We start from the raw sequence: 57,762 nt of genomic DNA, 5'->3' as shown, positions 1-57,762 counted from the left end.
TGCAGCTCTTACCTTTATTTTTTTTATAGTTTTTGATGCATCCGTATATATCATATCTCAATCTATTAGTTTGTCCGTGGAAATTCCTGTATTTGTTGCCTCTTGTTTTTTTTTATTTCTTGAACTATTCACACTTCTGTTCTTTTCTACACTTTCTTGATTTCTCACTTTAAGTGCCTCTGCGTATGTAATATTTATTTCAACTTTGATTTGTTGTACTTCTGTTGCCTGTTTCATGATGTATGGCTTTTGATTATTTCTTTTTTCAATCTACAATTCCAATAAATAACACGTATTTCCAGATTACTGATAACTTTTAAAAAAAAAAATGTAATTCCTGAATAAGATAATTGTATCGAATCCAATGGATTGTCTGGTCCTAAAACCTCTTTGTAATGTTTGTTTGATTCCCCCAAAATACGACACAGTCTAATTTGAAAAACATATGTGCCTCGTCGGCTGTAGTAAAAAAAAAAAAAACCCATGCCTCCTCGGTCTAACCTCTCCCAGCCCCTTTTCTGCCGTGTCAAAGATGGATCAAAGACCACCTTTGTCCCTAACCCCCACTTCTTCTCCACTACCAAGAGAACAGTAATTAATCCGAGCTGAGTTTTTAAAAATATTCCAACATGACTTTTTACTTTCATTTTGTATCAAAGCTGAGTAGTGCTCTCTGGTTTATTTTGCAAATAAACATGATCATGTACAAGACTCGCCTACCCACAATGCACTGCAGCCCAACGCTCCTGGTCGGATGTTTGTATCGGGGTTCATGGAGAGATGCGGTAAAGAGTGGTAGCCAAGACACACGGTCACACACGGTCACACTCGGCAATTATTTTGACCTGGGGAACAGATTTAGAGGAAAAAACGTGTCTGGGGGGCCGGGATATCTGATTTTCAGGTACAAAAAACTTCACAATGACACAAGATAAACACAACAGTTAAACATCACACTAAAAACAAGACATTTACTTGTACGTTCAAAAGACAGAATAGAACAACAACCAAAAAGTCAACCTAAAAGAAAATATGGCGATGGGGGTCTTGCTCTTGGATTCACGGCAGCGGTGGTGGGGGCAGAGGAGAGACCCCTGTGTATTCTGTGTCTAAAACCGCTAGCAGCAGACAGCATGAGACCCAACAAATTAAAGAGACACCTCGAGACCACACATGATGTTCAATAAATTTGAAAATGTTGAGCTTGGCATTAGCGTTTTGTTGGGGCGATGGGGGTAGGTGGGCCTTGAAAACTAACTCCTTGGTCTAAAGTGGGGATGACAGAAAAAAAAAGTTTGAGAAGCCCTGAACTAATTGTACGGATCTCACTTTAAATGGCAAACTGATCATTTAAATGTTTTCACTTTGAATATGAAACGAGGAGTAAAATGTACAATGTACAATATTATCAATTATTTCACAATGACATGTTTTAAGGATATTGTACAGTATAATTAAATCTAAAATGAATGTGATTTTTTTTCAGGATAATTTTATTTTTAGCCAGTAAACAACTGGTATGTATCTTTTGTATCGGGTTTCCCCCTTTAAATAACTAAATTGTAGAATTGTACAATATTCATTATTATTAAATATTAAATGTGCCAACTAGTTATACGGCATACATCATCCCCCTTTACCCATTTGTTAAAAAGACGAAAGTTGATGCGAACGTCTACGTGCTGTCAGAAAACTAAAAGAAGAAGAATGCCTTTGTGCTATCCTGGCACAAGTTATAAAACAAACAGTTACCAAATTTTTTTCTGAGGAGACAAAAAAAAAAGAAAAAGGGAGGGACAATCAAGGATCAACAATGGCACGACTTTCACTAGCTTGTGTGAGGTCAAAGACGAGAGATTTTAGACCAATGCTGCCTTGGATCTGTTCCTGCTAAACCAGTAAGTGACTTTCAATGCTCAAATCAGAATAATAATGCTAATTTCAGCTAGTGGAAATTTGTGTGGTAGCAATAAATACCCACCAGCGCGATACATCGCAGTTCCACGCTGACCAACCACGCAACAAACTCAAAAGAACTGTACACGGAAAAAACAATGCAGTGACTTCAAACTGCAAATATAAGGTTTGAGTAAAATATGTAGGTTGGTGTGAATGTTGTCTGTCTATCTCTGTTGACCCTGCAATGAGGTGGCGACTTGTCCAGGGTGTACACCTCCTTCCGCCCGATTGTAGCTGAGATAGGCGCCAGCGCCCCCCACGTCCCCAAAAGGGAATAAGCGATAAAAATGGATGTAGGTTCCTACTGTGGAAAGTTCAGTAATACAGAATCATTGTGGCATTATCGTGTCAGTTTGACGCTATATGCGCTAGTCCTCATGGTAAATGTGGTTTTCCTTTTGGGAAAACGCCATCGCTTTGGTTCACTGGTGCGGCCAATATAAACCAAAACTGAAAGTTCTTAAGTGGGGCTTTAAGTAGAGTTTATAAATCTTGTATCTGTGCCACATATAGCCTTATTTCAGTGTCAACAGTCTCCAGCTTACTTGCTACACATGTTTTGGCTCTGCCCACCCCTGTGCAGTTATTGGACCGACATGTTTAATACTTTGTCTGTTGTTGTAATTAACCACTAGGCCTTCTTTGCTTTTATTTGTTGTTGTATCTTTATGTTAGCAATTGGGACTTTTTGAATGAAATTGTCTGTGACTCCATGTTAACGAAGTTGCCTGTACTATTTGACTGATGCATTTTATTGATTGATTTATTATTTTTCTTTCTTTTTCGTTTTGTGTGTCTTGTTTTTTGGGGGGAAAGGAACATTTAATATTGATTGTAAATACGTTTGTACTTTAAGAAGTTGTATTTGCCTTGAAACTCCACAAACCTTTTTCGACCCGTATGTACAGTCACCGTGTGCTCAGAGAAGAGGTAGGATTAAATATAAGTTTTACTTCTTAATATTCCTTTTCAGATTTGTTGAAAGGTGCAAATGGAACCATGTGATGTTACTTGACGTAAACATGTCTGTAACATATACATCAAAACCATAGCCACATGCGTAATGACTAACATTTACATAACATTTTGTAGATGGCATTGCATGTCTTGGCTTGTTCTATTCTGTCTTTTGAACGTTCAAGTAAATGTCTTGTTTTATAGTGTGAGGTTTAACTGTTGTGTTTATTTTGTGTCATTGTGAAGTTTTTTGTACCTGAAAATCTGATCTCCCGGCCCCATTTTTCCTCTAAATCTGTTCCCCAGGTCAAAATAATTGCCGAGTGTGACCGTGTGTGACCGTGTGTCTTGGCTACCACTCTTTACCGCATCTCTCCATGAACCCCGATACAAACATCCGACCAGGAGCGTTGGGCTGCAGTGCATTGTGGGTAGGCGAGTCTTGTACATGATCATGTTCATTTGCAAAATAAACCAGAGAGCACAACTCAGCTTTGATACAGAATGAAAGTAAAAAGTCATGTTGGAATATTTTAAAAAACTCAGCTCGGATTAATTACTGTTCTCTTGGTAGTGGAGAAGAAGTGGGGGTTAGGGGCAAAGGTGGTCTCTGATCCATCTTTGACACGGCAGAAAAGGGGCTGGGAGAGATTAGACCGAGGAGGCATGGGTTGTTTTTTTTTTTTTCACTACAGCCGACGAGGCACATATGTTTTTCAAATTAGACTGTGTCGTATTTTTGAGGAATCAAACAAACATTACAAAGAGGTTTTAGGACCAGACAATCCATTGGATTCGATACAATTATCTTATTCAGGAATTACATTTTATTTTGAAAAAGTTATCAGTAATCTGGAAATACGTATTATTTATTGGAATTGTAGATTGAAAAAAGAAATAATCAAAAGCCATACATCATGAAACAGGCAACAGAAGTACAACAAATCAAAGTTGAAAGAAATATTACATACGCAGAGGCATTTAAAGTGAGAAATCAAGAAAGTGTAGAAAAGAAAAGAAGTGTGAATAGTTCAAGAAAAAAAAAAAAAAACAAGAGGCAACAAACACAGGAATTTCCACGGACAAACTAGTTGTATTCCTGGCTTACGTAATAAACTGTACAGAACAGGCTAGAAATAAGACTGAGAAGATCAAAATAATTGTCAAAGCAGCAGCAAAGTTGTTGAACGAACTATCTTGGGACCGGGTGCAAGCTGTACTACAGAGAGTAGACGTGACGGAGTCATGTTACCACATTCCAACACCCTGTTAATTGTCCGGTGGAATGCCAGAAGTTTGATAGCAACTGAACATGAATTAAAAGGATATATTAAAAATATGAAAACTAATCCACATATAATTTGTATTCAAGAAACATGGCTGAAGCCAAAATTAAACTTTATAATAAAAGGATATATAACGATTCGTAAAGATAGGAATGATGGGTAAAGAGGATGATGTGCCACATGTATTAAAGAAGATGTAGTCACGGGTAAAGAAACAGCAGAACCTTTAGCAAAAACATTTGTTAAAGTGCACAATAATGATAATTTGAGAAATGTAGAAAAACAAAAGAGAGAAGAAACGATGAGTTTAAATATTGGGGAAATGATGGAAGACAACGATAATAGCTTTACCAACACTATGGATATGACATTTTCTTTGAATGAAATGGTTCGAATTTTGAAAAAGGTTAAAAATACGTCACCGGGGAAAGACCTAGTGGGTTATCAAATGATCAAAAACTTAGGTAGCATCGTCAAAGAAGTGGTCTTGAAATGATATGACAGGATATATGAAGAAGGAGAATGACCGGCAGAGGGGAAAATTAGCGGTAATAATTCCAATATGCAAGTCAGGGTAAGACCCGGAAGAGGCAGGAAATTATAGGCCGATAGCATTGACCTCAAATTTGGGGAAAGTAATGAAAAAAAAATGATTAATGAAAGACTAGTATATTATTCAGAGTTAAAAGAAATAATCAAAAAACTAACAAAGTGGTAAATAATGTTCAAGACTGGGGAACGGCTTGGGGTTTAAGATTCTCTGTTGGAAAGACAAAAGTCATACATTTTACAAAGAGAAAAGTACAAAACAAGCTCCAAATAAAAACCCTACGGTGAAAATATAGAAGAGGTACAAGTATTTAAATATTTAAGTGGTTTGATAAAAATATGAACTAGTCAACCCACATCAGCAAAATAGATTTGATTGGATTAGATTAGATAGTACTTTATTTATTCCTTCAGGAGTGTTCCTTCAGGAAAATTTAAAATAGGGGAAAAAGTAAAAAGGTGTTAAATATAATGAGGGCTTAGAGGGGTAATGATTGGGGGGCTGATAGGTTGACGTTGAAAACAATATATGTATATGTAACTGCTGTGTACCCGTCCCGTCAAGAATCCACACACAGGCTGGTTTGGATGATGTGGTTCTTTACTGGTAGCTGCAATGAGTGATCAGAATGCACATACACACAATATGTGGTTAGCACCTCTGCTGGTTTCGATGTCATTAGCAGAGTGCAGGAAGTCTGCTCAAATACATAACATTTTCATATTTTTACAAATACATGAAATACAATTACAGGTGTAACTTAATACAATGGTTTTTAACAGTATACTTTTTCTGTGTGATCGTATAGTGGTTTTAACTTGCTTTTATCTTCACTGGTATTACAATCAATTCAATACAATATATTTTTAACTTGTTTTTTAACCAACATCATCCTTTTTTATATATTTATGAAATAGAAAATAGAAAAGTACAAAATACAATACAAGACACGACATGACAAAATCATTAAATGGACTTTCAGCACCCTCTGGTGGCGACTAGCGAAAATGACAGACCACGTTGTGTCCATGCCAAAATGTCGGACAATTCAAACTTAAACATGAACATACGGACACGTAACACGCAAATAGTGCAACAATTATTACCTGCAATGAGTGATCAGAATGCACATACACACAATATGTGGTTAGCACCTCTGCTGGTTTCGATGTCTATAGGGGAAAATAATATCGACTTCAGTGCAAAATAGTAGTACATCTAACGTGAGCAACAACCAATTCAAAACAAAGATTCCACAACATAGCATTTCAACTACTGTTAAATAACTGTGTATCTTACAATGAATATTACGTTAGCTTTAGTGTAATTTACAATACTTTGCGGAGCAATATCGGAACATGTCTTACCATTAGCAGAGTGCAGGAAGTCTGCTAATAGCTTCCGGTTTCCGGTCATATTTACAGATTTTCAGGTACCAGCAGATGGCGCAATTGGACCTCATTGCATTACAAAACAATGTACATATTTTAGCAGGAATTTCACTCAAATAAATAAAGTATTTTTTATACCCGTTACATACACCCCCATGAAATTCTGCTAAATTTAGGAGTGCAATACTTGAGACAAATACAAAAAAACAAGTACATTACTAGGAACAAAACTGGTGTGCATGTCAATTCTAAAACTCTCTCAAAAAGGAGTGTGAAAAGAAAGAAGGTGATCAATCTCCTAACTAAACACAGACTCAGAGATGCCTATTACACCTCTGAAATGCAATATGTCGTTCCTATAGCTTCAAGTACTACTTAGAGTCTTCTTTGGTCAAATACTTTCATAACTCAAACTGAAATTGCATCTCTAAAGAACTTAAACAAGTTACTAACTGATACTGTGGACACAGAATCCTCATCTACGACTTGCTTATTCATCTGACAAATAAGGCGTTGTGGAGGGTTCATGGAACTACGATCTCTGAGACCATAACGGCCAGGCTGTGTGCAAATCGCTTGAGCTACAGAGCCTGGAACGTCACTGTTCAGAATGTCATTGTCCGGGGAGTCAATGCCTTGTTGAGAGTCTTTGTCAGTGGGAGCAACATCTGTGGGGATATTGTCAGGAGGGGACTTGTCAGTAGAGTCAGTGTCCAAAGGGGTCATATCTGGATGGACAGTTACAGGAGGGGCAACTCCTGTGTCAATGACTATATCTTCAGAGCACTGTGGTGAACCTTCCGCACCATAGACAGCAGCATGGTCAACATCTTCAGGGATTCGCTGACTGTCCTGACTGGACGCGGTGACTGAGAGAGAGTCGGACTGAGCAGAATCAGACCTCCGTTCAAACGAGTCATCCTCTTCTTGAGAATGGACTTCGTCTTCTGAATGGACTTCCTCTTCACTTGTCCGCATCAGCCAGTTGACTGTACGTACATCACTGTCTTCCACCAGATCAGGAACGTCAGGACATACATCACTTCCATGCGCAACAGCATCACATTCAGAGTGCTCAGAGACATTGTCCAGATCTCTTTCACAGGGCAGGAAGCTAATAGAGAGTAGTAGATTCCGGTGAACGACTATCTCTATACCTGTCAGGCAATCCTTGACTCTGTAGACATTCAGTTCAGGTCTGACTGAGATGACTTCATAAGGGGTCGACTCCCATTTGTCTGCAACCTTGCGTTTTCCTGGCACACCTCTGTTGGCAATCAGCACTCCGTCTCCAACGACGAGGGGTGAGCCCTTGACCTTGCGGTTGTACAACTTGGCGTGGCGAGTCTGTTCCCTGACACTGTTCTTCTGCACAATCTGAGCAGCTTCATGTAGATCTTTCTTCAGTTGGGACACAAAGTCTGAGTGACTGACAACAGTGTCATTGGTGAGAGCATGCTGAAACATGACGCGGACAGGGAGACGAGGGATTCTTCCAAACATTAAGTAGAAGGGTGCAAAACCTGTTGTCTCATGCTCTGCGCAGTTGTAGCAGAATGTAAGTTGCTGCAGCATTTGTGGCCACTTTGCTTTGGACTGAAGGGGAAGAGACCTAATCATATCTCCCAGGGTCCTATTAAAACGGTCTGTGACACCATTTCCCATGGGGTGATACGGAGTTGTATGGGACTTCTGTACCCCAGCCATCTCTAGAAGCTCCTTAATCAACTTGCCCTCAAAATTGGCTCCCTGGTCTGAATGGATGCGCCGAGGAAAGCCATAAATGAGAAAGAAGTCATTCCAGAGACGACGACCGACTTGCTTGGCAGTTTGATTCTTGCATGGGAAGGCGTGTGCCATCTTGGAGAAGTGATCGGTCACAACTAGAACATCCACAGACTTGTTCCCATGCTCAGCAGTCCAAAAGTCTATGCAGACCAACTCCATAGGCTCAGAGGTGACAATATTCTTGAGAGGCGCACGACTGTGTGGCTCGGGTGTCTTCCCTACTATGCAGCGCTGACAAGACTGAACATAGTTTACAACATCACGTTCCATGCCACTCCAGAAGAATCGTTGCCTCACCAGCGACAAGGTACGATGCTGGCCTTGGTGACCTGCTGAGTCATGGAGACCTTGGAGGACTTTCTGCTTTAAAGAGTCTGGTACTATGAACTGGAGGATCTTTTTGTTCATCTGGGGATCCTTCCTTATCTTGTACAGCATGCCATTCTGTATGGTCAGTCTACTCCAATGCTTTAGAAGTTTGATTACACTATGTGACTCAACAGCTCGCTCACGCTTGGTTGGTCTCTTGTGTCTCTGTACAAAGTACATGGCCCTGCCTACTGTCTTGTCTTGTTCTTGTTGACCAACAAGCTGACTCTGTGGGAGTGCAGTGGACTGGTCTTCCTTCTGTAGAAGACTAAAGGCAGCGTCTGCCCCAATCATGTGACTCACACCTCCAGTAGACTGAGCACTGAAGATGGCAGCGACTTCCTCTGATGCAACTGAGCCTCTTGTGTTTGGTGAAATTGCCTCTTGCACTGGCCTATCTGATGTTTCACCACCTTCGTCCACAACAGCTTGACAGTTGTTGGATACTCTGAACACCTCTTGTACCGTTCTGTCATTCACACCACTGACTTGCTCCAACAGTAAGGCATAAGGTTCGGTGACAAGGCGATGACCCACACACGACTGGACAAATGGCTCACGGCTCAATGCGTCAGCTACAACGTTCTTTGGGCCAGGTATGTACTTCAAGTCGAAGTCATAAGCAGCAAGCTTCGCTACCCACCGCTGTTCACACGCGTCAAGTCTGGGTTTGGTCAGAATATATGTCAAGGGGTTATTGTCAGTCCATGTGGTGAAGTGTCTGCCTTTCAACCAGTGGCTAAATTTGTCGCATACTGCCCATTTCAAGGCAAGAAATTCAAGTCTGTGCGCAGGGTAGTTTAACTGAGAACGAGAGAGTGTTCTACTCGCAAAGGCGACAGGTCTGGCTACCTTTCCACCAGGCGGAAGTTGCGACAGGACAGCTCCAATCCCATCAAAAGATGCGTCGACAGCCAGAATGAACGGGGCATTGAAATCTGGGTGGGCTAGAGTGACACTTGTCATGAGGTCGTGTTTCAGTGTCTCGAACGCAGTCTGGCATGCGTCGGACCAATCAGCAGGAGTCAGCTTCACAGGACCTCCTTTCTTCACAGGTTTGCGACCTTTTTTGCGCTTGCACTGAGCACTAGGTTCAGCTGTGAGACTGAACAGCGGTTTAGCCTTCGCAGAACATGCCTCAATGAAACTTTGGTAGTACATCACCATGCCTAAAAACGATCTGATTTTACTAGGACAAGGCGTTTTACCATCGGTTTCCATGACGTCTGAGACCTGTAGGTCATTTATGGCTCTGACCTTCTCAGGGTCTGTCTGAACTCCATCCTTACTGATGACGTGCCCGAGAAATTTCACAGTCCTCCTGAGGAAGAAACACTTCTTGGGTGAGAGCTTAAGGTTGTGCTCCTTGAGGCGGGCAAACACCATCTGCAGGCGTTTGAGTGCGACTTCCTCCGTAGGTGCAAATACCATCAGATCGTCGAGGTAACACAACAGGCTCGTGAAATTCTCGTCACCGAATATTGACATCATCATCCTCATGAAGGTAGCTGGACTGTTGCAAAGGCCCTGAGGGAGACGGTTATATTCATGAAGTCCAAAGGGTGATGAGAATGCTGTATACTTCTTGTCATCAGGGTGCAAAGGGACATTATAGAAGCCTGATGTCAGGTCCATTGTGGAGAATAGAGCATTTCCACCGAGTGCGGCTAGAGCATCTGCTTGATGTGGCAGTGGGTAGGCATCCTTCACAGTTCTTGCGTTGAGCCATCTGAAGTCAGTGCATACTCTGAGGTCTCCATTCCGCTTCCATACGAGAACGAGTGCAGATGCATATTCACTGTTGGACTTTTGAATAATGCCTTTTTCCTCCATCTCATTCAGAGTCGTTCTCAGTTTGTCATATTGGCTTGGTGGTATGCGCCTGTATGGTAGACGGAACGGCTTGTCATCAACAAGGTGGATACGATGCACAAACTCTTTGGCCTCTCCGCAGTCCATCTTGTGTCTGGAGAAAATTGATTCATATTCTTCAATAATATGAACAAGCTTGTCCTTCCACTGCAGTGACACTTTGCATGACTTCAGATCAATGTCTTGTAGACCCAGAGTCTCCAGTGCACGCACCATGTCTTCTTCTGACCTTGGATGCACATCTTCGCTCTGCACACACTGCATGTTGCATTTGACCTCCTCTGCTTTGGGTAGATCTTCCACTGCGATACAGGGGGACACATCTGCGATTTTGGCGTTTCTTCTCAACACCACAGTTCTGTCTGTAGGGTTAATGACTTTAACGGGCACCCATCGATCTCCCCAAAGTGGAGTGATAACCCTTCCAACAAGGATTTGTTTGGGTCTGGCTTTAGACTGGGTCGGCTCAACTACCACTGTACTGCCTACAGACATCACCGCTGACTCAGGTAACTTGCCCCAAACAAGGTGCTCACTCTGTGGTTTCAGTGTTACACAACTCTTGACTTTCACGGTTCCCACCTTATCTGGAATGCATTCACCTCTCCATCTCTCTGTGTTGGACAGTAGTGACAAGAATTGGCACTGGTCATCAGTCTGACCATTGTCGGGCGAGGAAACAAGCCTCCAGTAGCCGTCAGTGCTCTTCAGTTGAGTTAGGATATGCTTGATAGCATTGCTGCCAAGGATCATTGCTTCTGTCTGGCCAGGCACACCCATTACCGGAACGATCATCCTGCATCCGTAAACGGTAACATCAAGGTTATACATGTCTTTGGGGGAAACACGGTGTCCGCCGCAGCCTACAATGACATAATCATCAGCTTTGTCCTTCGTCATGTCAGGGCATTGCTGCAGCAGGGACTCAACAGCAGACTCACTTATTGTACAGGCCATCGACCCGCTGTCTAACAGTGCTTTGAAAGTGGGGCCATTCTTTACAAGTACAGGCGTGTAGAACAGGCTATCAGTCTCTGTTATTCTCTGGGATCCCTGAAATATCAGTTTCTTGGATGAGATTACTGTACTGCCACTGTAACTGCAGTGCGACTCATAGAGGGATTCAATATCAAGCATGTCGGGCTTCTCATAACTGGTGGGAGGTTCAATTAGCTGATCTGCACTGTCCTCCCCTGTGTGCAGATCGGTCAGTTTTCCTGAGGCTGTGGAGTAGTCCTCCTCGCTGGACAGTCATGACGTGAATGGCCTGGAGCATAGCACTTGAAGCAAAGCCTCTTCTCCCGGCAATGAGAGAAAGCACTGTGACCGTCATCTTGGCAAATAATGCATGGCATGTTAGTAAACCCATCAACTCTGTTCGCAAGACACCTGGGTGGAGCTCTCTTCCTCACTTGTGACTGGTTAGAGGTTCCACACAGCAGAACCTTTTCCAACAGAGCCATCACCTCCGCTAGGGGGACACACTGAGGGCTCTGGGTCTGAGGTGGCATGTGACCACTGCGGTCAAGGGCTGGACTATGGCTCACCTGAGCTACGTGTACTGCGATGTCAGTGTGTACTGGGGGGGTTGCTTTGCAGCTCATCTCAGCATGGTACTCGTTCAGCACCTCCAGTACTTCACACGCTGACCATTTGTCGATTGCTTTGGATCTAAAAGTGAGTGCCAGGTCTTTGCAGGGACAGTTCCTAACAAACATACGAGTCACCTCTGTTTCCGGGTTGTCCAGCGTCTTGCCCTGCTCTCTCAGACAGTCAATGGCGAGGTCAGCTGCCCTGTTCAGTCTCAGCCAGTAGTCATAAGGGTCTTCCTGGTCTCTAGGCAAAGTCGAGTAAAAATCAGCTAAGGGGACAGAAGAGTACCTCGTACAGCTAAAGTGTTTTCTAAGTAGACCATAAATCAGATCAGGCTGAACATGAATATCAATATTACTGTTCCTAATGCCAAACTTCACTACATCTTTAGCTTTACCTCTCAAATGCATAAGAATTTCCTCAGCCTGCTATTCGACTTTAACATTACTCCTCTTAATGAATGTTCTCTTCAGATCTTCCCACTCATGCACCTTAATTGAATCTGACCCATCTCCTACAAATGATGGTGGTTCCTTAACCTTCCTTTGTGTGACAACCTGCACCTGAGATACATCAGACGCATGGCTGGGCTGACTCAGTGTGCTTGTTACATTCTGTGTGAAAGTTGGATCAGGAGTTACTGCGTTATTTGGCTGCATACGCGACATGATGCTATCAGCTAACTGTTGACCTATCTCCTGAATAACAGTCCTCATCTGGTCAGCTACACACTCAGAGACATCACTAACAGCATTTGGTGTAGATGTGACTTGAGGCAAAGAGCTAGTGCGCTGGTTTGCTGCATTTCGTACGCTAGGATTGGACACTGCCTCTAATGAGGGTAAACTAACACCTGGGGCAGGACTGTCAAAAGAAAATGGGATAGGAGTAGGCATACCCCTGCCTCTGCCAATTTGAATGGGTGTGCCAAACTTTGGGAAAAGTGGATTACTCTGAAAAGACATGTTTCAAAAATGTCTGCCAAAAAACAGTGCAGTCCACCCCACTTTGTGAAATCGTCAATAACAAAATGGCAAATACAGTCAAAATGATAAAACAAATCACCAGTCTGTGTGACACGTTACTGCTATGCCACATAAAATTATCCATACCGCTGCGACACACTATAATGAGCTTCACTGCAATACATGCTACCCTTGTAAACTGTGAAAACAAATACTGTGAACCGATGGCTTCATGGAGCGATGTGGTAGACAGGACGGTCACCGGTTCGACGATAGAAGTCTCAGGTCACGGCACCAATGTAACTGCTGTGTACCCGTCCCGTCAAGAATCCACACACAGGCTGGTTTGGATGATGTGGTTCTTTACTGGTAGCTGCAATGAGTGATCAGAATGCACATACACACAATATGTGGTTAGCACCTCTGCTGGTTTCGATGTCATTAGCAGAGTGCAGGAAGTCTGCTCAAATACATAACATTTTCATATTTTTACAAATACATGAAAGACAATTACAGGTGTAACTTAATACAATGGTTTTTAACAGTATACTTTTTCTGTGTGATTGTATAGTGGTTTTAACTTGCTTTTATCTTCACTGGTATTACAATCAATTCAATACAATATATTTTTAACTTGTTTTTTAACCAACATCCTCCTTTTTTATATATTTATGAAATAGAAAATAGAAAAGTACAAAATACAATACAAGACACGACATGACAAAATCATTAAATGGACTTTCAGCACCCTCTGGTGGCGACTAGCGAAAATAACAGACCACGTTGTGTCCATGCCAAAATGTCGGACAATTCAAACTTAAACATGAACGTACGGACACGTAACACGCAAATAGTGCAACAATTATTACCTGCAATGAGTGATCAGAATGCACATACACACAATATGTGGTTAGCACCTCTGCTGGTTTCGATGTCTATAGGGGAAAACTAATATCGACTTCAGTGCAAAATAGTAGTACATCTAACGTGAGCAACAACCAATTCAAAACAAAGATTCCACAACATAGCATTTCAACTACTGTTAAATAACTGTGTATCTTACAATGAATATTACGTTAGCTTTAGTGTAATTTACAATACTTTGCGGAGCAATATCGGAACATGTCTTACCATTAGCAGAGTGCAGGAAGTCTGCTAATAGCTTCCGGTTTCCGGTCATATTTACAGATTTTCAGGTACCAGCAGATGGCGCAATTGGACCTCATTGCATTACAAAACAATGTACATATTTTAGCAGGAATTTCACTCAAATAAATAAAGTATTTTTTATACCCGTTACATATACATATCACTTTAATTCCATCTGTTATTGATTACGGATGCATTATTTACCAATCTGCTTCAAAAACATGACTTGGGAAAATAGACTGGATCCAGTCACAGGCTTTAAGGTTATGTTGTGGAGCTACTACATCAACCCTAGTGGCAGTATTACAAGTAAAAATGAACGAAAAACCTTTGAACAAGAGGAGAGATCAACTCTCAGCAGTTTATCGGGCAACTTTAAAAGGATCCAAGCAAGGATATCCCACTTGTCCAGTGGTACCAAACTGCCAAGAAAAAGAGAAAAAAAAAAATAGTTTTGGGTGGATTAAAGGAGACATATGTAATAAAGTTAAAATTGACAATATTAAAGTTAGTCCTACAGTACCAATTCCTGCAATACCACCGTGGATGTTTGATAACCCAAAAGAAAACATGCAATTACTAAAGAATAGAAATTTAAATAGTTATCAGATAGAAAAATAGATTAAGATATGATATATACGGATGCATCAAAAACTATAAAAAGTAAGGTAGGAGCTGCAGCAGTTATCCCACAAGGAAACATAGTATTAAATAAAATAATCAGTGATAAACTATCTGTTTTTACGGGGGAATTGGTAGCAATTTATACGGCAGTTAACTGGATAGAGGAAAACAAAGCAAGGAAAGTAGTTGTGTGCTCGGACTCCAGCAGTGCATTGATGCATTGATGAGCATAAAAAAAAAACATAGCATCAGAAACAAGACAAGATTTAGTTAATGAAATAGTTCAGGCAATCTACAGAATAAATAAAGCGGGAGGTGTGGTAACATTTCTTTGGGTTCCTTGGAAGATATAGTAGGATGGAATTCATAACACACAGGATATAAAGCATTATACACGTATTTAAAAAACATTGGGTTATATAAAAGAATATAGAGTAGGGATCCATCTTGGTCCACACTCCATTTCAGTAGGTAGCGCTAATGCACACCAGAAGGTTGCTTGCCGGAAACAACCGCCCACCTCCGGAATCAGTCCCCGCCCATTACCCTTAGGCGCGAAATTCATTTGAGCGGAAGACAGAGGTGTGAGAGGAGTTCTTTAAAACCGCAGAGAATCTTAAAAAGCTTACAGAAAGCAAGAAAAACTTACGGCGGGGGCATGTCGGACATTCGCCGTTGTTTTCGATGATATTGTCCCGTACCAAGGTTTCGATGTCTGGAGTCTTTGGCGGAATCAAGCCTTCTCCTCTGCCTGGAATGGCCGAGTCTCTTCGACGGCCGTTGACGGACCCGCCAGCGTTAAGGGAGACCAGCGAGCCGGAGATGTAAACGGAAAATCTGTAAGTAAATATATGTATATATGTATTGTATACCGCATGTTTTTTTCTTGTAAAATGAGAATCATTTGACTCACCAGACTGCGATTGTGTTAAAACGTTCGCGTTAGGATCTTAAGGCAATTCCTCTATGACACAAAATAATGAATACACATAATATTAAATAATTCGAAGGTTTAAACACACCTCGATAATCATCTTCCAACTTTGTAAGATCGATCAAACAAAATCCTTCGTCTTTCACTTCGTCGTCATCGGCTGGTAAAAAAAAGAAAAGTATTACAACGTCGTACACGTGCAATGCTTTTAACGTTTAAATGCTTAAAAGGAGTTAAACAATTGTCTAATAACATGGTAAAGCAGAGGTAATGGTGTGTGTGTGTGTGTGTGTGTTTATGTGTGTGTGTGTGTGTGTGCGTGTGTGCGTGCGTGTGTGCATGTCCACATCTTCCCACGGAACATTCCCAGCCATCAATACATCGAAGCAGGGTCAAACATATGGTTAACCTTAACCTAATTAGTTCCTCCCAATCGTTTAAATATATTTTTTCGTGAGGTCTGGAAGTTGTTTCAAACGATCATAAACATTTAAACTGTCAAATGGCTGGTCAGATGCTGATCAGATGACATTCTCAAGCTTCCTTAAAAACTGACCTCAACCCTCCTTTGTTCCCTCTTAACCAATCCCTCTCCAGGTCTTAAACCCACCCTCTTCCTGGTTGAATCACTCCCTCCTCGGGTCTTAAACCCGACCTCCTCAGGTCTTAAACCCACCCTCTTCCTGGTTAAAACTCTACCCTCTTCCTGGTTAAAACTCCACCCTTTTCCTGGTGAAATCCCTCCCTCTTCAGGTCTTAACGTCACCCTCTTCCTGGTTAAGACTCCACCCTCTTCCTGGTTGAACCAATTCCTTTTCAGGTCTTAACTACATCCTCTTCCTGGTTAAAACTCCACCCTCTTCCTGGTTTAACCACTCCCACTTCAGGTTTTATCTCCACCCTCTTCCTGGTTAAATCACTCCCTCTTCAGGTCTTAAACCCACTCTCTTCCTGGTTAAATCACTCCCTCTTCAGTTCTTAAATCCCCCTCTTCCAGGTTAAAACTCCACCCTCTTCCTGGTTAAAACTCCACCTTCTTCCTGGTTAAACCACTCCCACCTCAGGTCTTAACTCTACCCTCTTCCGGGGTAAGCCACACCCACTTGACCTTGACCTTTGACCCTTGAACTTGACCCCTCATGAATCATTGATTTATGACCCTTCATAAATTATTGATTTATAACCCCCCATAAATCATTTTTTGACAGAAGGTGTCCCCTTAAATTTTCTAACATCCTTGGCTTTTGCCTGCCACACCGCAACCAAAGTGTTGCCATGTCATATTTTTGCTATCTCATAATGCCGACAATTTGATCCTCGGAAAGCTGGGAATAAGGGTAGTGTGGCCGAGCGGTCTAAGGCGCTGGATTGAGGCTCCAGTCTCTCGGGAGGCGTGTGTTCAAATCTCACCGCTGCCATCTTTTGCTGGTAACGCATTTGTATCTTCCCTGACTGAGGCAATAAGACTCTTGGCCTCATTTGGAAAGCTTTCAAAAATAGGGCCCGAACGTTAGCTTTGGAGTTTTCCATGCCAGGTATGCAATAAAAAAAAAACACAACCAGCACAGTTTTAAGGCCCGCCAGCAGCCTCTGAAAAAGCTAAAAGGTGGACGTGGTTGTGTGTTTATCCACATGTCGTTTGAAGATCACCGCCCCTACTTAAGACATTCAGTCCACTTTTATCTGCTTCTGTATTTTGATGACACCGCAGTGATAGGATGTATCACTGGCCGGCACGGAGCGACATACAGGAGGGAGTTAGCCTGTCTGGTGACATTGTGTAGAAACAACAACCTTATCCTCAACAGGGACTATACTAAGAAGACAAAAGAAGACATGAGGAAAGAAAGTCTGTTCGTTACTGTTACTATTGTACAATTTTTACACATCCAAGTCCAAATTCATGCAGCAGTTTCCATAGTGTAGTGGTTATCACTTCACTGAGACACAGAAGTTACCCCGGTTCAAATAATACAATTCACATTTCTGACATAGTATATGAATGCAACGGGTGCTTCACAGATTTGTCAAGAAATCATGCAGGAGACAAGTGTCTGAACAAATCATCAGTTCCCTGGTGGTCTAGTGGCTAGGATTCGGCGCTTTCACCGCCGCGGCCCGGGTTCGATTCCCGGTCAGGGAAAGCTATCCATTCCGTTCTCATAGCAGGAAATTTCTATAAAACTTATGTGACTTCCATGTTTAATGCTCATGATATACAAAGCATTATCGTTGACATTTTACATAAAGGCAATGTGGACATTGCTCCAATTTGGCCAAAAAAAGGTGCCTGAGATGCCCAGCTTTCCTCTTTCTTGTTCTCTTCCAGTTCCACGGCACGACACCTTTCCAGTTCACCCCACACCCGAGCCGAGTCACTGACGGCATCCAGATCTTGTTGGTTGAATTGCACAGGCAGGAGAGAGCAGACTAACGAATGACACATCATCTGCACTCCTCCACACTAACATGCTGTAGAACATCCTCATAGCCTCGTTTTTTCATGGATACCTTGCAACGTTCCGTTTCTCAGATCTTTAGGCAGGACCAAAACGCCACACTTCTTTGGAGCCGGGCAGAAGGTATTTGTTTAGTTGTGTGAGGCATTTTCCCTGCGGCTTTAGCAGACGGCCAACCTGTTGCGGTGATGGCTGTCAGTCGGGGCTTGTCCAGGATGGAGGAAATTTGCCTTGATTTTAATCTCTTCGTTGCAGGTTCTCGGTCAAACAGAGCGAGACAAGGGCCAGTTTCTTGTTTGAACTTTTCCTCTGACGTCAGATAATACGGAGGATCAATGCCTAACAGCTGATAGAGATTGTAAGTTCTAATTGATTTCAAACACCCAGTTAGAGCCTCGCAGGCAGTGTTTAGGCCAGGATTGATTTCGGCAAGATGACTCAACGTGATTGCAACATGACATGAGGCACTTTTGGCTGTTCTGATTCATAGGGCGAGTTCAGTTGCTCGGATAGTGGCAGAATATGTTCCCCGGCTGGTATTGTACAGTTTTTTAGGATGCTGTTTCCAAATCCAACCTTAGCTTTAACTTTCTCAATATGATATTTGAAGGTGACCAACATAGACTGTCTGTGGTTGTATTCAAGCTGTTTTCCGTACCATCTGACTTTAGGCTAACCATTGGTGTATTTGTATATGTGTAATTAAACTGTTGTCAGTGTTTGCTCATCGGTGGTTAGATGTGTTGTAGTAAATAAGACCATATAGGGCTTCGCCTAAGGACTTTTCTAATTCTACCAAGGTTGATTTTTCTAATGCTATGTCGAGGTCGTCAGCTGCTGCATCCCTAACCTTTTATTTGACGCATTGACTCTGACAAACGATTTTCCCTTTTTGAAGACTTGCTTTTGCGTCCTAATTTAGAAGGGTGGAAAAAACATTAGTAAAATACTGTGTTTGATTTCTATAGGGCTGTGCAGCAACGCCGAGTCCACACATCACAACATTCGGAGAATGATACTTTGGTCACTTCTCAAATTTCAACAAGATTGTAACTGAAGAAAATTTGAGGTACCTAAACCATCTCCCCGTCAGGGAATCGAACCCTGGTCTTCCGCGTGACAGGCGGAGATGCTGTCCACTATACTAACGAGGACTGCTTGACATAGTGTTTTCCAGGGGACAAGCAAAATTCCTTGGCTTTTGCCTGCCACACCGCAGCCAAAGTGTTGCCATGTCATATTTCTGCTATCTCATAATGCCGACAATTTGATCCTCGGAAAGCTGGGAATAAGGGTAGTGTGGCCGAGCGGTCTAAGGCGCTGGATTAAGGCTCCAGTCTCTCGGGAGGCGTGGGTTCAAATACCACCACTGCCATCTTTTGCTGGTAACGTATTTGTATCTTCCCTGACTGAGGCAATAAGACGCTTGGCCTCATTTGGAAAGCTTTCAAAAATAGGGCCCAAACGTTAGCTTTGGAGTTTTCCATGGCAAGTATGCAATGAGAAAAAAACACAACCAGCACAGTTTTAAGGCCCGCCAGCAGCCTCTGGAAAAGCTAAAAGGTGGACGTGGTTGTGTGTTTATCAACATGTCGTTTGAAGATCACCGCCCCTACTTAAGACATTCAGTCCACTTTTATCTGTTTCTGTATTCTGATGACACCGCAGTGATAGGATGTATCACTGGCCGGCACAGAGCGACTTACAGGAGGGAGTTAGCCTGTCTGGTGACATTGTGTAGAAACAACAACCTTATCCTCAACACGGACTACACTAAGAAGACATGAGGAAAGAGAGTCTGTTCGTTATTGTTACTATTGTACAATTTTTACACATCCAAGTCCAAATTCATGCAGCAGTTTCCATAGTGTAGTGGTTATCACTTCACTGAGACACAGAAGTTACCCCGGTTCAAAAAATACAATTCACATTTCTGACATGGTACATGAATGCAATGGGTGCTTCACACATTTTTCAAGAAACCATGGATGAGACAAGTGTCTGAACAAATGATCAGTTCCCTGGTGGTCTAGTGGCTAGGACTCGGCGCTTTCACTGAGGCGGCCCGGGTTCGATTCCCGGTCAGGGAAAGCTATCCATTCCGTTCTCATAGCAGGCAATTTCTATATAACTTATGTGACTTCCATGTTTTATGCTCATGATATACAAAGCATTATCGTTGACATTTTCCATAAAGGCAAAGTGGACATTGCTCCAATTTGGCCAAAAAAAGGTGCCTGAGATTCCCAGCTTTCCTCTTTCTTGTTCTCTTCGAGTTCCATGGCACGACACCTTTCCAGTTCACCCCACACCCGAGCCGAGTCACTGACGGCATCCAGATCTTGTTGGTTGAATTGCACAGGCAGGAGAGAGCAGACTAAAAAATGACACATCATCTGCACTCCTCCACACTAACATGCTGTGGAACATCCTCATAGCCTCATTTGTTCACGGATACCTTGCAACGTTCCGTTTCTCAGATCTTGGGCGATTTAGGCAGGACGAAAACGCCACACTTCTTTGGAGCCGGGCAGAAGAGATTTGTTTAGTTGTCTGAGGCATTTTCCCTGCGGCTTTAGCAGACGGCCAACCTGTTGCGGTGATGGCTGTCAGTCAGGGCTTGTCCAGGATGGAGGAAATTTGCCTTGATTTTAATCTCTTCGTTGCAGGTTCTCGGTCAAACAGAGCGAGACGAGGGTCAGTTTCTTGTTTGAACTTTTCCTCTGACGTCAGATAATACGGAGGATCAATGCCTAACAGCAGATAGAGATTGTAGGTTCTAATTGATTTCAAACACCCAGTTAGAGCCTCGCAGGCAGTGTTTAGGCCAGGATTGATTTCGGCAAGATGACTCAACGTGATTGCAACATGACATGAGGCACTTTTGGCTGTTTTGATTCATAAGGCGAGTTCAGTTGCTCGGATAGTGGCAGAATATGTTCCCCGGCTGGTATTGTACAGTTTTTTAGGATGCTGTTTCCAAATCCAACCTTAACTTTAACTTTCTCAATATGATATTTGAAGGTGACCAACATAGACTGTCTGTGGTTGTATTCAAGCTGTTTTCCGTACCATCTGACTTCAGGCTAACCATTGGTGTATTTGTATATGTGTAATTAAACTGTTGTCAGTGTTTGCTCATCGGTGGTTAGATGTGTTGTAGTAAATAAGACCATATAGGGCTTCGCCTAAGGACTTTTCTAATTCTACCAAGGTTGATTTTTCTAATGCTATGTCGAGGTCGTCAGCTGCTGCATCCCTAACCTTTTATTTGACGCATTGACTCTGACAAACGATTTTCCCTTTTTGAAGACTTGCTTTTGCGTCCTAATTTAGAAGGGTGGAAAAAACATTAGTAAAATACTGTGTTTGATTTCTATAGGGCTGTGCAGCAACGCCGAGTCCACACATCACAACATTCGGAGAATGATACTTTGGTCACTTCTCAAATTTCAACAAGATGGTAACTGAAGAAAATTTGAGGTACCTAAACCATCTCCCCGTCAGGGAATCGAACCCTGGTCTTCCGCGTGACAGGCGGAGATACTGTCCACTATACTAACGAGGACTGCTTGACATAGTGTTTTCCAGGGGACAAGCAAAATTCCTTGGCTTTTGCCTGCCACATCGCAGCCAAAGTGTTGCCATGTCATATTTCTGCTATCTCATAATGCCGACAATTTGATCCTCGGAAAGCTGGGAATAAGGGTAGTGTGGCCGAGCGGTCTAAGGCGCTGGATTAAGGCTCCAGTCTCTCGGGAGGCATGGGTTCAAATACCACCACTGCCATCTTTTGCTGGTAACGTATTTGTATCTTCCCTGACTGAGGCAATAAGACGCTTGGCCTCATTTGGAAAGCTTTCAAAAATAGGGCCCAAACGTTAGCTTTGGAGTTTTCCATGGCAGGTATGCAATGAGAAAAAAACACAACCAGCACAGTTTTAAGGCCCGCCAGCAGCCTCTGGAAAAGCTAAAAGGTGGACGTGGTTGTGTGTTTATCAACATGTTGTTTGAAGATCACCGCCCCTACTTAAGACATTCAGTCCACTTTTATCTGTTTCTGTATTCTGATGACACCGCAGTGATAGGATGTATCACTGGCCGGCACAGAGCGACTTACAGGAGGGAGTTAGCCTGTCTGGTGACATTGTGTAGAAACAACAACCTTATCCTCAACACGGACTACACTAAGAAGACATGAGGAAAGAGAGTCTGTTCGTTATTGTTACTATTGTACAATTTTTACACATCCAAGTCCAAATTCATGCAGCAGTTTCCATAGTGTAGTGGTTATCACTTCACTGAGACACAGAAGTTACCCCGGTTCAAAAAATACAATTCACATTTCTGACATGGTACATGAATGCAATGGGTGCTTCACACATTTGTCAAGAAACCATGCATGAGACAAGTGTCTGAACAAATGATCAGTTCCCTGGTGGTCTAGTGGCTAGGATTCGGCGCTTTCACTGCCGCGGCCCGGGTTCGATTCCCGGTCAGGGAAAGCTATCCATTCCGTTCTCATAGCAGGCAATTTCTATATAACTTATGTGACTTCCATGTTTTATGCTCATGATATACAAAGCATTATCGTTGACATTTTCCATAAAGGCAAAGTGGACATTGCTCCAATTTGGCCAAAAAAAGGTGCCTGAGATTCCCAGCTTTCCTCTTTCCTGTTCTCTTCGAGTTCCATGGCACGACACCTTTCCAGTTCACCCCACACCCGAGCCGAGTCACTGACGGCATCCAGATCTTGTTGGTTGAATTGCACAGGCAGGAGAGAGCAGACTAACAAATGACACATCATCTGCACTCCTCCACACTAACATGCTGTGGAACATCCTCATAGCCTCATTTGTTCACGGATACCTTGCAACGTTCCGTTTCTCAGATCTTGGGCGATTTAGGCAGGACGAAAACGCCACACTTCTTTGGAGCCGGGCAGAAGAGATTTGTTTAGTTGTGTGAGGCATTTTCCCTGCGGCTTTAGCAGAGGGCCAACCTGTTGCGGTGATGGCTGTCAGTCAGGGCTTGTCCAGGATGGAGGAAATTTGCCTTGATTTTAATCTCTTCGTTGCAGGTTCTCGGTCAAACAGAGCGAGACGAGGGTCAGTTTCTTGTTTGAACTTTTCCTCTGACGTCAGATAATACGGAGGATCAATGCCTAACAGCAGATAGAGATTGTAGGTTCTAATTGATTTCAAACACCCAGTTAGAGCCTCGCAGGCAGTGTTTAGGCCAGGATTGATTTCGGCAAGATGACTCAACGTGATTGCAACATGACATGAGGCACTTTTGGCTGTTTTGATTCATAAGGCGAGTTCAGTTGCTCGGATAGTGGCAGAATATGTTCCCCGGCTGGTATTGTACAGTTTTTTAGGATGCTGTTTCCAAATCCAACCTTAACTTTAACTTTCTCAATATGATATTTGAAGGTGACCAACATAGACTGTCTGTGGTTGTATTCAAGCTGTTTTCCGTACCATCTGACTTCAGGCTAACCATTGGTGTATTTGTATATGTGTAATTAAACTGTTGTCAGTGTTTGCTCATCGGTGGTTAGATGTGTTGTAGTAAATAAGACCATATAGGGCTTCGCCTAAGGACTTTTCTAATTCTACCAAGGTTGATTTTTCTAATGCTATGTCGAGGTCGTCAGCTGCTGCATCCCTAACCTTTTATTTGACGCATTGACTCTGACAAACGATTTTCCCTTTTTGAAGACTTGCTTTTGCGTCCTAATTTAGAAGGGTGGAAAAAACATTAGTAAAATACTGTGTTTGATTTCTATAGGGCTGTGCAGCAACGCCGAGTCCACACATCACAACATTCGGAGAATGATACTTTGGTCACTTCTCAAATTTCAACAAGATGGTAACTGAAGAAAATTTGAGGTACCTAAACCATCTCCCCGTCAGGGTATCGAACCCTGGTCTTCCGCGTGACAGGCGGAGATACTGTCCACTATACTAACGAGGACTGCTTGACATAGTGTTTTCCAGGGGACAAGCAAAATTCCTTGGCTTTTGCCTGCCACACCGCAGCCAAAGTGTTGCCATGTCATATTTCTGCTATCTCATAATGCCGACAATTTGATCCTCGGAAAGCTGGGAATAAGGGTAGTGTGGCCGAGCGGTCTAAGGCGCTGGATTAAGGCTCCAGTCTCTCGGGAGGCGTGGGTTCAAATACCACCACTGCCATCTTTTGCTGGTAACGTATTTGTATCTTCCCTGACTGAGGCAATAAGACGCTTGGCCTCATTTGGAAAGCTTTCAAAAATAGGGCCCAAACGTTAGCTTTGGAGTTTTCCATGGCAGGTATGCAATGAGAAAAAAACACAACCAGCACAGTTTTAAGGCCCGCCAGCAGCCTCTGGAAAAGCTAAAAGGTGGACGTGGTTGTGTGTTTATCAACATGTTGTTTGAAGATCACCGCCCCTACTTAAGACATTCAGTCCACTTTTATCTGTTTCTGTATTCTGATGACACCGCAGTGATAGGATGTATCACTGGCCGGCACAGAGCGACTTACAGGAGGGAGTTAGCCTGTCTGGTGACATTGTGTAGAAACAACAACCTTATCCTCAACACGGACTACACTAAGAAGACATGAGGAAAGAGAGTCTGTTCGTTATTGTTACTATTGTACAATTTTTACACATCCAAGTCCAAATTCATGCAGCAGTTTCCATAGTGTAGTGGTTATCACTTCACTGAGACACAGAAGTTACCCCGGTTCAAAAAATACAATTCACATTTCTGACATGGTACATGAATGCAATGGGTGCTTCACACATTTGTCAAGAAACCATGCATGAGACAAGTGTCTGAACAAATGATCAGTTCCCTGGTGGTCTAGTGGCTAGGATTCGGCGCTTTCACTGCCGCGGCCCGGGTTCGATTCCCGGTCAGGGAAAGCTATCCATTCCGTTCTCATAGCAGGCAATTTCTATATAACTTATGTGACTTCCATGTTTTATGCTCATGATATACAAAGCATTATCGTTGACATTTTCCATAAAGGCAATGTGGACATTGCTCCAATTTGGCCAAAAAAAGGTGCCTGAGATTCCCAGCTTTCCTCTTTCTTGTTCTCTTCGAGTTCCATGGCACGACACCTTTCCAGTTCACCCCACACCCGAGCCGAGTCACTGACGGCATCCAGATCTTGTTGGTTGAATTGCACAGGCAGGAGAGAGCAGACTAACAAATGACACATCATCTGCACTCCTCCACACTAACATGCTGTGGAACATCCTCATAGCCTCATTTGTTCACGGATACCTTGCAACGTTCCGTTTCTCAGATCTTGGGCGATTTAGGCAGGACGAAAACGCCACACTTCTTTGGAGCCGGGCAGAAGAGATTTGTTTAGTTGTGTGAGGCATTTTCCCTGCGGCTTTAGCAGAGGGCCAACCTGTTGCGGTGATGGCTGTCAGTCAGGGCTTGTCCAGGATGGAGGAAATTTGCCTTGATTTTAATCTCTTCGTTGCAGGTTCTCGGTCAAACAGAGCGAGACGAGGGTCAGTTTCTTGTTTGAACTTTTACTCTGACGTCAGATAATACGGAGGATCAATGCCTAACAGCAGATAGAGATTGTAGGTTCTAATTGATTTCAAACACCCAGTTAGAGCCTCGCAGGCAGTGTTTAGGCCAGGATTGATTTCGGCAAGATGACTCAACGTGATTGCAACATGACATGAGGCACTTTTGGCTGTTTTGATTCATAAGGCGAGTTCAGTTGCTCGGATAGTGGCAGAATAGGTTCCCCGGCTGGTATTGTACAGTTTTTTAGGATGCTGTTTCCAAATCCAACCTTAGCTTTAACTTTCTCAATATGATATTTGAAGGTGACCAACATAGACTTTCTGTGGTTGTATTCAAGCTGTTTTCCGTACCATCTGACTTTAGGCTAACCATTGGTGTATGTGTATATGTGTAATTAAACTGTTGTCAGTGTTTGCTCATCGGTGGTTAGACGTGTTGTAGTAAATAAGACCATACAGGGCTTCGCCTAAGGACTTTTCTAATTCTACCAAGGTTGATTTTTCTAATGCTATGTCGAGGTCGTCAGCTCCTGCATACCTAACCTTTTATTTGACGCATTGACTCTGACAAACGATTTTCCCTTTTTGAAGACTTCCTTTTGCGTCCTAATTTAGAAGGGTGGAACAAACATTAGTAAAATACTGTGTTTGATTTCTATAGGGCTGTGCAGCAACGCCGAGTCCACACATCACAAAAATCGGAGAATGATACTTTGGTCACTTCTCAAATTTCAACAAGAATGTAATTGAAGAAAATTAGAGGTACCTGAACCATCTCCCCGTCAGGGAATTGAACCCTGGTCTCCCGCGTGACAGGCAGAGATACTGTCCACTATACTAACAAGGACTGCATAAAATGGTGTTTTCCAGGGGACAAGCAAACATCAGAGATAATTTAAGGGGACACCTTCTGTCAAAAAATTATTTATGGGGGGTCATAAATCAATGATTTATGAGGGGTCAAGTTCAAAGGTCAAGTTCAAGGGTCAAAGGTCAAGTGGCTGTGGCTTACCCCGGACGAGGGTGGAGTTAAGACCTGAGGTGGGAGTGGGTTAACCAGGAAGAGGGCAGAGTTTTAACCAGGAAGAGGGTGGAGTTTTAACCAGGAAGAGGGTGGAGTTAAGACCTGAAGTGGGAGTGGTTTAACCAGGAAGAGGGTGGAGTTTAACCAGGAAGAGGGTGGAGTTAAGACCTGAAGAGGGGGTTATTTAACCAGGAAGGGGGTGGAGTTTTAACCAGGAAGAGGGTGGGTTTAAGACCTGAAGAGGGAGTGATTTAACCAGGAAAAGGGTGGAGTTTAACCAGGAAGAGGGTGGGTTTAAGACCCGAAGGGGGTGGGTTTAAGAGCTGAAGAGGGAGTGATTTAACCAGGAAGAGGGTGGGTTTAAGACCTGGAGAGGGATTGTTTAAGAGGGAACAAAGGAGGGTTCAGGTTGAGGTCAGGTTTTAAGGAAGCTTGAGAATGTCATCTGATCAGCATCTGACCAGCCATTTGACAGTATAAATGTTTACGATCGTTTGAAACAACTTCCAGACCTCACGAAAACATATTTAAACGATTGGGAAGAACTAATTAGGTTAAGGTTAACCATATGTTTGACCCTGCTTCGATGTATTGATGTCTGGGAATGTTACGTGGGAAGATGTGGACACGCACACACGCACGCACAAACGCACACACACGCACACACACACACACACACACCATTACCTCTGCTTTACCACGTTATTAGACAATGGTTTAACTCCTTTTAAGCATTTAAACGTTAAAAGCATTGCACGTGTACGACGTTGTAATACTTTTTTTTTTTTTTACCAGTCGATGACGACGAAGTGAAAGACGAAGCACTTTGTTTAAACGATCTTACAAAGTTGGAAGAAGATTATCAAGGTGTGTTTAAACCTACGAATTATTTAATATTATGTGTATTCATTATTTTGTTTCATAGAGGAATTGCCGTAAGATCCTAACGTGATCGTTTTAACACAATCGCAGTCTGGTGAGTCAAATGATTCTCATTTTACAAGAAAAAAAGCATGCGGTATACAATACATATATACATATATTTACTTACAGATTTTCCATTTTTATCTCCGGCTCGCTGGTCCCCGTTAACGCTGGCGGGTCCGTCAACGGGCGTCGAAGAGAGTCGGCCATTCCAGGCAGAGGAGAAGGCTTGATTGCGCCAAAGAACCCAGACATCGAAACCTTGGTCCGGGACAATATCATCGAAAACAACGGCGAATGTCCGACATGCCCCCGCCGTAAGTTTTTCTTGCTTTCTGTAAGCTTTTTAAGATTCTCCGCGGTTTTAAAGAACTCCTCTCACTCCTCTGTCTTCCGCTCAAATGAATTTCGCGCCTAAGGGGAATGGGCGGGGACTGATTCCGGAGGTGGGCGGTTGTTTCCGGCAAGCAACCTTCTGGTGTGCATTAGCGTCACCTACTGAAATGGAGTGTGGAACAAGATGGATCCCTACTCTATATTCTTTTATTTAACCCAATGTTTTTTAAATACGTGTATAATGCTTTGTATCCTATGTGTTGTGAATTCCATCCTACTATATCTTCCAAGGAACCCAAAGACATGTTACCACACCTCCCGCTTTATTTATTCTATAGATTGCCTGAACTATTTCATAAACTAAATCTTGTCTTGTTTCTGATGCTATGTTTTTTTATGCTCATCAATGCACTGCTGGAGTCCGATCACACAACTACTTTCCTTGCTTTGTTTTCCTCTATCCAGTTAACTGCCATATAAATTGCTACCAATTCCCCCGTAAAAACAGATAGTTTATCACTGATTATTTTATTTAATACTATGTTTCCTTGTGTGATAACTGCTGCAGCTCTTACCTTTAATTTTTTTTATAGTTTTTGATGCATCCGTATATATCAAATCTCAATCTATTAGTTTGTCCGTGGAAATTCCTGTATTTGTTGCCTCTTGTTTTTTTTATTTCTTGAACTATTCACACTTCTGTTCTTTTCTACACTTTCTTGATTTCTCACTTTAAGTGCCTCTGCGTATGTAATATTTATTTCAACTTTGATTTGTTGTACTTTTGCTGCCTGTTTCATGATGTATGGCTTTTGATTATTTCTTTTTTCAATCTACAATTCCAATAAATAACACGTATTTCCAGATTACTGATAACTTTTAAAAAAAAAATGTAATTCCTGAATAAGATAATTGTATCGAATCCAATGGATTGTCTGGTCCTAAAACCTCTTTGTAATGTTTGTTTGATTCCCCCAAAATACGACACAGTCTAATTTGAAAAACATATGTGCCTCGTCGGCTGTAGTAAAAAAAAAAAAAACCCATGCCTCCTCGGTCTAACCTCTCCCAGCCCCTTTTCTGCCGTGTCAAAGATGGATCAAAGACCACCCTTGCCCCTAACCCCCACTTCTTCTTCACTACCAAGAGAACAGTAATTAATCCGAGCTGAGTTTTTTAAAATATTCCAACATGACTTTTTACTTTCATTTTGTATCAAAGCTGAGTTGTGCTCTCTGGTTTATTTTGCAAATGAACATGATCATGTACAAGACTCACCTACCCACAATGCACTGCAGCCCAACGCTCCTGGTCGGATGTTTGTATCGGGGTTCATGGAGAGATGCGGTAAAGAGTGGTAGCCAAGACACACGGTCACACACGGTCACACACGGTCACACTCGGCAATTATTTTGACCTGGGGAGCAGATTTAGAGGAAAAAATGTGTCTGGGGGGCCGGGATATCTGATTTTCAGGTACAAAAAACTTCACAATGACACAAAATAAACACAACAGTTAAACCTCACACTAAAAACAAGACATTTACTTGTACGTTCAAAAGACAGAATAGAACAAGACAAGACATGCAATGCCATCTACAAAATGTTATGTAAATGTTAGTCATTACGCATGTGGCTATGGTTTTAATGTATTTGTTACAGACATGTTTACGTCAAGTAACATCACATGGTTCCATTTGCACCTTTCAACAAATCTGAAAAGGAATATTAAGAAGTAAAACTTATATTTAATCCTACCTCTTCTCCGAGCACACGGTGACTGTACATACGGGTCGAAAAATGTTGACCTAATTCAGCATTTCTCAAAGTGTGGGGAATAGAGACATGACAGGTGGGGCGCGAGGAACGGGAGGAAATTTCACTTAAATTTTTTTTTTTTTTTTTTTTTTACCATGCTTTCATTTTCTATACACACTGTAAATCACTTTGTGATTCTGTTTGTGAAATCCGCCGTATAAATAAATGTAAATTACTTATTTTTCCTGTAGGCTTTAAATTTCTCGGTAGGAGCGAAAGTTTGACAGATATAGCAACAGTAACTTTTGCAGGCGGGGCTAAGAGGAACAAACATTCGCGCGGATGGGTAGCAGGCTAATGTGCGGACCACAATCACACAAAATGGATAAATTTGCAACTCGCACCTCAAAGGTCTGCAGAGAAACAAAAATATGACGGGTCTAATCAACCAAAAAGTCAACCTAAAAGAAAATATGGCGAAGGGTGTCTTTCTCTTGGATTCACGGCAGCGGTGGTGGGGGCAGAGGAGAGACCCCTGTGTGTTCTGTGTCTAAAACCGCTAGCAGCAGACAGCATGAGACCCAACAAATTAAAGAGACACCTCGAGACCACACATGATGTTCAATAAATTTGAAAATGTTGAGCTTGGCATTAGCGTTTTGTTGGGGCGATGGGGGTAGGTGGGCCTTGAAAACTAACTCCTTAGTCTAAAGTGGGGATGACAGAAAAAAAAAGTTTGAGAAGCCCTGACCTAATTGTACGGATCTCACTTTAAATGGCAAACTGATCATTTAAATGTTTTCACTTTGAATATGAAACGAGGAGTAAAATGTACAATGTACAATATTATCAATTATTTCACAATGACATGTTTTAAGGATATTGTACAGTATGATTAAATCTAAAAATGAATGTGATTTTTTTTCAGGATAATTTTATTTTTAGCCAGTAAACAACTGTTATGTATCTTTTGTATCGGGTTTTCCCCTTTAAATAACAAAATTGTAGAATTTTACAATATTCATTATTATTAAATATTAAATGTGCCAATTAGTTATACGGCATACATCATCCCCCTTTACCCATTTGTTAAAAAGACGAAAGTTGATGCGAACGCCTACGTGCTGTCAGAAAACTTAAAGAAGAAGAATGCCTTTGTGCAATTACTGCTATCCTGGCACAAGTTATAAAACAAACAAAGTTACCAAATTTTTTTCTGAGGAGACAAAAAAAAAGAAAAAGGGAGGGACAATCAAGGATCAACAATGGCACGACTTTCACTAGCTTGTGTGAGGTCAAAGACGTGAGATTTTAGACCAATGCTAGTAAGTGACTTTCAATGCTCAAATCAGAATAATAATGCTAATTTTAGCTACTGGAAATTTGTGTGGTAGCAATAAATACCCACCAGCGCGATACATCGCAGTTCCACACTGACCAACCATGCAACAAACTCAAAAGAACTGTACAAGGAAAAAACAATGCAGTGACTTCAAACTGCAAATATAAGGTTTGAGTAAAATATGTAGGTTGGTGTGAATGTTGTCTGTCTATCTATGTTGACCCTGCAATGAGGTGGCGACTTGTCCAGGGTGTACACCTCCTTCCGCCCGATTGTAGCTGAGATAGGCGCCAGCGCCCCCCACATCCCCAAAAGGGAATAAGCGGTAGAAAATGGATGTAGGTTCCTACTGTGGAAAGTTCAGTAATACAGAATCATTGTGGCATTATCGTGTCAGTTTGACGCTATATGCGCTAGTCCTCATGGTAAATGTGGTTTTCCTTTTGGGAAAACGCCATCGCTTTGGTTCACTGGTGCGGCCAATATAAACCAAAACTGAAAGTTCTTAAGTGGGGCTTTAAGTAGAGTTTATAAATCTTGTATCTGTGCCACATATAGCCTTATTTCAGTGTCAACAGTCTCCAGCTTACTTGCTACACATGTTTTGGCTCTGCCCACCCTTGTGCAGTTATTGGACCGACATTTTTAATACTTTGTCTGTTGGTGTAATTAACCACTAGGCCTTCTTTGCTTTTATTTGTTGTTGTATCTTTATGTTAGCAATTGGGACTTTTTGAATGAAATTGTCTGTGGCTCCATGTTAACGAAGTTGCCTGTACTATTTGACTGATGCATTTTATTGATTGATTTATTATTTTTCTTTCTTTTTCGTTTTGTGTGTCTTGTTTTTTGGGGGGAAAGGAACATTTAATATTGATTGTAAATACGTTTGTACTTTAAGAAGTTGTATTTGCCTTAAAACTCCACAAACATTTTTCGACCCGTATGTACAGTCACTGTGTGCTCGGAGAAGAGGTAGGATTAAATATAAGTTTTACTTCTTAATATTCCTTTTCAGATTTGTTGAAAGGTGCAAATGGAACCATGTGATGTTACTTGACGTAAACATGTCTGTAACAAATACATCAAAACCATAGCCACATGCGTAATGACTAACATTTACATAACATTTTGTAGATGGCATTGCATGTCTTGTCTTGTTCTATTCTGTCTTTTGAACGTACAAGTAAATGTCTTGCTTTTAGTGTGAGGTTTAACTGTTGTGTTTATTTTGTGTCATTGTGAAGTTTTTTGTACCTGAAAATCTGATATCCCGGCCCCATTTTTTCCTTTATATCTGTTCCCCAGGTCAAAATAATTGCCGAGTGTGACCGTGTGTGACCGTGTGTCTTGGCTACCACTCTTTACCGCATCTCTCCATGAACCCCGATACAAACATCCGACCAGGAGCGTTGGGCTGCAGTGCATTGTGGGTAGGCGAGTCTTGTACATGATCATGTTCATTTGCAAAATAAACCAGAGAGCACAACTCAGCTTTGATACAAAATGAAAGTAAAAAGTCATGTTGGAATATTTTAAAAAACTCAGCTCGGATTAATTACTGTTCTCTTGGTAGTGGAGAAGAAGTGGGGGTTAGGGGCAAAGGTGGTCTCTGATCCATCTTTGACACGGCAGAAAAGGGGCTGGGAGAGGTTAGACCGAGGAGGCATGGGTTGTTGTTTTTTTTACTACAGCCGACGAGGCACATATGTTTTTCAAATTAGACTGTGTCGTATTTTTGAGGAATCAAACAAACATTACAAAGAGGTTTTAGGACCAGACAATCCATTGGATTCGATACAATTATCTTATTCAGGAATTACATTTTATTTTGAAAAAGTTATAAGTAATCTGGAAATACGTGTTATTTATTGGAATTGTAGATTGAAAAAAGAAATAATCAAAAGCCATACATCATGAAACAGGCAACAGAAGTACAACAAATCAAAGTTGAAAGAAATATTACATACGCAGAGGCATTTATAGTGAGAAATCAAGAAAGTGTAGAAAAGAAAAGAAGTGTGAATAGTTCAAGAAAAAAAAAAACAAGAGGCAACAAATACAGGAATTTCCACGGACAAACTAGTTGTATTCCTGGCTTACGTAATAAACTGTACAGTACAGGCTAGAAATAAGACTGAGAAGATCAAAATAATTGTCAAAGCAGCAGCAAAGTTGTTGAAAGAACTATCTTGGGACCGGGTGCAAGCTGTACTACAGAGAGTAGACGTGACGGAGTCATGTTACCACATTCCAACACCCTGTTAATTGTCCGGTGGAATGCCAGAAGTTTGATAGCAACCGAACATGAATTAAAAGGATATATTAAAAATATGAAAACTAATCCACATATAATTTGTATTCAAGAAACATGGCTGAAGCCAAAATTAAACTTTATAATAAAAGGATATATAACGATTCGTAAAGATAGGAATGATGGGTAAAGAGGATGATGTGCCACATTTATTAAAGAAGATGTAGTCACGGGTAAAGAAACAGCAGAACCTTTAGCAAAAACATTTGTTAAAGTGCACAGTAATGATAATTTGAGAAATGTAGAAAAACAAAAGAGAGAAGAAACGATGAGTTTAAATATTGGGGAAATGATGGAAGACAACGATAATAGCTTTACCAACACTATGGATATGACATTTTCTTTGAATGAAATGGTTCGAATTTTGAAATTAGGTTAAAAATACGTCACCGGGGAAAGACCTAGTGGGTTATCAAATGATCAAAAACTTAGGTAGCATCGTCAAAGAAGTGGTCTTGAAATGATATGACAGGTTATATGAAGAAGGAGAATGACCGGCAGAGGGGAAAATTAGCGGTAATAATTCCAATATGCAAGTCAGGGTAAGACCCGGAAGAGGCAGGAAATTATAGGCCGATAGCATTGACCTCAAATTTGGGGAAAGTAATGAAAAAAAAAAGATTAATGAAAGACTAGTATATTATTTAGAGTTAAAATAAATAATCAAAAAACTAACAAAGTGGTAAATAATGTTCAAGACTGGGGAACGGCTTGGGGTTTAAGATTCTCTGTTGGAAAGACAAAAGTCATACATTTTACAAAGAGAAAAGTACAAAACAAGCTCCAAATAAAAACTCTACGGTGAAAATATAGAAGAGGTACAAGTATTTAAATATTTAGGAATATGGTTTGATAAAAATATGAACTAGTCAACCCACATCAGCAAAATAGATTTGATTAGATTAGATCAGATAGTACTTTATTTATTCGTTCAGGAGTGTCCCTTCAGGAAAATTAAAAATAGGGGGAAAAGTAAAAAGGTGTTAAATATAATGAGGGCTTTGAGGGGTAATGATTGGGGGGCTGATAGGTTGACGTTGAAAACAATATATGTATATATATCACTTTAATTCCATCTGTTATTGATTACGGATGCATTATTTACCAATCTGCTTCAAAAACATGACTTGGGAAAATAGACTGGATCCAGTCACAGGCTTTAAGGTTATGTTGTGGAGCTACTACATCAACCCTAGTGGCAGTATTACAAGTAAAAATGAACGAAAAACCTTTGTACAAGAGGAGAGATCAACTTTCAGCAGTTTATCGGGCAACTTTAAAAGGATCCAAGCAAGGATATCCCACTTGTCCAGTGCTACCAAACTGCCAAGAAAAAGAGAAAAAAAATAATAGTTTTGGGTGGATTATAGGAGACATATGTAATAAAGTTAAAATTGACAATATTAAAGTTAGTCCTACAGTACCAATTCCTGCAATACCACCGTGGATGTTTGATAACCCAAAAGAAAACACGCAATAACTAAAGAATAGAAATTTAAATAGTTACCAGATAGAAAAATAGATTGAGATATGATATATATACGGATGCATCAAAAACTATAAAAAGTAAGGTAGAAGCTGCAGCAGTTATCCCACAAGGAAACATAGTATTAAATAAAATAATCAGTGATAAACTATCTGTTTTTACGGGGGAATTGGTAGCAATTTATAAGGCAGTTAACTGGATAGAGGAAAACAAAGCAAGGAAAGTAGTTGTGTGCTCGGACTCCAGCAGTGCATTGATGAGCATAAAAAAAAAACATAGCATCAGAAACAAGACAAGATTTAGTTTATGAAATAGTTCAGGCAATCTACAGAATAAATAAAGCGGGAGGTGTGGTAACATTTCTTTGGGTTCCTTGGAAGATATAGTAGGATGGAATTCACAACACATAGGATATAAAGCATTATACACGTATTTAAAACACATTGGGTTAAATAAAAGAATATAGAGTAGGGATCCATCTTGGTCCACACTCCATTTCAGTAGGTGGCGCTAATGCACACCAGAAGGTTGCTTGCTGGAAACAACCGCCCACCTCCGGAATCAGTCCCCGCCCATTCCCCTTAGGCGCGAAATTCATTTGAGCGGAAGACAGAGGAGTGAGAGGAGTTCTTTAAGACCGCGGAGAATCTTAAAAAGCTTACAGAAAGCAAGAAAAACTTACGGCAGGGGGCATGTCGGACATTCGCCGTTGTTTTCGATCATATTGTCCCGGACCAAGGTTTCGATGTCTGGAGTCTTTGGCGGAATCAAGCCTTCTCCTCTGCCTGGAATGGCCGAGTCTCTTCGACGGCCGTTGACGGACCCGACAGCGTTAAGGGAGACCAGCGAGCCGGAGATGCAAACGGAAAATCTGTAAGTAAATATATGTATATATGTATTGTATACCGCATGTTTTTTTCTTGTAAAATGAGAATCATTTGACTCACCAGACTGCGATTGTGTTAAAACGATCGCGTTAGGATCTTAAGGCAATTCCTCTATGAAACAAAATAATGAATACACATAATATTAAATAATTCGAAGGGTTAAACACACCTTTATAATCATCTTCCAACTTTGTAGGATCGATCAAACAAAGTTCTTCGTCTTTCACTTCGTCGTCATCTGCTGGTAAAAAAAAGAAAAGTATTACAACGTCGTACACGTGCAATGCTTTTAACGTTTAAATGCTTAAATGGAGTTAAACCATTGTCTAATTACGTGGTAAAGCAAAGGTAATGGTGTGTGTGTGTGTGTGTGTGTATGTGTGTGTGCGTGTGTGTATGTGCGTGCGTTTGTGCGTGTCCACATCTTCCCACGTAACATTCCCAGCCATCAATACATCGAAGCAGGGTCAAACATATGGTTAACCTTAACCTAATTAGTTCCTCCCAATCGTTTAAATATGTTTTCGTGGGGTCTGGAAGTTGTTTCAAACGATCGTAAACATTTAAACTGTCAAATGGCTGGTCAGATGCTGATCAGATGACATTCTCAAGCTTCGGTGTGCGACGATCGTAAACATTTAAACTGTCAAATTGCTGGTCAGATGCTGATCAGATGACATTCTCAAGCTTCCTTAAAAACTGACCTCAACCTGAACCCTCCTTTGTTCCCTCTTAACACATCCCTCTCCAGGTCTTGAACCCACCCTCTTCCTGATTAAATCACTCCCTCTTCAGGTCTTAAACCGACCCTCTTCAGGTCTTAAACCCACCCTCTTCCTGGTTAAAACTCCACCCTCTTCCTGGTTAAAACTCCACCCTTTTCCTGGTTAAATCACTCCCTCTTCAGGTCTTAACTCCACCCTCTTCCTGGTTAAAACTCCACCCTCTTCTTGGTTAAACCAATTCCTTTTCAGGTCTTAACTCCATCCTCTTCCTGGTTAAAACTCCACCCTCTTCCTGGTTTAGCCACTCCCACTTCAGGTCTTATCTCCACCCTCTTCCTGGTTAAATCACTCCCTCTCTGGGTCTTAAACCCACCCTCTTCCTGGTTAAGTCACTCCCCCTTCAAGTCTTAAACCCCCCTCTTCCAGGTTAAAACTCCACCCTCTTCCTGGTTAAAACTACACCCTCTTCCTGGTTAAACCACTCCCACCTCAGGTCTTATCTCTACCCTCTTCCAGGGTCAGCCACACCCACTTGACTTTGACCCTTGAACTTGACCTTTGACCTTTGAACTTGACCCCTCATAAATCATTGATTTATGACCCCCCATAAATCATTTTTTGACAGAAGGTGTCCCCTTACATTTTCTAACATCCTTGGCTTTTGCCTGCCACACCGCAACCAAAGTGTTGCCATATCATATTTCTGCTATCTCATAATGCCAACAATTTGATCCTCGGAAAGCTGGGAATAAGGGTAGTGTGGCCGAGCGGTCTAAGGCGCTGGATTAAGGCTCCAGTCTCTCGGGAGGCATGGGTTCAAATCCTGCCACTGCCATATTTTGCAGGTAACGCATTTGTATCTTCCCTGACTGAGGCAATAAGACTCTTGGCCTCATTTGGAAAGCTTTGAAAAATAGGGCCCAAATGTTATCTTTGGAGTTTTCCATGCCAGGGATGCAATGAGAAAAAAACACAACCAGCACAGTTTTAAGGCCCGCCAGCAGCCTCTGGAAAAGCTCAAAGGTGGACGTGGTTGTGTGTTTATCAACATGTCGTTTGAAGATCACCGCCCCTACTTAAGACATTCAGTCCACTTTTATCTGTTTCTATATTCTGATGACACCGCAGTGATAGGACATATCACTGGCCGGCACAGAGCGACTTACAGGAGGGAGTTAGCCTGTCTGGTGACATTGTGTAGAAACAACAACCTTATCCTCAACACGGACTACACTAAGAAGACATGAGGAAAGAAAGTCTGTTCTTTATTGTTACTATTGTACAATTTTTACACATCCAAGTCCAAATTCATGCAGCAGTTTCCATAGTGTAGTGGTTATCACTTCACTGAGACACAGAAGTTACCCCGGTTCAAAAAATACAATTCACATTTCATGGTACATGAATGCAATGGGTGCTTCACACATTTGTCAAGAAACCATGCATGAGACAAGTGTCTGAAAAAAAAAGGATTAGTTCCCTGGTGGTCTAGTGGCTAGGATTAGGCGCTTTCACCGCCGCGGCCCGGGTTCGATTCCCGGTCAGGGAAAGCTAGCCATTCCGTTCTCATAGCAGGCAATTTCTATAAAACTTATGTGACTTCCATGTTTTATGCTCATCATATACAAAGCATTATCGTTGACATTTTCCATAAAGGCAATGTGGACATTGCACCAGTTTGGCCCTAAAAAGGTGCCTGAGATTCCCAGCTTTCCTCTTTCTTGTTCTCTTCGAGTTCCACGGCACGACACCTTTCCAGTTCACCCCACACCCGAGCCGAGTCACTGACGGCATCCAGATCTTGTTGGTTGAATTGCACAGGCAGGAGAGAGCAGACTAACAAATGACATCATCTGCACTCCTCCACACTAACATGCTGTAGAACATCCTCATAGCCTCGTTTTTTCATGGATACCTCGCAACGTTCCGTTTCTCAGATCTTGGGCGATTTAGGCAGGACCAAAACGCCACACTTCTTTGGAGCCGGGCAGAAGAGATTTGTTTAGTTGTGTGAGGCATTTTCCCTGCGGCTTTAGCAGAGGGCCAACCTGTTGCGGTGATGGCTGTCAGTCAGGGCTTTTCGAGGATGGAGAAATTGGCCTTGATTTTAATCTCTTCGTTGCTGGTTCTCGGTCAAACAGACTAAGACGAGGGTCAGTTTCTTGTTTGAACTTTTCCTCTGACGTCAGATAATACGGAGGATCAATGCCTAACAGCAGATAGAGATTGTAGGTTCTAATTGATTTCAAACACCCAGTTAGAGCCTCCTCGCAGGCAGTGTTTAGGCCAGGATTGATTTCGGCAAGATGACTCAACGTGATTGCAACCTGACATGAGGAACTTTTGGCTGTTTTGATTCATAAGGCGAGTTCAGTTGCTCGGATAGTGGCAGAATATGTTCCCCGGCTGGTATTGTACAGTTTTTTAGGATGCTGTTTCCAAATCCAACCTTAGCTTTAACTTTCTCAATATGGTATTTGAAGGTGACCAACATAGACTGTCTGTGGTTGTATTCAAGCTGTTTTCCGTACCATCTGACTTTAGGCTAACCATTGGTGTATGTGTATATGTGTAATTAAACTGTTGTCAGTGTTTGCTCATCGGTGGTTAGATGTGTTGTAGTAAATAAGACCATATAGGGCTTCGCCTAAGGACTTTTTTAATTCTACCAAGGTTGATTTTTCTAATGCTATTTTTTTTTTCCAAGATGGCGCTGCTTTTTTCCAAGATGGCGCTGCTGTAGTGGCTGCTGTAGGCAGGAGCTCTGTGCTCTTGTGTCATCCTTTTGTGTTTCCCTCTTGTTTTCATGTCTTATTATATTTTTTTGCCTTTTGGTCCGGGACCCTTTGGGACTGTGTGACAAGGGGTGGCACTTTCGTGACCTCTGTGGTGCTTTTTTCATGGACTTCTGGATCTGCCTCCCGGGAGCCTTTTGGCTATGGAGACCAGCTGCTGGGTGTCTGCTACACCAGAGTATGTTTGGATGTACTGGAGGAGATGCGGATGAAGAGACAGGAGCTGCGGAGCTAGCACTGAGCACTGGGACGGAGAGGTTTCGCGGTGTCTTGACTGGGTGAGCAGGTGTCGGACACCTCGGTCACCTTGGACGTATCCTCGCTCATCCATTCGGACTGGACACTGGCCGAGAGTGGAGTCGGCTGTCTTGGTTGCTTTGTTGGGTCTGCTTCTGTCTCTGACCATGCTTCCTCCTCCCCAGCAGACGATGGCGTGGAACAACGCAGATGCCACCACAGTGGATATGTTTATTTTACTTTTTATTCATAGCTGTATGTAGATGTGTCTGGTTGTATCTGCTGCTTTAATGTCTTTAATGTCCTCTGTGTTCTTTGATGTTTGATGTTTCCCTCTTACACACATGGAAGAGGGATGTGTACCATGGTTATGAGTTGTTTTTTTATTTTTTTAATTTATTTGTTTTTTTCCCTTGGCCTCAGTCTGCACCTCCTCTCCAGGGCCCAGGCAAAGACCGATTTTTTAAATTTTATTTTAATCTTCTATTTTTTTCTCCCCCCTCCCCCCCTTTGTTTACCTTTATTTCATCTTTTTTGTAAGGGGCGCTGGAAGCCGGCAGACCCGTCAGCGATCCTGTTCTGTCTCCCTGTAATGTTTGTCTAAACTTGAATGGGATTGTGCTGAAAATTTAAATTTTCCTGAAGGAACTCTCCTGGCGGAATAAATAAAGTACTATCTAATCTCTATCTAATGTCGAGGTCATCAGCTGCTGCATCCCTGACCTTTTACTTGACGCATTGACTCTGACAAACGATTTTCCCTTTTTGAAGACTTGCTTTTGCGTCCAAATTTAGAAGGGTGGAACAAACATTAGTAAAATACTGTGTTTGATTTCTATAGGGCTGTTCAGCAACACCGAGTCCACACATCACAACATTCGGAGAAGGATACTTTGGTCACTTCTCAAATTTCAACAAGATGGTAGTTGAAGAAAACTAAAGGTACCTGAACCATCTCCCCGTCAGGGAATCGAACCCTGGTCTTCCGCGTGACAGGCGGAGATACTGTCCACTATACTAACGAGGACTGTATGACATGGTGTTTTCCAGGGGACAAGCAAACATCCTTGGCTTTTGCCTGCCACACCGCAACCAAAGTGTTGCCATGTCATATTTCTGCTATCTCATAATGCCGACAATTTGATCCTCGGGAAGCAGGGAATAAGGGTACTGTGGCCGAGCGGTCTAAGGCGCTGGATTAAGGCTCCAGTCTCTCGGGTGGCGTGGGTTCAAATCCCACCACTGCCAACTTTTGCTGGTAACGCATTTGTATCTTCACTGACTGAGGCAATAAGACTCTTGGCCTCATTTGGAAAGCTTTCAAAAATAGGGCCCAAACATTAGCTTTGGAGTTTTCCATGCCAGGTATGCAATGAGAAAAAAACACAACCAGCACAGTTTTAAGGCCCGCCAGCAGCCTCTGGAAAAGCTCAAAGGTGGACGTGGTTGTGTGTTTATCAACATGTTGTTTGAAGATCACCGCCCCTACTTAAGACATTCAGTCCACTTTTATCTGTTTCTGTATTCTGATGACACCGCAGTGATAGGATGTATCAGTGGCCGGCACAGAGCGACTTACAGGAGGGAGTTAGCCTGTCTGGTGACATTGTGTAGAAACAACAACCTTATCCTCAACACGGACTACACTAAGAAGACGTGAGGAAAGAAAGTCTGTTACTATTGTACAATTTTTACACATCCAAGTCCAAATTCATGCAGCAGTTTCCATAGTGTAGTGGTTATCACTTCACTGAGACACAGAAGTTACCCCGGTTCAAAAAATACAATTCACATTTCTGACATGGTACATGAATGCAACGGGTGCTTCACACATTTGTCAAGAAACCATGCATGAGACAAGTGTCTGAAAAAAAAAGGATTAGTTCCCTGGTGGTCTAGTGGCTAGGATTCGGCGCTTTCACCGCCGCGGCCCGGGTTCGATTCCTGGTCAGGGAAAGCTATCCATTCCGTTCTCATAGCAGGCAATTTCTATAAAACTTATGTGACTTCCATGTTTTATGCTCATGATATACAAAGCATTATGGTTGACATTTTCCATAAAGGCAATGTGGACATTGCTCCAATTTGGCCAAAAAAAGGTGCCTGAGATTCCCAGCTTTCCTCTTTCTTGTTCTCTTCGAGTTCCACGGCACGACACCTTTCCAGTTCACCCCACACCCGAGCCGAGTCATTGACGGCATCCAGATCTTGTTGGTTGAATTGCACAGGCAGGAGAGAGCAGACAAACAAATGACAGATCATCTGCACTCCTCCACACTAACATGCTGTAGAACATCCTCATGGCCTCGTTTGTTCATGGATACCTTGCAAAGTTCCGTTTCTCAGATCTTGGGCGATTTAGGCAGGACCAAAACGCCACACTCCTTTGGAGCCGGGCAGAAGAGATTTGTTTAGTTGTGGGAGGCATTTTCCCTGCAGCTTTAGCAGAGGGCCAACCTGTTGCGGTGATGGCTGTCAGTCGGGGCTTGTCCAGGATGGAGGAAATTTGCCTGGATTTTAATCTCTTCGTTGCAGGTTCTCGGTCAGAGCGAGACGAGGGTCAGTTTCTTGTTTGAACTTTTCCTCTGACGTCAGATAATACGGAGGATCAATGCCTAACAGCAGATAGAGATTGTAGGTTCTAATTGATTTCAAACACCCAGTAAGAGCCTCTCAGGCAGTGTTTAGGCCAGGATTGATTTCGGCAAGATGACTCAACGTGATTGCAACATGACATGAGGCACTTTTGGCTGTTTTGATTCATAAGGCGAGTTCAGTTGCACGGATAGTGGCAGAATATGTTCCCCGGCTGGTATTATACAGTTTTTTAGGATGCTGTTTCCAAATCCAACCTTAGCTTTAACTTTCTCAATATGATATTTGAAGGTGACCAACATAGACTGTCTGTGGTTGTATTCAAGCTGTTTTCCGTACCATCTGACTTTAGGCTAACCATTGGTGTATTTGTATATGTGTAATTAAACTGTTGTCAGTGTTTGCTCATCGGTGGTTAGATGTGTTGTAGTAAATAAGACCATATAGGGCTTCGCCTAAGGACTTTTCTAATTCTACCAAGGTTGATTTTTCTAATGCTATGTCGAGGTCGTCAGCTGCTGCATCCCTAACCTTTTATTTGACGCATTGACTCTGACAAACGATTTTCCCTTTTTGAAGACTTGCTTTTGCGTCCTAATTTAGAAGGGTGGAAAAAACATTAGTAAAATACTGTGTTTGATTTCTATAGGGCTGTGCAGCAACGCCGAGTCCACACATCACAACATTCGGAGAATGATACTTTGGTCACTTCTCAAATTTCAACAAGATGGTAATTGAAGAAAATTAGAGGTGCCTGAACCATCTCCCCGTCAGGGAATCAAACCCTGGTCTTCCGCGTGACAGGCGGAGATACTGTCCACTATACTAACGAGGACTGCGTAACATTGTGTTTTCCAGGGGACAAGCAAACATCCTTGGCTTTTGCCTGCCACACCGCAACCAAAGTGTTGCCATGTCATATTTCTGCTATCTCATAATGCCGCCAATTTGATCCACGGAAAGCTGGGAATAAGGGTAGTGTGGCCGAGCTGTCTAAGGCGCTGGATTAAGGCTCCAGTCTCTCTGGAGGCGTGGGTTGACACCTTCTGTCAAAAAAAGATTTATGGGGGGGTCATAAATCAATGATTTATGAGGGGTCATAAATCAACGATTTATGAGGGGTCAAGTTCAAAGGTCGAGGTCAAAGGTCAAGTTCAAGGGTCAAAGGTCAAGATCAATTGGGTGTGGCTTACCCCGGAAGAGGGTGGAATTTTAACGTGGGAGAGGGCAGAGTTAAGACCTGAAGTGGTAGTGGTTTAACCATGAAGAGGGTGGAGTTTTAACCAGGAAGAGGGTGTAGTTAAGACCTGAATAGGGAGTTATTTAACCAGGAAAATGGTGGAGTTTTAACCAGGAAGAGGTGGGTTTTAGACCCGAAGAGGGGGCGATTTAACCACGAAAAGGGTGGAGTTTTAGCCAGGAAGAGGGTGGAGTTTTAACCAGGAAGAGGGTGGGTTTAAGACCTGAAGAGGGTGGGTTTAAGACCTGAAGAGGGAGTGATTTAACCAGGAAGAGGGTGGGTTTAAGACCTGGAGAGGGATTGGTTAAGAGGGAACAAAGGAGGGTTCAGGTTGAGGTCAGGTTTTAAGGAAGCTTGAGAATGTCATCTGATCAGCATCTGACCAGCCATTTGACAGTTTAAATGTTTACGATCGTTTGAAACAACTTCCAGACCTCACGAAAACATATTTAAACGATTGGGAGGAACTAATTAGGTTAAGGTTAACCATATGTTTGACCCTGCTTCGATGTATTGATGGCTGGGAATGTTACGTGGGAAGATGTGGACACGCACACACGCACGCACACACGCACACACACACACACACACACACACACGCACACACACACACACACCATTACCTCTGCTTTACCAAGTTATTAGACAATGGTTTAACTCCTTTTAAGCATTTAAACGTTAAAAGCATTGCACGTGTACGACGTTGTAATACTTTTTTTATAAACCAGCCGATGACGTTGAAGTGAAAGACGAAGAAATTTGTTCAAACGATCTTACAAAGTCCGCGCGAATGTTTGTTCCTCTTAGCCCCGCCTGCAAAAGTTAATGTTGCTATGTCTGTCCAGCTTTCGCTCCTACCGAGAAATTTAAAGCCTACAGGAAAAATAAGTAATTTACATTTATTTACACGGCGGATTTCACAGACAGAATCACAAAGTGATTAACAGTGTGTATAGAAAATGAAAGCATGGTAAAAAAAAAAAAAAAAAAATTAAAGTGAAATTTCCTGCCGTTCCTCGCGCCCCACCTGTCATGTCTCTATTCCCCACACTTTGAGAAATGCTGAATTAGGTCAACATTTTTCGACCCGTATGTACAGTCACCATGTGCTCGGAGAAGAGGTAGGATTAAATATAAGTTTTACTTCTTAATATTCCTTTTCACATTTGTTGAAAGGTGCAAATGGAACCATGTGATGTTACTTGACGTAAACATGTCTGTAACAAATACATCAAAACCATAGCCACATGCGTAATGACTAACATTTACATAACATTTTGTAGATAGCATTGCATGTCTTGTCTTGTTCTATTCTGTCTTTTGAACGTACAAGTAAATGTCTTGTATTTAGTGTGAGGTGTAACTGTTGTGTTTATTTTGTGTCATTGTGAAGTTTTTTGTACCTGAAAATCAGATATCCCGGCCCCATTTTTTCCTCTAAATCTGTTCCCCAGGTCAAAATAATTGCCGAGTGTGACCGTGTGTGACCGTGTGTCTTGGCTACCACTCTTTACCGCATCTCTCCATGAACCCCGATACAAACATCCGACCAGGAGCGTTGGGCTGCAGTGCATTGTGGGTAAGCGAGTCTTGTACATGATCATGTTCATTTGCAAAATAAACCAGCGAGCACAACTCAGCTTTGATACAAAATGAAAGTAAAAAGTAATGTTGGAATATTTTAAAAAACTCAGCTCGGATTAATTACTGTTCTCTTGGTAGTGGAGAAGAAGTGGGGGTTAGGGGCAAAGGTGGTCTCTGATCCGTCTTTGATACGGCAGAAAAGGGGCTGGGAGAGGTTAGACCGAGGAGGCATGGGTTTGTTTTTTTTACTACAGCCGACGAGGCACATATGTTTTTCAAATTAGACTGTGTCGTATTTTTGAGGAATCAAACAAACATTACAAAGAGGTTTTAGGACCAGACAATCCATTGGATTCGATACAATTATCTTATTCAGGAATTACATTTTATTTTGAAAAAGTTATCAGTAATCTGGAAATACGTGTTATTTATTGGAATTGTAGATTGAAAAAAGAAATAATCAAAAGCCATACATCAAGAAACAGGCAACAGAAGTACAACAAATCAAAGTTGAAATAAATATTACATACGCAGAGGCATTTAAAGTGAGAAACCAAGAAAGTGTAGAAAAGAACAGAAGTATGAATAGTTCAAGAAATAAAAAAAAACAAGAGGCAACAAATACAGGAATTTCCACGGACAAACTAGTTGTATTCCTGGCTTACGTAATAAACTGTACAGAACAGGCTAGAAATAAGACTGAGAAGATCAAAATAATTGTCAAAGCAGCAGCAAAGTTGTTGAAAGAACTATTTTGGGACCGGGTGCAAGCTGTACTACAGAGACTAGACGTGACGGAGTCATGTTACCACATTCCAACAACCTTTTAATTGTCCGATGGAATGCCGGAAGTTTGATAGCAAACGAACATGAATTAAAAGGATATATTAAAAATATGAAAACTAAACCACATATCATTTGTATTCAAGAAACATGGCTGAAGCCAAAATTAAACTTTATAATAAAAGGATATATAACGATTCGTAAAGATAGGAATAGGTAAAGCAAGGAAAGTAGTTGTGTGCTCGGACTCCAGCAGTGCATTGATGAGCATAAAAAAAAAACATAGCATCAGAAACAAGACAAGATTTAGTTTATGAAATAGTTCAGGCAATCTACAGAATAAATAAAGCAGGAGGTGTGGTAACATTTCTTTGGGTTCCTTGGAAGATATAGTAGGATGGAATTCACAACACATAGGATATAAAGCATTATACACGTATTTAAAAAACATTGGGTTAAATAAAAGAATATAGAGTAGGGATCCATCTTGGTCCACACTCCATTTCAGTAGGTAGCGCTAATGCACACCAGAAGGTTGCTTGCTGGAAGCAACCGCCCACCTCCGGAATCAGTCCCCGCCCATTACCCTTAGCCCGCGAAATTCATTTGAGCGGAAGACAGAGGAGTGACAGGAGTTCTTTAAAACCGCGGAGAATCTTAAAAAGCTTACAGAAAGCAAGAAAAACTTACGGCGGGGGCATGTCGGACATTCGCCGTTGTTTTCGATGATATTGTCCCGTACCAAGGTTTCGATGTCTGGAGTCTTTGGCGGAATCAAGCCTTCTCCTCTGCCTGGAATGGCCGACTCTCTTCGACGGCCGTTGACGGACCCGCCAGCGTTAAGGGAGACCAGCGAGCCGGAGATGTAAACGGAAAATCTGTAAGTAAATATATGTATATATGTATTGTATACCGCATGTTTTTTTCTTGTAAAATGAGAATCATTTGACTCACCAGACTGCGATTGTGTTAAAACGATCGCGTTAGGATCTTAAGGCAATTCCTCTATGAAACAAAATAATGAATACACATAATATTAAATAATTCGAAGGTTTAAACACACCTCGATAATCATCTTCCAACTTTGTAAGATCGATCAAACAAAATTCTTCGTCTTTCACTTCGTCGTCATCGGCTGGTAAAAAAAAGAAAAGTATTACAACGTCGTACACGTGCAATGCTTTCAACGTTTAAATGCTTAAAAGGAGTTAAACAATTGTCTAATAACGTGGTAAAGCAGAGGTAATGGTGTGTGTGTGTGTGTGTGTGTGTGTGTGTTTATGCGTGCGTGTGTGTGTGTGCGTGTGTGCGTGCGTGTGTGCATGTCCACATCTTCCCACGGAACATTCCCAGCAACTTACATCGAAGCAGGGTCAAACATATGGTTAACCTTAATCTAATTAGTTCCTCCCAATCGTTTAAATATGTTTTCGTGAGGTCTGGAAGTTGTTTCAAACGATCGTAAACATTTAAACTGTCAAATGGCTGGTCAGATGCTGATCAGATGACATTCTCAAGCTTCGGTGTGCGACGATCGTAAACATTTAAACTGTCAAATGGCTGGTCAGATGCTGATCAGATGACATTCTCAAGCTTCCTTAAAAACTGACCTCAACCCTCCTTTGTTCCCTCTTAACCAATCCCTCTCCAGGTCTTAAACCCACCCTTTTCCTGGTTAAATCACTCCCTCCTCGGGTCTTAACCCGACCTCCTCAGGTCGTAAACCCACCCTCTTCCTGGTTAAAACTCCACCCTCTTTCTGGTTAAAACTCCACCCTTTTCCTGGTTAAATCACTCCCTCTTCAGGTCTCAACGCCACCCTCTTCCTGGTTAAAACTCCACCCTCTTCCTGGTTAAACCAATTCCTTTTCAGGTCTTATCTACATCCTCTTCCTGGTTAAAACTCCACCCTCTTCCTGGTTTAACCACTCCCACTTCAGGTCTTATCTCCGCCCTCTTCCTGGTTAAATCACTCCCTCTTCAGGTCTTAAACCCACCCTCTTCCTGGTTAAATCACTCCCAGGGAAAGCTATCCATTCTGTTCTCATAGCAGGCAATTTCTATAAAACTTATGTGACTTCCATGTTTTATGCTCATGATATACAAAGCATTATCGTTGACATTTTCCATAAGGGCAATGTGGACATTGCTCCAATTTGGCCAAAAAAAGGTTCCTGAGATTCCCAGCTTTCCTCTTTGTTGTTCTCTTCGAGTTCCACGGCACGACACCTTTCCAGTTCACCCCACACCCGAGCCGAGTCACTGACGGCATACAGATCTTGTTGGTTGAATTGCACAGGCAGGAGAGAGCAGACTAACAAATGACACATCATCTGCACTCCTCCACACTAACATGCTGTAGAACATCCTCATAGCCTCATTTGTTCACAGATACCTTGCAACGTTCCGTTTCTCAGATCTTGGACGATTTAGGCAGGACCGAAATGCCACACTTCTTTGGAGCCGGGCAGAAGAGATTTGTTTAGTTGTGTGAGGCATTTTCCCTGCGGCTTTAGCAGAGGGCCAACCTGTTGCGGTGATGGCTGTCAGTCAGGGCTTGTCCAGGATGGAGGAAATTTGCCTTGATTTTAATCTCTTCGTTGAGGGTTCTCGGTCAAACAGAGCGAGACGAGGGTCAGTTTCTTGTTTGAACTTTCCTCTGACGTCAGATAATACGGAGGATCAATGCCTAACAGCAGATAGAGATTGTAGGTTCTAATTGATTTCAAACACCCAGTTAGAGCCTCGCAGGCAGTGTTTAGGCCAGGATTGATTTCGGCAAGATGACTCAACGTGATTGCAACATGACATGAGGCACTTTTGGCTGTTTTGATTCATAAGGCGAGTTCAGTTGCTCGGATAGTGGCAGAATATGTTCCCCGGCTGGTATTGTACAGTTTTTTAGGATGCTGTTTCCAAATCCAACCTTAGCTTTAACTTTATCAATATGATATTTGAAGGTGACCAACATAGACTGTCTGTGGTTGTATTCAAGCTGTTTTCCGTACCATCTGACTTTAGGCTAACCATTGGTGTATGTGTATATGTGTAATTAAACTGTTGTCAGTGTTTGCTCATCGGTGGTTAGATGTGTTGTAGTAAATAAGACCATATAGGGCTTCGCCTAAGGACTTTTCTAATTCTACCAAGGTTGATTTTTCTAATGCTATGTCGAGGTCGTCAGCTGCTGCATCCCTAACCTTTTATTTGACGTATTGACTCTGACAAACGATTTTCCCTTTTTGAAGACTTGCTTTTGCGTCCTAATTTAGAAGGGTGGAACAAACATTAGTAAAATACTGTGTTTGATTTCTATAGGGCTGTGCAGCAACGCCGAGTCCACACATCACAACATTCGGAGAATGATACTTTGGTCACTTCTCAAATTTCAACAAGATTGTAATTGAAGAAAATTAGAGGTACCTGAACCATCTCACCGTCAGGGAATCAAACCCTGGTCTTCCGCGTGACAGGCAGAGATACTGTCCACTATACTAACGAGGACTGCGTGACATAGTGTTTTCCAGGGGACAAGCAAACATCCTTGGCTTTTGCCTGCCACACCGCAACCAAAGTGTTGCCATGTCATATGTCTGCTATCTCATAATGCCGACAATTTGATCCTCGGAAAGCTGGGAGTAAGGGTAGTGTGGCCGAGCGGTCTAAGGCGCTGGATTAAGGCTCCAGTCTCTCGGGAGGCGTGGGTTCAAATCCCACCACTGCCACCTTTTGCTGGTAACGCATTTGTATCTTCCCTGACTGAGGCAATAAGACTCTTGGCCTCATTTGGAAAGCTTTCAAAAATAGGGCCCAAACGTTAGTTTTGGAGTTTTCAATGCCAGGTATGCAATTAGAAAAAAACACAACCAACACAGTTTTAAGGCCCGCCAGCAGCCTCTGGAAAAGCTAAAAGGTGGACGTGGTTGTGTGTTTATCAACATGTCGTTTGAAGATCACCGCCCCTACTTAAGACATTCAGTCCACTTTTATCTGTTTCTATTTTCTGATGACACCGCAGTGATAGGATGTATCAGTGGCCGGCACAGAGCGACTTACAGGAGGGAGTTAGCCTGTCTGGTGACATTGTGTAGAAACAACGACCTTATCCTCAACACGGACTATACTAAGAAGACATGAGGAAAGAAAGTCTGTTCGTTATTGTTACTATTGTACAATTTTATACACATCCAAGTCCAAATTCATGCAGCAGTTTCCATAGTGTAGTGGTTATCACTTCACTGAGACACAGAAGTTACCCCGGTTCAAAAAATACAATTCAAATTTCTGACATGGTACATGAATGCAATGGGTGCTTCACACATTTGTCAAGAAACCTTGCAGGAGACAAGTGTCTGCACAAATGATCAGTTCCCTGGTGGTCTAGTGGCTAGGATTCGGCGCTTTCACCGCCGCGGCCCGTTTTCGATTCCCGGTCAGGGAAAGCTATTCATTCCGTTCTCATAGCAGGCAGTTTCTATAAAACTTATGTGACTTCCATGTTTTATTCTCATGATATACAAAGCATTATTGTTGACATTTTCCATAAAGGCAATGTGGACATTGCTCCAATTTGGCCAAAAAAAGGTGCCTGAGATTCCCAGCTTTCCTCTTTCTTGTTCTCTTCGAGTTCCACGGCACGACACCTTTCCAGTTCACCCCACACCCGAGCCGAGTCACTGACAGCATCCAGATCTTGTTGGTTGAATTGCACAGGCAGGAGAGAGCAGACTAACAAATGACACATCATCTGCACTCCTCCACACTAACATGCTGTAGAACATCCTCATAGCCTCATTTGTTCATGGATACCTTGCAACGTTCCGTTTCTCAGATCTTGGGCGATTTTGGCAGGACCGAAACGCCACACTTCTTTGGAGCCGGGCAGAAGAGATTTGTTTAGTTGTGTGAGGCATTTTCCCTGCGGCTTTAGCAGAGGGCCAACCTGTTGCGGTGATGGCTGTCAGTCAGGGCTTGTCCAGGATGGAGGAAATTTGCCTTGATTTTAATCTCTTCGTTGCAGGTTCTCGGTCAAACAGAGCGAGACGAGGGTCAGTTTCTTGTTTGAACTTTTCCTCTGACGTCAGATAATACGGAGGATCAATGCCTAACAGCAGATAGAGATTGTAGGTTCTAATTGATTTCAAACACCCAGTTAGAGCCTCGCAGGCAGTGTTTAGGCCAGGATTGATTTCGGCAAGATGACTCAACGTAATTGCAACCTGACATGAGGCACTTTTGGCTGTTTTGATTCATAGGGCGAGTTCAGTTGCTCGGATAGTGGCAGAATATGTTCCCCGGCTGGTATTGTAGAGTTTTTTAGGATGCTGTTTCCAAATCCAACCTTAGCTTTAACTTTCTCAATATGATATTTGAAGGTGACCAACATAGACTGTCTGTGGTTGTATTCAAGCTGTTTTCTGTACCATCTGACTTTAGGCTAACCATTGGTGTATGTGTATACGTGTAATTAAACTGTTGTCAGTGTTTGCTCATCGGTGGTTAGATGTGTTGTAGCAAATAAGACCATATAGGGCTTCGCCTAAGGACTTTTCTAATTCTACCAAGGTTGATTTTTCTAATGCTATGTCGAGGTCGTCAGCTGCTGCATCCCTAACCTTTTATTTGACGCATTGACTCTGACAAACGATTTTCCCTTTTTGAAGACTTGCTTTTGCGTCCTAATTTAGAAGGGTGGAACAAACATTAGTAAAATACTGTGTTTGATTTCTATAGGGCTGTGCAGCAACGCCGAGTCCACACATCACAACATTCGAAGAATGATACTTTGGTCACTTCTCAAATTTCAACAAGATGGTAATTGAGGAAAATTAGAGGTACCTGAACCATCTCCCCGTCAGGGAATCGAACCCTGGTCTTCCGCGTGACAGGCGGAGATACTGTCCACTATACTAACGAGGACTGTATAACATGGTGTTTTCCAGGGGACAAGCAAACATCCTTGGCTTTTGCCTGCCACACCGCAACCAAAGTGTTGCCATGTCATATTTCTGCTATCTCATAATGCCGACAATTTGATCCTCGGGAAGCTGGGAATAAGGGTAGTGTGGTCGAGCGGTCTAAGGCGCTGGATTAAGGCTCCAGTCTCTCGGGAGGCGTGGGTTCAAATCCCACCACTGCCATCTTTTGCTGATAACGCATTTGTATCTTCCCTAACTGAGGCAATAAGATCTACTTGGTCCCTCGACGAATCTGGTTGGTGGTTTGGCACACCACGTGTAGGAGAGGAGCGCTATTTCACCTCCTCCCACAGGGATTTTGGGTAGACTACCTCACCCTGATGCCACCAGGGGATTATTCTGCCCCTTGTTGATTGGTGGTCTTCTCCCGTTGTTGTTGTTCACGTAACTCGGTACGTGTCCCTCTCAACGTGCGTGCAGGGGCGTCCGCCGCTGCACACTGGCTCCAGTGGAACCACGTGTCTCCCTTGCCGTTCAGCCGAACAGCATGCGAGGTGCGTTCAGTCACTCGATATGGACCCGTCCACCTGGGTTCGGTCCACTTTCGCTTGAGCACCTTCAGCAGGACCCACTCTGTGCTTGGTGGGGTCGCTGTGTCTTCCTTGTTTCTTTCCCCCACCTGCTTGGCATACTCTGCAACAATGGCTTGTAAAGCATGGAAATACTGTGTGTGGGTTAATGACTGATCATCACCTTTGATTCCAATAAGCTTGGACTGGGGCCCTGGAAACCTCCTGCCTGTGGTCAGCTCAAAGGGAGTAAAGGCCGTGCTTTGGTTTATTGAGCTTTTAACAGACATGAGGGCAAGGGGTAGCGCATCTAGCCAATTAATTTTAGTCAGTGCACAGATTTTTGCCAATATAGATTTGAGTGTTTGGTTCATTCTTTCAACCTTTCCTTGGGATTGTGGGTGGTAGACCGAACCAAACTTGTGTTTCAACCCCAGCATTTCTTCAACCTTTTGCAGATCATGGTTTTTGAAATGTGTACCATTATCTGATCGGATTTTCTCAGGAAAACCATGTCTGGGGATATACTGGTTTAACAAAAACTTCACCACTGTCTTACTGTCTTCCCTTTTTGTAGGGAGTACCTCTGGCCAACCTGAATACGCATCCACACATACCAACATATACCTGTACCCTTTTACTGAATTCACCATATCTGTGTAATCTATGATGATTTCTTTCCCTGTTTTCGTCTCGAGAGGGAAACGTCCAGGATGCGGTCTGACTGTTGGTCGTGCATTATACATGGTGCATTCAGGGCAAGTATGTACATGATATTTACACATATCTTTCAAAAATGGGTGCCACCAATTTTCGAGGTTTCTCTGCATCTGTGCAGCCCCGACATGTCCCACTCCGTGCGCCTCAGTTAGTGCTATGTTTTTTATTCCAGGTGGTAGCACAATCCGTCAAAACATCCTTTAATACCTGATTAAATAGGCCAGGGGATAGAGCAAATCCCTGAGGAAGACAAGAATAGGTCAGTTGGACACCTCGGTAGGTGAAGGCAAAAATGTTTCTACATTCTTCGGCTAGTGGTAGGCAGAAAAATGCATTAGCGAGGTCGATACAGGTGAACCATTGGTGGCTAGGATCAAGATTAGTCAACGCAACGTAAGGGTTGGGAACTGGGATGGTTTGCGTGCATAACGCAGAGTTAATGGCCCTAAGATCATGAACCATGCGATATTTACCAGTGCCCTTCTTTTCAATGGGCCATATGGGAGTGTTCCATTCTGAGGATGTTTCTACCAACACCCCCTTTTCAAATAGACCTTCAATGGTATCTGCAATGCCGATTTCGGCGTCTTTTTTACTTGGGTATTGGGGAACCCACACTGGGTTGTTATTTTTCAGCTTGAAAGTAACTGGGGGGCAGTCGACTAGGCCAACATCCGTGGGCCCAGCGGACCATAGTGAGTCAGGCAGTGAATCTAACAACAATGCTGCTTCGGGGTGATCTGTTTTCTCTCGGCCATGGTGGCGGGAGATTTGAGCGTGTTCAAGGAGAGCGTGGTCAGTGCAAGAAACCTGTATTTTGTAGATTTGAGTTGCGGGTGAATACCACAACGAAGAGCCAACCCTCTGCCAATCAGTTTGCAGTTGTGCTGTTTTAACTATAGAACCCAGCTCTTTGGCTTGGTGCTCTGGATGTAAGGCTAAAGACACATGGGGGGAAGCCTCGTCACTCATCATATACCACTGTAGTTGTTCTGGGGTGAGAGAAACTTCTGCCGCTACACCTATGGGAGCCACATAAATGTTATTAGTGGAAAGAGCCCAATTAGTTCCCTCTATTTCCCTGCTAAACTGTTCCTCATACCACTGTGTATCCTCTCTATCATAAAACAATGTCATATGAGGAGGGTCAGGAGGGGCCACATAGGGGTGTATTTGGGAGATCCAGGGTTTCCAAGTCAGGTAAGCCGACAGGATTCCACCTTTATCACTAGTTTCACTGTGTAGGAGACCCCAGTAGATGTCAGCCGATCTGTCTGCAACTGGCTGAATCATGTATTGGCTTGAATGTGAAGACTCAATACTGGCGCAGGGTAGAGATGTTCCATCAGGGAATGAGACTGTTAGTCCGTCAGGCGAGCAGAGAATAGTAGCCCACAATCGAGTCAGGAGGTCTCTCCCCAACAGGTTGGAAGGTACCTCAGGGGAGTAGATGAAAGGATGCAACACAGTCTGATTGCCAAGCCGTGTTGTGAGAGGCTTGGTGTAAGGCAGCATAGTAGGAACCCCAGAGAAACCCATGACTGTTATGACGTCTGATGTAAGCAGCTTCTTTTCCACAGTCTTGATAGTGGAGACGGTAGCACCGGTATCCACTAAGAAAGGCAGCAAGTCCTGATTTACTGTCACTGACAGCACCGGTTCTGCCGTAAGGTGCTGTCCAGGGCTTCTCTGTGGGGCGTGTCACTCAGTGTCTTGCCACAAGGGGAACTGTGGTGCGGGTCCTCTCCCTTGAGACTGAGGAGGGCGTGTTCCTCCCCGGTTCTGAACTCCTCTCTGTGGAAACCCTCTTTGTGACTGAGCAGGGTTATATGGGCACTCCCTCACCCAATGGGAGGAGCCCCCACACAGGAAACAGCCTTGGTTTCCTCCTTGAGGCTTTCCCCTGGAAAACCCTCTCCTTCCTCCACCCCGTGGGCCTCCCCTTCCCCTATTTTGTCCTCCCCTTCTTCTGAAATGTGGCGTCCCAGACTCCTGAACGTTATCGCCGTCCCACTGCTGTACAGTTTGAGACATAACCTTGACCTGATCTTTCTTGCCCTTCTTTTTGTCGTTTAAGTCATCTCTAGCTTTGGCTAGTTGTAATTTCAGTAATTGTGCCTGCAAATCTGCTTTGTCTTTCTCATCTTGTTGTTTTTTTGGCTTGAGCCGTGGTAAGGTGATGAACGAGATGCTTCTCCCATGTACAAAGTTGACATCGTAACATGTCAGGGTTACTTTTCATGGCTGTTTGCACTGACTCAGGCACTCCACTCAGAACTGCTTGTCGGAACCACTCGGCCTGTGACCCAGTGTTACTGGGGTATGGGCCGGTTTGATTGGTCCAGGCCTCTTTGGCTTCACATAAAAACTGCCTGGGGTTTTGTTTGGGGTCCCATCTAATTTTAGGCATAACGGCTGAATTAGGCAGTGGGAAATGACTACGCATTGCAGCACCAAGAGCAGTGCAGAGTTGGGTGAATCTGACCTCATCGGACAGTGTTAGAGTTTTTGCGTCCGTCTCTACATCTCTAAGATTAGTCTGGGTCATGCACCGAGCAGCAACAGCGCGGAAATCTCCTAATGCCAGAGTGTGCCTCTTTCAATGTAAAATGTGGGATACATGCCGTGGGTTGGAGGCGCATAGGGTGGAGGACATGTGGGGACATGAGGTGCAGTTACCGATTTGGAGTGAAGCTCCTTTTGGTGCAGATGTTTGGTGCTTTGTCAGCAGATCAACAGTTCAGCCCACTCCCGTCGCTCCTTCTCCCAGTCGCGCTCCTTTTTCCTCCAACTGGACTTCTGCAACAAACCTGCAATCTTTCCCTGCTCTTCCGCTTCATCTCTCTTTATAGCTGCTGTGTTCATCTTATCAAGTATCAATTGTCCTAAGGGCCCTATATGTTCCAATGTTTTCCCCATGTCCTGAATAAGTTGTTCTAATTTTTGTTTTGCTTTTGTTACTTTCTTCTCTTTATCTGTTGGCTTTGATGTGGCAGCTAGGGCATTAGCTGTGGATCCAATTTGGGTCAATAGGGTGACATATGGGCTGACCGGGCCCCATCCATCATCATCTATTTCTCTATCAAACTCTCCTTCCATTTTTAACTAGACTCTGAGCTCCACAGTTTTATTGCGACAACAATCTTCCCGGAGATAGCTGCGTTAGCCCACTGCGGTTCTCTGAGAGACAAGCTTCTAGGCCGGCCCTAAAGGTCGGTCCGGTCTCCCACTGGGTGTCCTATCACAAGAACCTTAGCGTTTACTCCAAAGATAAGATGTCTCGCTTATCAACTGGGTGGTTTAGCCCTCGCTGCGTGTCTGTTGGTCAGATATGGACGGTTTTCACCGCCCACCCTGCCCTAAACTGTAGCGAATGAACGACGTTCGTTTACACCGTTGGGTATCCCGTCAGTTCATCAGCCGCAGACCCAGCACACAACGAGTATTCACACAACGATTTACTCAGAGTCTTATTCTCCCCACTTCCCTTCTTACCTCAACAACACTTAAAATACACACACAAAGTTAGTGTCATATACACATTTGATACCAACACAGTATTTTCTTCAGCTTAAAGTTGTGTTATCGAAAGACTACTCAGTCTCTATTTTAAACTGCAGTTTCCTTCGACTGTATTTTTCTTCTCCCCTCATTTTTCCCACGTAAAACAACCTATTTTGTTGTTTTGAGGAGTTTTATACAGCGATATTTCAATCTCTCCAAGGTTTATAAACCTATTTTCCCAAACGTTTTTGGAGTTTTCATATCGTAACAACAACTAGAATTTAGGGACCTCAACCCCCGGGACTCTAACCCAGCCGCGGTACTAACCGCTCCTGGACCCCGTCGGATCTCAGGTGGAGTTACGCCACTCTCGAGGTTACTGTGTATTCCTCCTGTATCGAAGTTATTTACACTTCTACTGACTCTTTTAGTTTATATGTTTTCCTACAAGTACATAGGACAGGACACTATTTTAGTAGTTTCCAATATGCAGAATTTGTTTTAACAGGTTTCTGCTTACCTTATTGGTAAGTGTCTTTGTCCTTTGTCCATGAAGAAAATTTTTAGGTCCGAATGGTCCTCTCGATGTTCTCCTCACAACTCCCTGTATCCCGGACGAGCCCCCAAATTTGTTGAGACGCATTTTTAGTGCCGTCTCACCTGGGCCGGGAGCAGGAAAACAATTCGAGGAGGCAGGAGTTGAGTCAAGTAGAAGTATTTTATTAAACGCAGTCTACAGAGAGCGGAGATCGTATAGTACACTTGAACAGTAGTACCAGGAAAACCCAAAGCGATCTGTCTGAGAGTTTGTTGTACAGCAGCTTATATACACTGTGCCAGTAGTTATCTGATTGGTGAGTCTACTGACTGACGTCGGTTGCTATGTGTCTCGTGTCTAGGAACTACGCTTAGTTTCCTGTTAAGTTGGTTGTTGCTCAAGCATCTGTTTCCTGTATGTGCAGTGTTTGCTTGGTTTCCTGTTATGTTCGTTATTGCTCAAACATCTGTTTCCTGTAGGTGCAGTGTTTGGCACACTGAGTCAAATTGAGGTCAGGACGTTTCCTGTTTTGTTTGGTACACTCTGAACTCTCCGACAACTCTGAACTCTCAGACATGAGGCTTTGTACACTCATTACTTTGTCTATATGATATTTGAAGGTGACCAACATAGACTGTCTGTGGTTGTATTCAAGCTGTTTTCCGTACCATCTGACTTTAGGCTAACCATTGGTGTATGTGTATATGTGTAATTAAACTGTTGTCAGTGTTTGCTCATCGGTGGTTAGATGTGTTGTACTAAATAAGACCATATAGGGCTTCGCCTAAGGACTTTTCTAATTCTACCAAGGTTGATTTTTCTAATGCTATGTCAGGGTCGTCAGCTGCTGCATCCCTAACCTTTTATTTGACGCATTGACTCTGACAAACGATTTTCCCTTTTTGAAGACTTGCTTTTGCGTCCTAATTTACAAGGGTGGAACAAACACTAGTAAAATACTTTGTTTGATTTCTATAGGGCTGTGCAGCAATGCCGAGTCCACACATCACAACATTCGGAGAATGATACTTTGGTCAC

At 42.7% G+C, this 57,762-nt stretch overlaps 18 non-coding genes across 18 annotated transcripts; 13 read left to right on the top strand and 5 right to left on the bottom strand.

Annotated features, from left to right (window-relative positions):
- The first annotated feature begins 16,773 nt into the window (after positions 1–16,773).
- Positions 16,774–16,855, top strand: trnal-gag (transfer RNA leucine (anticodon GAG)). The gene has a single exon. It is a non-coding gene; the product is annotated as a tRNA-Leu (tRNA).
- Positions 16,856–17,508: 653 nt separating this feature from the next.
- Positions 17,509–17,580, top strand: trnae-uuc (transfer RNA glutamic acid (anticodon UUC)). The gene has a single exon. It is a non-coding gene; the product is annotated as a tRNA-Glu (tRNA).
- A 1,398-nt stretch (positions 17,581–18,978) lies between these two features.
- Positions 18,979–19,050, bottom strand: trnad-guc (transfer RNA aspartic acid (anticodon GUC)). The gene has a single exon. It is a non-coding gene; the product is annotated as a tRNA-Asp (tRNA).
- Positions 19,051–19,189: 139 nt separating this feature from the next.
- Positions 19,190–19,271, top strand: trnal-aag (transfer RNA leucine (anticodon AAG)). Its single transcript has one exon. It is a non-coding gene; the product is annotated as a tRNA-Leu (tRNA).
- A 2,121-nt stretch (positions 19,272–21,392) lies between these two features.
- Positions 21,393–21,464, bottom strand: trnad-guc (transfer RNA aspartic acid (anticodon GUC)). The gene has a single exon. It is a non-coding gene; the product is annotated as a tRNA-Asp (tRNA).
- Positions 21,465–21,603: 139 nt separating this feature from the next.
- Positions 21,604–21,685, top strand: trnal-aag (transfer RNA leucine (anticodon AAG)). The gene has a single exon. It is a non-coding gene; the product is annotated as a tRNA-Leu (tRNA).
- A 643-nt stretch (positions 21,686–22,328) lies between these two features.
- trnae-uuc (transfer RNA glutamic acid (anticodon UUC)) lies at positions 22,329–22,400 on the top strand. Its single transcript has one exon. It is a non-coding gene; the product is annotated as a tRNA-Glu (tRNA).
- Positions 22,401–23,806: 1,406 nt separating this feature from the next.
- Positions 23,807–23,878, bottom strand: trnad-guc (transfer RNA aspartic acid (anticodon GUC)). The gene has a single exon. It is a non-coding gene; the product is annotated as a tRNA-Asp (tRNA).
- A 139-nt stretch (positions 23,879–24,017) lies between these two features.
- Positions 24,018–24,099, top strand: trnal-aag (transfer RNA leucine (anticodon AAG)). Its single transcript has one exon. It is a non-coding gene; the product is annotated as a tRNA-Leu (tRNA).
- Positions 24,100–24,742: 643 nt separating this feature from the next.
- trnae-uuc (transfer RNA glutamic acid (anticodon UUC)) lies at positions 24,743–24,814 on the top strand. Its single transcript has one exon. It is a non-coding gene; the product is annotated as a tRNA-Glu (tRNA).
- Positions 24,815–36,994: 12,180 nt separating this feature from the next.
- Positions 36,995–37,076, top strand: trnal-aag (transfer RNA leucine (anticodon AAG)). The gene has a single exon. It is a non-coding gene; the product is annotated as a tRNA-Leu (tRNA).
- Positions 37,077–37,718: 642 nt separating this feature from the next.
- trnae-uuc (transfer RNA glutamic acid (anticodon UUC)) lies at positions 37,719–37,790 on the top strand. The gene has a single exon. It is a non-coding gene; the product is annotated as a tRNA-Glu (tRNA).
- Positions 37,791–40,228: 2,438 nt separating this feature from the next.
- Positions 40,229–40,300, bottom strand: trnad-guc (transfer RNA aspartic acid (anticodon GUC)). The gene has a single exon. It is a non-coding gene; the product is annotated as a tRNA-Asp (tRNA).
- Positions 40,301–40,439: 139 nt separating this feature from the next.
- Positions 40,440–40,521, top strand: trnal-aag (transfer RNA leucine (anticodon AAG)). Its single transcript has one exon. It is a non-coding gene; the product is annotated as a tRNA-Leu (tRNA).
- A 636-nt stretch (positions 40,522–41,157) lies between these two features.
- Positions 41,158–41,229, top strand: trnae-uuc (transfer RNA glutamic acid (anticodon UUC)). The gene has a single exon. It is a non-coding gene; the product is annotated as a tRNA-Glu (tRNA).
- A 7,889-nt stretch (positions 41,230–49,118) lies between these two features.
- trnal-aag (transfer RNA leucine (anticodon AAG)) lies at positions 49,119–49,200 on the top strand. The gene has a single exon. It is a non-coding gene; the product is annotated as a tRNA-Leu (tRNA).
- Positions 49,201–51,322: 2,122 nt separating this feature from the next.
- trnad-guc (transfer RNA aspartic acid (anticodon GUC)) lies at positions 51,323–51,394 on the bottom strand. The gene has a single exon. It is a non-coding gene; the product is annotated as a tRNA-Asp (tRNA).
- Positions 51,395–51,533: 139 nt separating this feature from the next.
- On the top strand, positions 51,534–51,615 carry trnal-aag (transfer RNA leucine (anticodon AAG)). Its single transcript has one exon. It is a non-coding gene; the product is annotated as a tRNA-Leu (tRNA).
- The last annotated feature ends 6,147 nt before the right edge of the window (positions 51,616–57,762 follow it).

The sequence above is a fragment of the Nerophis ophidion genome, unplaced genomic scaffold, assembly GCF_033978795.1.
Source record: "Nerophis ophidion isolate RoL-2023_Sa unplaced genomic scaffold, RoL_Noph_v1.0 HiC_scaffold_130, whole genome shotgun sequence".
NCBI classification, from domain to species: domain Eukaryota; kingdom Metazoa; phylum Chordata; class Actinopteri; order Syngnathiformes; family Syngnathidae; genus Nerophis; species Nerophis ophidion.
The sequence above is the reverse complement of the archived record's forward strand: the minus strand, read 5'-3'. Positions and strand labels throughout refer to the sequence as shown.